This window comes from Leptinotarsa decemlineata, unplaced genomic scaffold, assembly GCF_025532065.1.
Source record: "Leptinotarsa decemlineata unplaced genomic scaffold, Ldec_3_MD MMD2_P_RNA_scaffold_14, whole genome shotgun sequence".
NCBI classification, from domain to species: Eukaryota; Metazoa; Arthropoda; class Insecta; order Coleoptera; family Chrysomelidae; genus Leptinotarsa; species Leptinotarsa decemlineata.
The window spans coordinates 11,374,978-11,447,066 of record NW_027412528.1 but is presented as its reverse complement, the minus strand read 5'-3'; the positions used below and the strand labels follow the sequence as shown (position 1 = coordinate 11,447,066).

The 72,089-nt window shown below is 36.0% G+C and overlaps 3 protein-coding genes and 3 long non-coding RNA genes across 8 annotated transcripts; 3 read left to right on the top strand and 3 right to left on the bottom strand.

The window, feature by feature from the left end:
- The first annotated feature begins 8,670 nt into the window (after positions 1–8,670).
- Positions 8,671–15,520, top strand: LOC141484105 (uncharacterized). Its single transcript, XR_012466475.1, has 2 exons — positions 8,671–9,971; positions 15,389–15,520. It is a non-coding gene; the product is annotated as an uncharacterized lncRNA (long non-coding RNA).
- On the top strand, positions 9,965–12,611 carry LOC141484099 (uncharacterized). Its single transcript, XM_074179160.1, has one exon. The coding sequence runs from the start codon at positions 10,081–10,083 to the stop codon at positions 11,362–11,364; it is 1,284 nt and encodes a 427-aa protein (XP_074035261.1). The 5' UTR covers positions 9,965–10,080; the 3' UTR covers positions 11,365–12,611.
- A 38-nt stretch (positions 15,521–15,558) lies between the features above and the next one.
- On the bottom strand, positions 15,559–21,457 carry LOC141484110 (uncharacterized). The gene is made up of 2 exons (XR_012466478.1): positions 20,183–21,457; positions 15,559–15,767 (listed from the first exon to the last, which is right to left on the bottom strand). It is a non-coding gene; the product is annotated as an uncharacterized lncRNA (long non-coding RNA).
- Positions 21,458–21,744: 287 nt separating this feature from the next.
- On the bottom strand, positions 21,745–24,155 carry LOC141484103 (uncharacterized). The gene is made up of 4 exons (XM_074179162.1): positions 23,859–24,155; positions 23,554–23,792; positions 23,060–23,219; positions 21,745–22,982 (listed from the first exon to the last, which is right to left on the bottom strand). The coding sequence occupies exons 1-4, from the start codon at positions 23,977–23,979 to the stop codon at positions 22,558–22,560; spliced, it is 945 nt and encodes a 314-aa protein (XP_074035263.1). The 5' UTR covers positions 23,980–24,155; the 3' UTR covers positions 21,745–22,557.
- A 21,204-nt stretch (positions 24,156–45,359) lies between these two features.
- LOC141484085 (uncharacterized) lies at positions 45,360–60,019 on the top strand. 2 transcript variants are annotated; one of them, XR_012466464.1, is made up of 3 exons: positions 45,360–58,871; positions 58,955–59,231; positions 59,634–60,019. It is a non-coding gene; the product is annotated as an uncharacterized lncRNA (long non-coding RNA). The 2 variants fall into 2 exon arrangements; XR_012466470.1 differs by having other exon boundaries at positions 58,735–58,871; positions 58,955–59,516.
- Positions 60,020–60,288: 269 nt separating this feature from the next.
- On the bottom strand, positions 60,289–64,164 carry LOC141484065 (uncharacterized). 2 transcript variants are annotated; one of them, XR_012466444.1, is made up of 3 exons: positions 61,775–64,164; positions 61,106–61,573; positions 60,289–61,015 (listed from the first exon to the last, which is right to left on the bottom strand). XR_012466444.1 is itself a non-coding variant. In XM_074179159.1 (3 exons), the coding sequence occupies exons 2-3, from the start codon at positions 61,394–61,396 to the stop codon at positions 60,626–60,628; spliced, it is 681 nt and encodes a 226-aa protein (XP_074035260.1). In that variant the 5' UTR covers positions 61,397–61,573; positions 61,775–62,124; the 3' UTR covers positions 60,289–60,625. The 2 variants fall into 2 exon arrangements, 1 of the variants encoding a protein (XP_074035260.1); XM_074179159.1 differs by having other exon boundaries at positions 61,775–62,124.
- Positions 64,165–72,089: the final 7,925 nt, after the last annotated feature.

Here is a 72,089-nt window from a genome sequence, read left to right as displayed (position 1 = left end):
ACTCTTTAATGCAAATCAATTTGGCTTTAGAAGAGGGCGGTCAACAACGCATGCCATAATAACATTTCTTAATGAACTATATAATAATCTAGATGAAGGAAAGAGAACCCTGGGTGTTTTCTTGGATCTAAGTAGGGCATTTGATTTGTTTAACCATAAAATCCTACTAGATAAATTAGAAAAGTATGGATTTAGGGGCATTCCATATAAATGGTTTGAAAGTTACCTGGTCAATAGAACACAATATGTTGAGATAGACAAGTTTAAGTCTATTCACCGTAATTATACCATGGGAGTGCCACAAGGTTCTATTCTGGGACCATTGCTTTATATAATATATGTCAATGATTTTGCAGGTGATGTTGTAATGTATGCAGATGATACAACCTTACTGGTAAATGGACCAAACATCTCCGCTACAGTTGACTCTGCTCATATAGAAATATTGAAAGCACAGGATTGGTTCTCCAAAAATAAATTAGTTTGCAATGATAAAAAATCCTCTTTTGTAAGATTTAGTTATGCACCAAAAGGGTATGATCACAGCTTACTTTTAAAAGCATCAAATGGTTCGATAAAACAAGTTACATCAGTTAAATTCTTGGGACTCTCAGAAGATTGTAAGTGGAATCATCACATTCATGAAATGTACAAAAAAATATCACCAATGTGCTATTGCCTGTATCAACTTAATAAAATTGTGGACAAATCTGTATTATATATGTTTTATCATGCACATGTTCACTCGCACGAGCTGTAAAGAACTATTCAAAATCCTAAAAATTTTAACCTGACCTTGCATTTATATTTACCAGATACTGATGTTTGTAAAATCAGACAGACAATTGTTTGCTCCATTGAAAAGAAACAAATACAATACAAGAAATTCAACTTTATTGGAAATACCAATTCACAGACTGGCCAGGACCGAATCAAGTCTTTTTTATATGGGTATCAGATTATTTAATAAATTGTCAACTCATGTTAGAGAAATGTCGCTGAGAGAATTCAAACAGTATGTGAAACAACTTTTAATTGACAAAGCCTATTACTCTGTTGATGAGTATTTGAAAGATCCTATGTAATGTATAATTGGTTAATGCCTTCATGGGTTGATTAGAATGCCAACACAATTACCAAATGTGGCTCAGTTCATAATTATATTTAATTTTGATGTACCTACGATTTCAATCATATAATCGACTGTTTCAATCAACGGGGTTTTCTATCTATATATTTAGATTTTATTTTATTTTATCTATCATATTTAATTTTTATTTTTATTATTGACTTGTTCTATGTCATCATGTTATGATCGTTATGAACGAATAAATATTATTATTATTATTATTATCAGACAGGGTGTTGTAATTTGTAGGAAATCGAACTGTTAACTCTACTGAACCAGGTTTCAATCATGAATATACAAACGATACATTTTATGTATTAACAATAATATTAACTAATTCAATCAACAACAATTTCCAAGGAATCATAAAAACAAGATCAATCAAAATGAAGTGAACATGGATTACTTCAACACTCCCACTCTATGTTCACTTCGGAGACGTTACCCACAGACCTTGTCGATTTCTTGACCATTTTTTTCGTGGTAAGGGTTTGGTTAAAATATCTGCCAACTGGTTTTCTGATTGGGTGTAAAAAACAGTGATATTTTTTTCTTGAACATGATGTCTTATGTAATGATACTTGACATCTATGTGTTTTGTTCGTTTGTGATGATCATTATTGCTCACCAAGTTTATAGCACTTCTATTATCAACAAAAAGTTCCGTTGGATTTGAAACGTCAACATCAATTTCTTGAAGGAACCTTCTCAACCATATTATTTCTTGTGCGGCATCCGAAGCTGCAATATATTCAGATTCTGTCGTGGATCTTGCAACACACTTGTCGTTGAGATGTCCATGTAACTGGACAACCTGATAATAAAGTAACATAGCCAGTTGTTGAATATCTAGTATCCATGTGTCCTGCAAAATCTGCATCTGAATAAGCTTTTAAACATTCGTTGCTCCCATTGTATAGAATTCCATAACTTTTAGTACCCTTTAGGTATCTGAAAATACGTTTCACTGCTTCCCAGTGCTGCTTTCCTGGATTTTCCAAATATCTGCTAACTCTGCTCACTGAGAATGATATATCTGGACGAGTGACAACCGCTAAAAACATGAGACTTTCTATAGCTTCTCTGTACGGAATATTTTACATATATTCTTTTTCTTCCTCATTTTGGGGTCATTGAGCTGCATTCAGAAAAACATTTGGATCGGCTGGTATTGTATTCGATTTACACTCTGACATTTGAAATTTTTCTGAACATCGCTGTACGTATCCGTGTTTGAAATGAGATGATGTCAAAAACGTTACAAATTTTGAGTTCCAGTAACGAGAAGACTGTTTCAGACCATTTAGACTCTTGTTCAGTTTACACACTAAGGAATTATCTTCCGATAATCTAAATCTCCATTCAGAAAAGCACTTTCGATGTCAAATTGTCGAATTTCCATGTCAAGTGTAGCTAATATGGCCAGAAGTATTCTTAACGAGTCATATCGAACGACTGGTGAAAACGTTTCAGAGAAATCAATGCCAGCTACTTGAGAGTACCCTTTTGCACACAGTCTCGCCTTATAACGTACAATAGTTCCATCGGGCTTGCATTTCACTTTGAAACCCCAATTACATCCTATTGGTTTTCTATTATTGGGTAATGAAACTAAATCCCAAGTGTTATTTTTCTTCAAGCACTCCATTTCTTCAATCATTGCTGTCTCCCAGCGATCTTTTTCATTGCTTGTTACCACTTCTCGATATGTTTGAGGTTCTATAATTGCTGCACAGGCAATTTAGAAATCTTCATAACGGTATGGTCGATTCATTTTACATCGATCACGAAGTTGTCTTTCAATCTGATTATCCCTTGAATGTATTTCTTGGATACTCATTTCGGTTTCTTGTTGGATCAAGTTCTGTTCTGGTTCAGACGCAGAATCCGACCGAGTAATTTCTGGTATTTCAGGAATTGAAGGCGTACAATGAAAATTATGCGAAAAATATTAATCAGCACCAATCATGGACGAATTTTTGGGAATATTTTCGTTGATAATCACGTTTCGCGCCACTGATATTTTCTTTGTTACTGGGTCAAATAGACGATAGTTTGAACTGGTACCTTCATAACCAACAAAAATCAATTTCTTCGAATTATTCTCTGATTTAGTTCTCAACTGTTTCGGTACATGAGAGACGCTGCTTGCCTGTCTATTTCTCAAATGGTGTTTGGTCTTCATCTGGTTTACATGGTTTTCTATTGAGAATATATACCGCTGTGTTTACTGCCTCGGCCTATAATGTTCTTGGTAAGGATGTCTCGTTTAACATAGCTCGAGCACTATTGACAATAGTTCTGAGATCTCTTTCGGCTGTTCTGGTGTATACAATGCACTGGTTTCATGAATAATGCCTTTTTTCTTGAAGTACTCATGAAATTGATGATTAACATATTCTGTCCCATTGTCGGTTCGAAATATTTTGATATCATTGCCAGTCTGCCGTTTAACTAGTGTCTCGGACTCCACAAACTTTGAAAATACATCCGATTTGTGTTTGATGAAATATACTTGACGATACGAGGTGCAATCATCCTTGAATAAAAGGAAATATTCGGCTCCACCAACTGAAGTTGAAGACATTTTTCCGCATTAATCAGAATGAATGTATTCATCTGGATTGTAACGGCGTTGATGCGGATTCTCTTTGAATGGATTTCTTTCCTGTTTACCATACTGACATGATTCGCAAAACAGATCTTCAGTTCTTTTCATTTTCAAATCTGGAATAAGTCCACGGTCGGCCATTTCTTTCAACGTTTTGAAATTAACATGACCCATACGTTCATGCCATAACTCAACTTGATTTGTTTCAGCTACGTTGACTTGTTCAAGTGTTAGTTTTTCAAAGATCATTTCATAACAAAGGTTTCTTCATTTTACACCAAAGGCAGCCAAAGTTTCTCCACAAAAACCTTAATACTTTTATTGTCAAACATCACTTTGAAGTTTTTATCTGTCACTGCTCCCACTGAAAATAAATTATTACCAAGTTTCGGAACATATAGAGTATTTTCTAGTTTTCGCAGTTCTCGACGACAATTTACGACTGCATAAACTTCAATGGCACCCACGCCTTCAGCAAATGCAACCGAGTTATCGCCAATTTGGATGGACTTTGGATGAGATAGATCAGGGGTGTCCAACTTGCAATGCCTCAAGGGCCAAAACTAAAACCTTTGATGTTGTCGCGGGCCATATAATAATTTTGTAACAAGTAATAACAAAATAAAGTGAGGTATAAAAATAATTAAAACAAAAAAGAGTATTATTTCTTTTATTGCTCAACAAATACATTTTTTGATAAACGGAAAATTTATTGATAACACTTTTTAATAATGAAGACAAACATTGCAAAAGCAACGAAAAAGATGTATCAATTAGTGTGAGGACTGTGGTCGATCGGCTTCATCCACCAATGAGGAAATGTCCACCTCCAGTTCAGTTGTAGACAGTCTCATAAGATGAAGTAAGGAAAAATCGGTTAGGTTGCTTCTGTTTTTGTTTTTAATGTATTTCATGGAGGAAAAGGCACTTTCACATGTATATGTGCTTCCGAACATTGACGTCATTTTCAGTCCAAAATCTCGCAGGTTTGGGAATTTCTCCTTTGGCAGTAATTTGAAAAATTCAGGTCCCTTTTCTTGTTTGGTGATTAGGTACATGTCTGCTTGAAGATCACATAACTCAAGCTGTAAGTTGGGTGGTTGATCATCAATGGTTGCTTCAAGAGGGTTATTATAAAGTAGTACACTGCTTTTAAGACTTTCAATTTCTTCAAATCTTGTATTGAATTCATCAATAACTTGTTCAATTTGTGAAATGCAGGATGAAAACTCAATATTTTCCTCACCGTTGAATTCTTCTGCTATTTGCAGACAGCTAGGGAAGTGTGTCAGGTTGTTCTTTTCCAAAGCACGTTTAAACACGTTCAGCTTATTCCGGAATCCGTTTATCATTCCGATCAAATCTGAAACCGTCTGGTTTCTTCCTTGGAGACTCAAGTTTAACTTGTTAAGATGATTAGTCAGATCTGTTATAAATGCTAACTGTCTTAAGAATTCTGGATCCTTAAACTTCTCTTCCAGTTCAGTTGTGTCAGATGAAACGTATTTGTTGAGGAATGCAGGGATTTCCTTTCTTATGGCAAAAAATCGTTCCATGCACTTTCCTGCACTCAGCCACCTTACATGGTTGTACATTAGCAAGTCTCCATACTCAGCCTCTGTTTCCACTAAAAACTGCTTAAGTTGCCTGTGTAAAAGAGATCGATTTCCACCTCTAATCATATTTATAATCTTAATCACGGTTTGGAAAACTTGATCTTCCTTGACTGATTTTCCACATAAAGCTCCCTGATGTATAATACAATGAATTGTTGGGCAAGTGACACCATTCTCTCGAAGCAGACCCACTAATCCAATTTTTTTACCTGTCATTGATGGGGCCCCATCTGTTGCTATGGCTGAACATTTATCAAAGCCTCCAATTCTGTCAACTGTTTTCTTCACAGCCTCATAGATGTCTTTTCCTTTTGTTGTTCCATAAAGAGGACAAATATCAAATAACTCCTCTTTACTGGTAAAATCATCAAAAGTAGTGCGCACAAATATTAACAGCTGACTAATATCGGTTTGATCAGTGCTTTCATCCAAACAAAGTGAGAAATATGAACTTTTCTTAACCAGGCTAAGCATAGATTTTTCTACTTGCTCACCCATAGCAACAATCCTTCTTTGTATGGTTTGATGTGAAAGTGGCACTGATTCAAATTTCTCCGCCATTTTAGAATCACCGAAAGCTTTGGCCATTTCAACAGCACATTTTTTTATCAAATTGCCATCAGTGAAAGGTTTTTTTGCCTTTGCCAGCTCAAGCGACACGGCATAAGATGCATGCAAAGAATGCGTTTGAGAGTGTAATATTTTACTGAACATACCAGTTTGCTGTTTAAGCTTTTTCTTCAAATCTGCAACTAGGGCACGCCGACTTTCATTTGTGTACGTAGCATACTTATTTTCATGCACTGTTGTGTAATGTCTTCTCACATTATATTCTTTAGGCACTGAAACTACATTCATGCACACTAAGCACTGCAACTTTCCATTATTGTTAGCAATCAAGTAATCACTCTCCCAACTTTCTTTGTAAATTCTGTTCTCACTATCAATTTTCCGTTTTATTGGTTTTACACTCATTATTGTATAAGAGGAATCTAAACAAAGAATTAATCAAGCACTGTTCACTAGCAACGTAATAGATTAGCCGACTAGAATACGTGTCAGTCGCACGATGGTGCCTGGCGACGGATGGTAAGCAGTGGGAGGTGGGAGGTGTAGCCTGCGTGAACTGTGATGCGCAGTAATCAGTGCAGTTCTCATAGTGGTGGAGGACGATTGTGTTCGTTACACGTCCGCAAAGCGGCACGCGGTACAGTACTTGTGATGTAAAAACACTGCTAAACCATGAAATATAAATTAAAAAATCTTTTTTCACAGTGGCAGCATTTAAAGAAAATATATGCTTTTCGAAAATCTTACGTGGGCCACAACAAATAGCCTCGCGGGCCGCATGCGGCCCGCGGGCCGCCAGTTGGACAACCCTGAGATAGATATTGAAGATCGGTAAACTATTCACGATGAAAAGTCATATGTTTGGAAGCTGCGCTGTCTGCAAGCCAAACATCTTCATAACCTTCAATGCATATATTCCTTTTTTCTGCACTGAACTCTTTGAATTTCTGCTCTTGTCTATTCTTCTCGATTCTGCTTATTTTTGACAACCGTTTTCGACATTCTGCCTTTATATGACCTTTCTTTCGACAATAGCAACAAAATGGTGTTGATTCCTTTCTGAATTGAGGCTTTTCTACAGAATTAATTCTTGCTTGAGAATTTGAACCGGCAGCAAATGCAGAAGACATTTCATCACTTTGGGTCGGACGTAATTCTTCTTTCAGTAATCTTGCGGCGAGATTGTCGAATGCCTGCTTGTTTTCTTCAAATGAATCCCAGGCTGCGATAAATGGTCCATATTTAGGAGGTAAGCTACCGAGAACTTTAGCGATTCTATCAATATCTTTAACTTCTTCTCCTACGTCATGAAGAGCTTGTGACATTGACTCAATTTTACTGATATGTTGGGCGATACTATCAGTACTGGTCATTTGGTAGTTGAAAAACTTCTGCTTGAGTGCTATTGTATTGATCGCTGATCGTTGTTCGTGGATTAACTTTAATCTTGACCACATTGCGGGAGCTGTTTCGCATGTCATAATTGTTTGCAGTTGCTCAAATTCCATTGAAACAGATATCAGAAGCATAGCTCGAGCATTTATATCTTCCCATTCTTTCTTTATTCTAGGATCCGAATTTTCGTCGGGGCGTTGAGTTTTTTCGGTGAATAGAGTTGACAGACCTTCAGCTTTGAATATGATTTCCATCTGATATTTCCACAACTGGAAGTTTCTGCCATCGAATTTTTGGATATTGAAATTTTTTATCTTCTCCATCGTCGTTGCTGAATTGAATCTTCTATATTTCGAAGCAGCGGGGAATTACTTCAATGACAGTGACACTGATGTACGATATTTTCAATATTCAAACAAAATTCTCATGCAATTAGATTTCGTGACCTGGGCCTATAACCTGTTGTAATTTGTAGGAAATCGAACTGTTAACTCTACTGAACTAGGTTTTAATCATGAATATACAAACGATACATTTCATGTATTAACAATAATATTAACTAATTCAATCAACACCGATTTCCAAGGAATCATAAAAACAAGATCAATCAAAATGAAGTGAACATGGATTACTTCAACACAGGGCACAAATAAGGACACTGTAACTTCAAGAAACGGAGAAACAAGTTTCAAACTAAAAATAATTTAATTTCTCAAGTGAATTTGTTAGCGGAACGTAAATACTTTGAAGTTGTCATTAATGGTATTTCAGTAAACCATCAAATAAATACAGCATCAGATATCACCATCATATCGGAGGAAACATGGTCAAAATTAGGAAAACCACAATGTAGTTCAACTGAAAACATTCTCAAATCTCCGAGTTCCAATGTGATATTGTGTTCAGAAATCAGTCATACTCAGGGAAGTGCTACGTTACTCCAATAAAAAACCTCAATTTACTAGGGATTGATTGACTGGATAACAAAGTTTGGTATCTGGAACATTCCACTCAATTCTATTTGTAATGTCATATCACTGTCAAATAATGTCATTTCTCAGGAAAATGTACAGGATGTCCAACAGCTTCAGAAACAGTTTTCTGACGTATTCATTGACACTCTTGGACTTTATACAAAAGAAAGGGTAGAATTACACATATCAGAAGAAAGCAAATCAATATTTCGTCCAAATCGACCAGTAGCATATGCATCGTTACATTTAGTTGAAGAAGAGTTAAATAGACTCCAGAAGTTAAATATCATCACTCCAGTTAATTACTCTGAATGGGCAGCACCCATTGTAGTCACGAAAAAATCTGATGGAAATATTTGTATTTATGAGGATTGTTCAACAGGATTGAACGCTTCTCTTCAATCTCATCAGTTTCCACTTCCATCTGCAGAAGACATTTTTTCGAGACTGGGGAATTCTGAAATATTCAGCATAATAGACTTATCAGATGCATTTCTTCAAGTCAAGGTTTAGAAAATTCAAGAAAATTCCTGACAGGCAATACTCATAAAGGTCTTTTCACGTACAATTGACTTCCGTTTGGAATGAAAGTTGCTCCCACAATATTTCAACAAATCATGGAAACTATGATATCAGGATTAGAAAATACAGCAGCATACATTGATGACATCATCGTTTCAGGAAAAAATGTAGATGAACACTACCAATACCTGATAAATGTTTTGCACAAAATTCAAGACTATGGATTCCACCTTGAAATCCAGAAATGCAATTTTTTTCTTCCTGAAATTAAATATTTAGGAAATATCATCAATGAACATGGTATTAAACCTGATCCAGCGAGGATTGAAGCAGTAATTCATATGCCTACACTACGTTCATATCTTGGAGCAGTAAATTATTATGGTAAATTCCTACGAAACATGCATGAAATACGAAAACCAATGGATCAGCTACTCGAGAAAAACGCAAAATGGGAATGGAATCCAGAATGTCAGAAATCATTCAACAAATTCGAGGATATACTCCAATCAGACATTTTACTGACCCATTTCAACCCCAAGTTACCCATTGTGGTTGCCGCAGATGCTTGTCAAGGTGGCATTGGAGCCTGCATTTTCCATAAATTTGAAGATGGTTCAATGAAAGCAATTTATCATGCTTCTAGATCACTGACCAAAACTGAGCAGAAGTATAGTCAAATAGAGAAGGAAGCTCTAGCTCTTGTATTTGCAGCAAAGAAGTTCCATCGCATGATATATGGACGCCCTGTAACGTTTCAAAGCGATCATAAACCATTACTTGCAATTTTTGGTTCAAAGAAAGGTATACCTGTTTATACAGTCAATCGTCTTCAGCGGTATGCCCTTATTTCAAAAACATACAATTTCAAAATCGAATACATAAGAACCGAAGATTTCGGACATGCTGATATTTTGTCAAGACTTATTAACTCCAACAGAGTTCCGGATGAAGAATATGTAATATCTTCTGTAAAAGTTGAAACTGAAAGAGATGAGCCTTTTTTTTGATAATATTTTCAAAAATTTTCGAGAGATGTGGGACTAATGAGATAGGACGATGGGATGCGTGAGAGTTTTCATGGTCGGCGGATGTGTTTATGTGCGCTCCAGTTGGAAAGGTTATTTTCACGTCAAACAGGCGAAAAAGAGCAAGTAGGTGTGCTTACTAACATTACCTCTGTTGAATATTTTTCCTTCCATCCTTTTTATATAGTATCTAGATTAGGAAGTTGAAGTAAAAACATATTGTATCAAGGGAATAATGAGTGAAGCTTCGGGGGGGGGGGAGCAAGATGCTCCATCGGTTAAAAAGAAAAAAATTGCAAGTAATAACAATCTAAATTGGATTGACGAAATAGAAATAGATTCCAATGAAAGTATGGATAGCGGTGATAGGGGAGTAAGAAGCATTCTTAGTAACACTTTAAAAGATAACGCAATTCACAGTATGGACATCAATATAAAAAACAATGAAGATAGTGACAAAAAAATAGAAACCCTTTTTTATAAAAATAACAACCTTGGACCTTTCATTGTTATTGTAGAAGCAACGGAAAATTCCGGTAATTACATTGGTAGGTTTAATCATCTTAAAATAGCCAAAGAAGTTTTTGATTTACAATTAAAAGACATAGTCAAAATTAAACCTAAAGGGATAAATAAGATTGGGGTTCAATTTAAAAATAAAGAAGCGGCAAATAACTTCGTAAATAATGAATATATTAAAGAAAAAGGTTACAAAATTTATATACCATTCAATCAGGTTACATGCAAAGGGATAGTTAGAAGGATAGATAAAATTTTTTCGGAAAAGGATTTAGAGGGAATGATAGGGAGCCCATACAGGATATCAAACATAAAAAGAATGAATAGAAGAGAAAAAGAGGGGGATAACATTCAATACAAACCTACCAATACGATATTAATAACTTTTGAAGGAGTTATATTGCCAAGACACATAGATTTATGCTACATGAATTATGAAGTAATTACTTACATTCCTCCAGTAACTTGGTGCTTTAATTGCTTAATCTATGGTCATGTTAAAAAACAGTGTAAAGGTAAGAAAAAATGTTTTTCTTGTTCAGAAATACACAATTCTGATGAAGAATATAATGAATGTAGTGAAATGAAATGTATTCATTGTAAAGAGAAAAATCATAAATCTAACGATAAAAACTGCATTGAATTTAAAAGACAAAAAAGTATCAGAGAAAAAATGACATATAGCAACCTTTCCTTTTTTGAAGCATCTTTATTATTCCCTAAACAACAATATGAAAATATAATAATCAACTCAAATTTTCCAGAGCTAGAAGTAGATAATACCCAAACAGATAGTAACAGTATTCAAATTAATGAAAGACAAAAAATAATACATAATGAGAACATTGCGGAAAATAAAAAAACCTATAATAAAATATTGAAACAGTCAGATTTTGGAAAAAAAGAACGAATATTAATACGGGATACGATATTAATAAGCATAGAGAAAATTTGTTTTACCCATTCGGGCAAACATCACAGATTACAAGAGGAAGTGTAATGAATTATAATATGAGTAAGTAATGAAGATAATAGGACAGTAAGCTCGGTGAATACAAATCGATGGCCCAACTTAGGTGCAAGCAATAATAATAGTCAGAAATGACGACAAAATAATAAAAGAATTTGTAGAGAAATTTCACAATATCCCGCAGGAGGCAAAAGCCAAAATACTTCAAAAAATTAATTCTATAGATAATAAAAGTATTAATAATAGTGAATCAGATTCACAATCAGAATATTAATTAATAATAAGCTAGGAAAAAATGACAGGGAAAACACTTAAAATATTACAATGGAACATTCGAAGCGTCAAAGCTAATAAACATAATCTAATAGAATTCATAAAAAAAGAGAATCCAGAAATTATACATCTAAATGAAACATGGTTAAAAAGAGAACAATTCTTTAAAATAAAAAATTACAATATAATTAGGGAAGATAGAGAAGATGGCTATGGAGGCATAGCAACCATTATTAAAAATAATATAAAATTTTCTAAAATCGAAATAGATAAAAAATTAATTTGTGACCAATTCCAAATAATAATAATAAAAATGGGAGAAATAAATATTATAAATATGTATAAAATTCCAAATTACAATATAGACACTTAACCTAATCTTTGAAAAATTAAATGGAGAAATTATATTAATGGGTGATTTAAATTCTCATCATCAATTATGGGGTAGTATACAAGAAAATATTAGCGATAAAAATATACAAGAAATTTTAGATAATAAACAATTAGTAACCATGAATGATGGTTCCAATACACGTTTCACAAATTCGAATGAAAATCCAAGCCCAGTGGATATTACTATAGTTTCTAGCAAATTAGCGCCAAATTGCAGATGGCAAACATTAAATGACTGTGCGAATAGTGATCACTTTCCAACAATTTGTCAATTAATTATGGGTAGGGGTGATATTATAAAAAATTATAATAATAAAAGAAAATATGGGAAAGCAAGGTGGAATGAATATACCCAAAATATTAATGATAAGCTGAATAATATAGTTTCTTGCTCCTATGAAAAATTAGAAAGCATTATAAATGATGCAGCAGAGACATATATACCTAGGTCAGGGTCGAAACATAACAAAAAACCACACAATCCATGGTGGGATCAAGATTGTGAAAATAAAATGAAGGAGAGAAAAATAAATATTAAAAACTTCATTGATGAACCAACATTGGATAATTATATAAAAGCGAAAAGAGCAATCGCAAGAACAAAACTTTTTTTTTTAAAAAAAAAAAGCGAGTTTCAAATTTTTTTGTGAATCATTGAATAGAGAAACCAATATATCCTATGTCTGGAAAACTATAGCTAAATTCAAAAATGTACTACAAAATAAATCTGAAAATCAAATACCAAATAAAGAAATTATAGAAAAAATATTCAATTTAATCTCTATTCAAGACATCGAAATAGAATTTGAATTACGCAGGGAAGAGGAGTCATTCAAACCATTTTCAATGAGAGAATTAAATAACTCCATGACTATTCAAAAAAATACGGCACCCGGTCTTGACGAAATAACCTATAACATGATAAGAGTCCTTCCCCCACAAGCCAAACAATTACTTCTAGATATATATAATAGAACATTAATGGGAGAACCACTACCAATATCATTGAAAAGATACAATGTTTTAGGAATCCTCAAAACAAATAAAAACCCAAACGATCCCCACAGTTATAGATTAATTTCTCTAGCATCTTGCCCATTAAAAATATTAGAACGGATGATTAAATTTAGATTAGAATGGTATATAGAAAAAATCAATTATTATCAGAATATCAAGTAGGCTTCAGAAAAGAAAAAGGAACAATTGACTGCTTAGCATTTATAATTACTTATATACAAATTGCTTTTGGATTGAAACAAAAAGTTCTGGCAACATTTATTGATATGACAATGTTAATATTTTCAAACTTTACAAATATTTAATTAAATATAATATACACCCAAACATGGCTAATTTAATATTTAAAATACTAAACAACAGAATTTATTTATTACACCACTGACAATGATGGGACAACACATGGACCACACATGTCAACTAGAGTATTACCACAAGGATCCCCATTGAGTCCAATACTCTGTAACATTTATTTGTCTTCTCTCTTTGATAGAATACCAGCACATAGCAAAATTATAACTTATGCAGATGATATAATAATCATAATTAAAGGGGATCAAATAGAAAACATAATTAGTAAAATGAATCAAAGGATCAATATAATAAATGATTGGATGAATGTAAACGGATTAGAAATTTCTACAAATAAAAGTAAAACAATGTGGTTTACTTCAGGGAGACAACAACAGAAATCAACAAATATAAAAATAGGGAATGAAAATTTAAATAATGTTTCAGAAATTGAATATTTGGGCATGAACCTTACATCAAATTTAACGTGGAATAAACATACCAATGAGATAGTAAGCAAAGCTAGCAAGGGGTTAAATGTTTTGAAATGTTTCTGTAAAACTTGGTGGGGGGCAGATCCCAAAATATTAAAAATGGCATTTAATGGACTTGTTAAATCCCATTTAGATTATGGGTCTATATTTATTACACATAACTCACAAAAAAACTTTAACAAATTTAATAATATCCGAAATCAAGGTATGAGGATTATAACAGGATGCATGAAGTCAACTCCAATTAATGCCTTAATGGCAGAAACTGGGGAGATGAATTCAGATTATAGAAGAAAATGGTTAGCATGTAAGTTTATAACTAATAAAATAGATCAGGATTCCCATTTAAGGTACTTGATTATTACCTTAACACATATGATAGAAAAAAAATTAAATTATTGGGAAAATAAAAAAAACCTTATCTGATTGACGCATATAGTGAAGTTAAAAATTTCGAAAAGTATATTCACAAAAACAAAATAATTCCATGTTTCGATTTTGACCTAGAAGTATATCTAAGTAAACCAAAGATATTGGACTTCAAGATTAAAAAACATGATCCAGCTAATAAAAATATTTTTTATCAATCTATAACCCACCTTATTAATGATCATAATTTCATTTACACGGACGCATAAAAAAAATCAAAAAGTAGGGTTTGGGATGTATATCCCAAATATTGAATATTCATTCGAAAGCAGATTATATGATAAATATATGTGATGCCGAGCTAATAGCAATACAGAAAGGAATTATGTTATGTATAGAAAAGAAGTTGAGTAATAACATTATTATAACTGACTCCAAAAGCGCTTTACAAAAAATAGCACAAAGTAACATTTCGTCAAAGATGGACTATATCTCCCGAACTATTAAAAAAATGTTAATACAAGCAGAACAAAAAAATATTAAAATTTCTCTTGCATGGGTTCCAGGTCACTCAAATATAACAGGGAATGAAAAAGTTGATATATTACCTAAATTTGGAACTACATTAAATATACCTTTGGAAACAAAAATAGATAAAAAGACAATTTTGCCTATTCTTAAACAAAAAATATTTACGGAATTCAGAAACCAGTGGAAAACAGATATAAAATCAAAAGGTATTACATATGGCAAAATTCATACAGAATACCCGGAAACAATATGGTATAATCAATTTCCCTATCAAAACAGAAGACATATTACAACCATAATAAGGATGAAAACAGGTCATTGTTTAACAAACAAGCATTTACACAGAATTAAAGTAAAAGATAATCCATACTGTGAATGCGGGCAAGAGGAAACGTTGGAACATATTTTTTTCGAATGTCCAATCAACATTATACCAAATGTCGATATGTATCGGACGTTTATTGAGAACGGAGTGGTTCCCCCCCTGAACTTCCTAACAATATTAAGAAATATAACACTAAAAATAGTTAAATTAATTGATAATTTTTTAGCATATAATAAAATACAACTATAGAGAAAAAAAAATAGAAACAAAAAGAAAAGAAAATATGTTGAAAAAAAAACAGTATACAAGAATAATAAAAACCAAAAATATATGTATATATATAAAATTTTCTATTATGTAGGATCCCATCTTTAACTTTTTCCATCCTGGGTGCTTTCTATCCGAGGCAGCATTTCGGTTTGTGTTAATGCTTCACTGCTGCCCTGAAGCGAGAAGAGTCTAAACCTACTATTAATAACGGTCTAGCACATAGTGTAGACTGCAGGGTATTTATAATTAAAACTCTCCACGTCCACTCAATATACAATACAATATATTTCCGAATAATGAATAATACGCATTATCGTATTTTACATTCCAACTTAAAAAGACGATAAGGTTTTTGCCTTGCGTTACTCATCTTCGCGTTCACCGATGAGTCGTAATAGAAATACTGGATGTCGGCAATACAGGATGTCCGCACGGCCATCCTGTGAATCTTTCGTCCTCGAAAGGATAGTCTGAAACAAAAGAAACAATTGAGATTTTTATTATGTTTTATTCTACCATAATGTGGTGCCTCGGGTGGCAATCATTGAAGTCCCTATGATGGCGATCAATTAGTGCCAAGATAGCGATCTCTAGTGCCAAAGATGGCGATCGGTTTGGTGCCTAATATGGCGATCTCTAGTGCCTAAGATGGCGATCTCTAATGCCCAAGATGGCGATCAGTTTAGTGCCCGAGATGGCGATCTCTAATGCCTAAGATGGCGATCTCTAATGCCTAAGATGGCGATCTCTCATGCCTAAGGTGGCGATCTCTAATGCCTAAGATGGCGATCTCTAATGCCTAAAATGGCGATCTCTAATGCCTAAGATGGCAATCTCTAGTGCCTAAGATGGCGATCTCTAGTGCCTAAGATGGCGATCTCTAGTGCCTAAGATGGCGATCTCTAGTGCCTAAGATGGCGATCTCCAGTGCCTAAGATGGCGATTTATAATGCCTAAGATGGCGATCTCTAATGCCTAAGATGGCGATCAGTTCAGTTATCGTTTTTAATATTCACCTTAGAAATTTTGAATTTTGAAAGGCTTTATATCCTCCAAGCAGACAACTCCTTCGTATGGTCGGCTGGAACGTTCAGTGTGAATATCCTCTCTCACTCGATACCTATCGTTTGCTAGAACCTCTACTATCTTGAAGGGGCCGCGAAATTTTGGAAGTAACTTCTTACTTTCATTGTTGGCCGGGAAACTTGTTACTTTTGTTAATACTAGATCCCCAACTGAGAAAAATTTTGGAGGACCACGTCTTTTGTTGAATGCCACATCTTGCTCGATTCTATTTTTCTCTAGGTTTTTGGCAGCTTTTCTCCTGATTTTTGTGACGTCTAATTCTTCTTCTGATGAATGATGAAGATCAGTACCTGTTCTCAACTGGTACCCAAATAGCAGTTCTGCGGGCGTATATTTTGTGATACGGTGTTTTGTAGAATTGATTCCCTGTTGAATCTCAATTATTTTGTTATCCCAATCATTTTTGCTGGTTTGTGCGCCAGATGTTGCCAGAGCATCCAGAATCGTTTTATTCATACGTTCAGCTTGTCCATTTGCTCTGGGCATCCCGACAGCTGTTGTGAATAACCGTATTCCATTGACGACGGACCATTTTCTGAATTCAGTTGAGGTGAAAGCCAACCCAGGATCTGTTATTATACGTTTTGGGTTTCCCAGAAGTGAGAATAATTCTTGAAGAGCATCAATTGCACATTTGGAAGATGTATTTGGAACTGGCTTGATACAGGTATATTTTGAAAACTCGTCCACAATGACGAGGATGTATTTATTACCATTCAAGGTTTCGACAAATGGTCCAAGATGATCCACATGCAGCGTATGGTGTGGTCTAGTGTACTTGGGAATAGAATGCAAATAACCAGGCTTTTTGCCACCATGTTCTTTGTAATATAAGCAATAAAGACACGAATTAATATATTTTTTTACGAACCGGTTCATTTTAGGAAACCAGTAGGCTCGTTTTATCCTATCGATTGTTTTGTCGTAACCAAAATGACCAATATCATCATGGTTTGCTTTAGTGATTTGCCACCTACACAATTTTGGAACAAACAGTCTTCTACCTTGTTGCGTAATTCGATAAACCTTATTTCCGCGAAGATCGTAATCATTAAAAAAATATTTTTGTGTTCGATACTATTGCCGCTTAATAAAATCTCTTTAATTTGATTGATTTGATCATCTAAGCTTTGAGCCTCTCTTAAATAATCGTTTTCACTTATTACGGATATTTGCATTTTTTCGGGATCAAGGTCACGAAAATTTCGACTTAATGCATCAACGTGCTGCATTTGATGACCTGCCCTATGCTCGAGTTGAAACGTGAAATTTTGTAAAAAAAGAATCCAGCGAGCAACGCGGGGAACAAGTGTCTGCTTATTCCACGCATTTTTCACTGCATTGCAGTCTGTGAAAATAGTAAACATATGTCCCAGCAAATAATAACGGAATCTGTCGAGGGTTTTTACAATTGCAAGCAATTCTAACTCAAATGAATGATAATTTTTTTCAGGTCCAGTAGTTTGTTTACTGAAGTAGGCAATAGGTTTTTCTAAATTGTCTTGTTTTTGAGTCAAAATTCCAGCAAAACCATCACGGCTAGCATCAGTATAAACAAGTAATTGCCAGTATTGGTTTGGAACATATTTTCACTTTTAAAGAGTCTATTATTTTTGTATGGTTTTCATTCCATTCCCAGCTAGAGTCTTTTTTCAAAAGTTTTGTTATTGGTGCAGACAGCCGAGCAAAATTTTTAATGAATTTCCGGAAGTAGCCAACTAAACCCAAAAATTGGCGCAATTGATGTTGATTCTTTGGGTATGGAAAATTTTCGACAGCCTCTATTTTTGAACTAGAGGGTGATATTTTATTCAAAGATATTTCATAACCTAGATATTTAATTTTTTTCAGCATAAATGATGATTTGTTTAGTTTTATTGTCAAACCGTATTCTTTTATTATTTCTAAAATCATTTGTAAAATATTTAGACCATCTGAAATAGTTTTTGAAGGTATGAGTAAGTCATCAAGGTAAGGTATAACATTATAATTACGTAAAGGTGAGAATATTTCATTCATAAATTGTTGAAAGATAGACGGGGCATTACATAATCCAAATGGAACTCTAGTATATTCATAAAGTCCTTCTGGTGTCACAAATGCAGTAAACGGAATAGAATTTGATTCCATTGGAATTTGGTGATAACCAGAAGCTAAATCGATACTCGTAAAGTATTCAAAACCTGATAAATTATCAATAATTTCCTCTATTATAGGCATTGGAAATTTATGTTTCACAGTTATTTTATTGAGTGCCCTATAATCAACCACTAGTCTTTTCTTATTATCACTTTTATTTACTAACAAAGCTGGACTGGAATAAGGTGATCTACTTTCTCGAATAATGTTCGCATCTAGCAAGTCCTGTATGATTGTTCTAAAGGTTGATTTATCTTTTTCGGCAACACGATATGGTCTATGAGTAACTGGCTTCGTCGTGGTTAATTCTATAGATAATGAAACTGAATGCGCTTTACCCACTTTTTTTACTGACTCGAACACACATGTTTCATAAGACATCAACAATTCATAAAAAGCATTTAAATGAGATGAGGACATTTGTCCATGGTTGATGTTTCGTAGCCACTCAGGAATATAACGTTTGTTCAAAAAGTTCAGAGAATCATCAAATCTGTAATACATAATATTGGGGTTTTCTGTAAAGTTTGTACCTATCAAAATGTCAAAATTGAATCTGGAATTGTCGATAACATAATATTCAATATCTAAATTTACTTCATCCACTTGTGTTTGGGCGTTAACATATGGATTAACTGTAACACCATCCCCTAAAAATCCTGATAAAATAACGGGGTTGTCGAGATCCTGCACCTCCAATTTGAGTTTTTGTGCAACAGATAATTTAATAATTGAGCAATCGCTACCACAATCTATGAACGCTTCGCATTCATTTCCGTTGAGGGTAATTTTTTTATTAAATTTTGACTGTGGCTTGGAATTTTCAATACGGTTTATATGTTCGGTTTTTTTGAAACTATTTCTCGAGCCTTTGTGATTTTCTGAATTTTTCTTTGAATTCTTATATTGTTTTTTGAGACAATTTAGTTCAATGTGACCTTTTAAATGACAAAAATTACAAATTTGGTATCTATGGTGACAATTAGAACGGTCATGGCCTGATTTTCCGCATGACATACATATTTTGACTTTATTTTTATGAGAAAAATGTTTACTAATAGAAGGTTTGAAATAACTTGGACCCGCTTGCATCATTGAGGTCCGAGATCTAGGATGCGGATCAGAAACTATGTTATTATTCCCTGGGGCATTTGGCAAAGTGTGAATTTTATTTTTCAAATATGCTCCCAGCATGTTAGGATCTACCATGTTGGAAGCTTCAATAGCTGCCGTTATATTACTATCATTGATAGCTCCACAAATCAAAGAAACTTTATCAGCGTCAGAAAATTTCACTTTTAATTTGTCGATTTTAGCTATATGTTCAAAGTAAAAATCATATAACGAACAACCCTCAGTTGGCCTATGATTTACTAAGTCCATTAATAGCTTGAATGCATTTCGGCTAGGCTGAAAAGTTGATATGAAAATATTTTTCCAATTTTCCCAAGTAAACTGTGACCAACCCAACTCGCTTTCTATATAGTTATCCAACCACAGCTTGGCATTACCTTTTAGTTTATTTAAAGCTTGAAAAATCATCAAATTATCTGGCCACTTGTACAAGTTACATTATATTGAATGATCTCTATCCAATCATTGATGTCCGTTGTTTTTGGATCAATCTCTGGTATCATTGAGAAAATATTAAAACTTGTACCTGTTTGTACTGAAGATGCCTCCATTCTTGGTTGGTAAATTGGTGGGGTATAACTTACATTTTCTCGGTGGATTTTCGATTTCCTATTGGTTTTACGTCTATAATACTCATCATCACTTGATGTCGAACTATCCTCTGAAGACGATGACGATGGTGACCGATGACGAGGTTTCTTTCGGTGTCGTCCCATATTTGAGAATCCAACTTCAGTGGCACTGGCACAAAACACAACTATACGTTCTCAACCACTTCTGATGTAGACTGGAGGGTATTTATAATTAAAACTCTCCACGTCCACTCAATATACAATACAATATACTTCCGAATAATGAATAATACGCATTATCGTATTTTACATTCCAACTTAAAAAGACGATAAGGTTTTTGCCTTGCGTTACTCATCTTCGCGTTCACCGATGAGTCGTAATAGAAATACTGGATGTCGGCAATACGGGATGTCCGCATTAACAGGTAAATAAGGAAGTAAATAAATAGAATAAGATAATCAGACACTGTTTTCAAAATGGCAGGAGCTATTAAAAATCATCACATAAAGAATTATCAAACAGGGAATTATTTTATATCAGAATTCCATTCATATCTTTATCAAAGTAGTCTTGAACACCATTAAACACCCGATCAATGAGAACTTGCTTCACAGACTTCCTGAACTGATGAGGTAAATGGATATATTTAAAACTTGTCGGTAGATGGTTACACATTTTAGCTGCATCATAGATCATTATGCATTATGAGTTTTTAATCAAATTTGATGGAGGAATAGGCAGTCTTAATTTGTCGTTTTGGGAGTGAAACCAACAACAACAACGTAAGATGAATTGTTCTTATGTACAAGGCACACAGTTTCGAGTATGAATAAAGAAGAAAGTGTTAGTAATTTTTGCTCCTTGAACAAGGGTTTACAAGGCACTCTAGGCCCAACTTTGCACAGATATCTCATGGCGCGCTTGTGGAGAATGAAGACTGTATTGAAGTGGTGTTGTTTGCAGGTGCCCCAGAATGATATGCTATACCTTAGATGCGATTCAACCACAGTGTGGTACACAACTTTTGCAGTTACAATACCCATTTCTTTCGACACCGTTTGTAAAGCATGACACCCCGAACCTATGTTTTTTCTCAGCAAATTAACATGGTTATTGAAATTGAGGTTGCTGTCCAGATTGATTCCAAGAAATTTTTGTTTGATATAATATCATTATTAAATTGCATCCCTTGTAATCTTTTTGGATTGAAAGCCAAATTGTTGAGGATTCAAGATTTTGTGGGCAGATATGAAATTCATCAACCTAATATGATTTTACCAAGGGTTAAAATAAGCGAGATCTGTTGAAAGTTTGAGGGATCTGAGGTGTCACCCCTCTTGTGAAGGGAGATCACATTTGCTTTTAAGAATTGGGGATAGGTTCCCTTAGCAAAGGAGTCATTAATAAGTTGGACTAGTAATGTATCCACCTTTTTTGAGTATTTGTTGATATTATTAATGTATTTCTGAATAACATATATCCATAGTAGAATACTTTTTAATAACACGATCGCCTTTTATGTTTTATTATATTACACTCTCAAAAACATATTTACAAAAGTCATAGAACACCTAACATTAGTTCCGTGATCAATGTCATAGAAAAGAAATACAGTGTTGACAACTTATATTTCTAACACTCCTCCTTAATTTGAAATTTTACAAAATGAAAATTACTTAAGTTATATTGGACTTAATTCTAAGCTTTACAAAAATATCTGTACCTAAAGCTTTGGCTAATATGTCTGCTAAATTTTGGTCAGTTGATACATATTCGATTGTTATAATTATAACACATCGATATTAAATACTTTTACTTGAAAGACTTGATTTCTAAAAAGATTATAATCTTTTTAGAAATCAAGTCTTTCAAGTAAAAGTATTTAATATCGATGTGTTTAGCCCTTTTTGAGTTTTCAATACTCTTAGACATAGGTCCTGTGCACAAATAGCCGCTGCTACAAACTCCGCGTCGGCTGTCGACATTGCGACACAGTTTTGTTTCTTCGAGTACCATGATATGGGATTGTTTCCATAGAATATGATACTACCACTGACGCTCTTTCTATTATTTTTGTCGGTAGCCCAATCAGCATCTGAAAAGGCTTTTAAATTTAAATCATATTCATTAGTTCTATAATAAGTTAGCCCCATGTCTTTAGTTCCTGCTAAATAGCGTAAGACCCTTTTTCCTGCTTTCCAGGTTTCTGCTGTTGGTTTATCTAAGAATCGACTTGAAAAAGAAACTGCGAATGTGATGTCGGGTCTTGTCGTAGTAGATAGATACATTAATCCACCAATTAGTTTTCTATATGGGACAAGAATTATTTCACTTTCTGGGTTGTTTTGGAATCCTTTTTCCATTGGTGTTTTCTTTGAAATACAATTTTCCATATTGAATTCGGTTAAAAGTTTTTCTATAAATTTTTCTTGTTATTTTGTTTTCCAGTCTTGTAATTTCCATTCCCAAGAACAGTTTTATTTCTCCTAAATTCTTTACTTGAAAGTTGTCTTCTAATAGCTTTGCTACTTCTTCAATGTCTTCACTGTTTCCTAATACCAAAATGTCGTCAACATATATCAATATCCAAACATTTTCTTTATGATACAAGCAACAATCATGCTTGGATCGTTTGAAGTTGTTTTCTGCTGCGAATTTATTGAAAGTGTCGTTCCACACTTTAGGGGCTTCACGTAAACCGTATTTTTTAATTGATTCGTCAGTCACATTATTATGCCTTTTTCTAACTGCAGCTTAAAAAGAAAAAAAAAAGCAATTATTTTCATATCAAATATTCATTCTTTTTGTTAAAACAACAAATCATACTCACAGACAACAGCTTCATAAATCTTCATGGAGCAAAAAGGGATTTTCTTCTTTTTGCCTTGTCCACTGTAGAATATAGCTAAATTTTTGGCAAATATCTTTTGCATTGCCATATATACACTTTTGTGTGAGTTGCTTCCTCCAGCAAGATATAGAAAAATCATCTGCAAATAAAACCATAATATTTTACCATATGAAGAGGTCAGCGGAAGAATGTACTTTGTCTAGTCTTACCACATTACAAATAAGAGACAAAGTACACTTTTCCCTTGCCAAATTAGCACTTCAACAATACAAACATTTTTAGTACAAATAAAATTAGTTTTTGATGTAATGATTATCGGCAACTTTAAAAATTTGTTCTCATAACAAAATAATGTTCAAATTGAAATAACTCAAAAAATTATCTAAAATGGACAGAGTACATTTTTCCCCTGACCTCTCTTCATATGTTATAATTTTTTGTTGATTACAGACAACCATAATCAATTAACTTACTAATTCGTTCATATGTAATGGTTCTTGAACCATGACATCTACTTCCTCTAATTGTTGCTTTGTCTGGTATGCAAGCTTTTTCACAATAGAATTTAAATTTTCTGATATTGTATGAACATGAGATGGATTATTTTTGTTATCATGACTGTTCATAACATTTTCAATTCTAGATAGAACGGCTCTAGATTCTGCCATAAAAAATCTTATTTCAGTTAATTCTTTCAATATTGGAGTTGAATCTAAAAAAACAGTTGGTTTATACAGTGTGCTGTTAGTTAGTTACCAGTTAACCTAGGTAATTATACCTGCAGAAACTGTCTTTGACCCCGAAGCAACCTGACCAATTCCTTTGTTACTGAAATTTAGTGTTCTGCTGGAAGTTGGCGTTGAAGAGACTGAAGCTGAAAATAAAAAATAGGATGTCATACACAACTTTCTGTTTCTTGATTATGAAACAATATACAATTAAGAGCTATTGCTTGTGTTTTTATTTGAGTGTATATTTGTATATTTTTTGTTGCAACTCTTATAAAGTTTTACTCTTACTCTTACTATGAAATGAACATTGTGAATTTCCTAGTATGATGCTTTTTGGTGTAGTCGAGTTTTTTTTTTTAATATACTTTATCGTCTGAAGAATAAATTCTTATTGACAAAGCCTTGTGCGAAATATAAATAACATATACATGAAATCACAAAAGTAAAATCACTAAAAGTAGGTTATAACATGAACTGAAGAGAGACATGTAAATAATAACAAACGTTCAGGAAATAAGAACATGGTCAACAAAATGTAAATAAATCAATTTAAACTGAATTGAATGAAATGAAATCAATAAAATACCGTAGATATTACAGTTAGTCTTCTGAATTAAAATTATCATCATAGAATTCTGCTAAGCTATAATAAGGTCTCCCAGAGAGCAAGTCTTTCAACTCTTTCTTAAGAGCTCTAAGGTCATTTATGGTTCTTAAAGCTTGAGGAAGGTGATTGAACATTTTAAGACCGTTGTAAATAATGGAATCTTTAACTAGCGACGAAGAAGGCAGCGGTAATTTAAAGCTGAATCTTTGCCTGGTTTGATACATTGGCGAGTCCAAGTTGTTAAACAATACCCTATTTTTGAAGACAAGGCAGATTGTCTCGTATATAAATAGGGAGACCACAGTTAGGATTTTGTTAGAGGCAAAAAGAGGTCGACAAGAGTCCCTAGGCTTGGCTTCGCATATGCATCGTATTGCACGTTTTTGTATTAGTAATACTGATTGAAGGCATGTGGTAGAACACACACCCCAAAAGCAAATACCATAAAGGAGGTGTGGTTCAAAAAGGGAATGATAAACCATTCTAGCTTCTGCAGATCCGAGCTCAAATGCAGTTACTCGTATGGCATAACATCCAGAGGAGAGCTTCGATTTCAAAGTATCTACATGATTGTTGAATTTTAAACTATTGTCAATGAACAAGCCAAGGAATTTATAAGCTGGTACGTTATCTATTTGAATATTATTTAGATGTACGGCTGGAATCTGGCAACGATAGGACACTACTTTTGTTTTTGATAAATTCAAGCTCAAGAGATTTGAGTCAAACCAGTCCTTCACTATCGTGATGTCATTCTCAATAACTTCATACAACGTATGGTTGTTAGGAGCATGCCATAAAATTGTAGTATCATCAGCAAATAAAGTGAATTTTCCTTGGATGTTTATAGACGATAGGTCATTAATGTAAATTAAAAATAAAAGTGGGCCCAGTACCGAACCTTGTGGGACGCCGTAAGTAATTTTACCTTCATTTGAGTATGAAGTGGTTTTGACCATCTGGGTGCGATCTGCTAAGTATGACTCAAACCATTTAAGACTTATTCCAGTTATACCGTATCTACTGAGTTTCCGCAAAAGAATTTTATGATTCACACAATCAAATGATTTGGCTATATCACAGAAGACGGCAGCTACTATTTCTTTGTCATTTATGTTGGAATAAACATTGTAAAGAAATGATAATATGGCATCGGAAGTGTTTTTTTGCTTTTGGAAACCAAACTGGCAATCACTTATTATTTTGTTTCCATTCAGAAAGCACAGGAGTCTTGTTTTAACTAGTTTTTCTATCAATTTAGCCATTGCAGAGATTAGAGAAATTGGACGAAGACTTGATGGACTATTGATGTTTTCTCCCTTTGGCAGTGCTAACACAATCGACTTCTTCAAAAAAACTGGAAAGATTCCTTCTCTAAATGAATTATTTATTAGACTGACTAATATATCGAGTATTCTTATCGGAATATTTTCTAGGATTTTTATAGAGATTTCGTCTGAGCCTGTGGCGTTTTTGTTTTTAATGGAAAATAATGTTTCATGCAGTTCGGTAATATTTGTATCATATAATATAAAGGTATTCGTAACTTCGATATTCACATAGTCTAAGGGGTCACGGGCTGCTTTTATATTTTTCGTCAAGTCCTCCGCAATAGAGCAATAGAAGTCATTAAGTTCAGTAGGAGAAAACGGAATGTCTACAAATTTTTTGTGTCTCTTGCCAGTAAGTTCATTAATGATACACCAAGTTTCTTTTGATTTATTCGAAGCTTTATCCATTCTACTTTTATAATATTTGCTTTTTGCTAGTTTAACTACTTTTCTGTAAATGGTGCGATAGCGGAGGAAGTAATTAAGAAAAAATGGAGCAGATGTAAATTTTCTCAAATAATGTAATACCCTCATGTTTTTTGCCGAAACCCTAATACCTCTTGTCAACCAATTTTTGTTTTTGTGTCTAAAATTTATTTTTTGAACCGGAAAGCTTTTATGAAATATATAAAGTAATTTATTATAAAATTCAAGGAAAGGGTCTTCAGAAAATTCTATATGATTCCATTCAGAGCTTAGACACAAGTTAGAGAACTTGTTATAATTAGCAGAACTATACAATCGTCCTAATTTAAATTTCGATTTTCTCACATTAAGATTGAGATACACCTTAGAATAAACTACTTCGTGATCTGACAATCCAGAAGAAAGAACATCACAAGAAACTAGCTCGGAGTCTAAATTAGCACAGAAATAATCTATGGTGGACTCGGTAAATTGAGACACACGTGTAGGAGATTTCACATGCATTACCAAGTTATAAGTTTGCAATAAATTAATTAAAAACTGTGTTGCTTTTGAATTTTGTTCTGTGTAATTAATATTTAAGTCTCCAGTTAAAATAATTTTTGCTTTTGAAGGTAATTCAGAGAGAATAGATTCCAGTCCGTTAAGTAATTGAAAAGGATCACTAGAAGGTGATCTGTAAAAACACAGTATGTAAATATTCATTTTAGAAGAGTAAGTTATCGAAAATTCATTCACTTTCTCTTCAAGAAAATTATTAAATTTATCTACTGCAACTAATTTGATTTGATCCTGTATTGACTCTTTTACTAAAATAATAGTTCCTCCATGTGAAGAAGACGTTCTACAGAATTTGGCTTTAACAGTATAATTTGAAATATAAACTATTTCATCTATTTTTAGCCAATGTTCGACATTGACATTCGATAAATTATCTAATAAAATAAAAAGTTCGGAGCATTTATTTCTCAGAGATTGAACATTCAAGAATAGGAAAGATAAATCTTGTATGTTGGAGGTTTTAGGATAGTGATAGAAATTAGACATTGACTTAGCTAGATTGTCATGAATTGGAAGTTTTGCATCTCTAAAAAAGAAACCGAATCTGCTACAGAAGGCAAACTAGCCAATGTAATAGAGCCGGAATCCGTCTTAGAATTGTCACCTAAATCAGATGTGTCTGATTCTTGGTTACATTGGACAAAATGTAACGATGGAGTAATTTTCACTGTTTTCAAAGCAAGATATTTTCTATGTAAAGTTATGTAGCTTACGATTTCACTGAGGATGGTTGCCTTACTTCCATTAGTCTTAAAATCTATCCAATATTGAACTGAAATATTTTTATTGGTCTGCGTAAAATTATATATTCGATTGTTCATTATTTCTCCGAGCTTATGGTCAATGTCATTATATAGTTCTAGAACTACTAAAATGTTAATGAACTTGCTCAATGGTAGTATTTGTCTTAGAGCCCGATTTAGTTGGCGGTTATTACTAACATTTTTACTGTTGCACATAATAATGAGAAAATCATTTGAACCAAGGTGCATGGTATCTTGAAATATGTTTGAAGTGTATGCAGCTAACTCTTCATTGGGATTATATTTTTCTGTCACACTGTAACTATTGAGGTCAATCATTGTTTTAAGGCATGCAGAAAAATGTTTTGAGTACTCATCCCCTAAAATCAGTATTTTACTTTTTTCAACCGAAGAAATTGAATGACTCTTTTTCGCTTCGTTGTCCAAGCTTATGCTACGAGAATTTGATAGATCACTTGATGCATTCACTGGGGGACTAGAGAGACAATTCATCTTTTCTGGATTTGATGGCAAGGAATTGATCTTATCCGCAGGTCCCATTTCATTGTGTGGATAGCTCAAATCAGCTTGGCCTAGGCCCAGGCCTAGATCATCTGTTGAACTGGTGAGCAAATTAACGTTTTCTGGAATGGTTGACAAAATTTTAAAATTATCTACACAACCCATTACATTGTTTGAACAGTTTATATCAGATTGGCTTTGCCCTTGAGAAACTAGTTTGACATCCTCTGTTTTTGTTTGAGTTGTTTTAGTTGCTACTTGTTTTTCTGTTGATGTGGATTTATGAGACACAGTTTTGTATGTTTGTGTGCTACAAGATTCTTTTGCCACCTTTTCTTCATTCAATTTTTTGCTGAGCTTATTTATTTCGAATTGGAGGTCAGCTACTAACTTTTTGTGAAAGTCAAGCGAGTTGTTTAGATCTGTTTCCATTTTTAAAGCCTCTTAAATAAATTTTTCATTTTCAGCTTTTAGTTTTTGGATGAATTTGTTTTTCAATTCAGCATCATCCTCTAGCTCCTGAATAGTTTTTTCTAACGTGCTAGTTTCTAATTCGGAATCTGTAATATTCATCCCATCACTGCAACAGATTACTTTATTTTTTGTTAGCAGTTTAATATTTTTTCTTCCTCTAGCAAGACAACTCTTATGGAAAATATTGGAGCACTTTGTACAAATATAATGAATAAAATCTTTCTTGCAACACTTAAAACTAATGGAATTCTCCGAGCACATGTTGCTGCTTCGACTCACTCACTCACATTCTATTCACTCTATTCACTCACTCATATTCTATTCGTGGTTCTACTGAAAATTAAAAAAAAAATTAGAATGACAATCAAAATAATTCAGAATTTGTTTCACTTACTATTCATAGATGGAACTGAAAATTTTTTTCGTACTAAGTTCTGGCCTCTAGGCAATGCCATATGATCATCGGAAGCCTCAGACTCAGATGTTAGCTGTTTAACCTTTCTTCTTCTCTTTCTTTGACATTCTCCATCATAATCAGTTTCTATATTGGATGTGTATGTTCCTTTCTCGCACATTTCTTTTGCCATTTGCAAATCTTTGACTGATTCAGCTTTGCAAAGAGCATCAAACCAACTGAACTGCCCTTCAGGTAGTTCTGCATTACTGTCTATCAGTTTTTTTATCTTTAGGCTATTTTTACCTACCAGGTATTTGTATTTTGTTTTTTGGTCATTTCCCCATGAAGTAGGTACATAATCAATAGCATTTTCTTCCGTCCACTTCGTTCTCAGCCTTCGCAGAGAGCGGACGTGTTTGCTGGAGCTAAGAAATTATAGTTGTAGTATTAGTGGATATTAGTTAGTTATTAAAGTGATGCAAAAGTGAAAAAAGGCACATACGAAAGGAATCTGAAATTGTATTTCAAAAACAAAGTGATATAGACACACAAAAAGTGAATAGTATTGATTTATAAAACCCAGGCGGTTTAAAATTCTAAACGGAGGTGAAACACAAAAAAATTTCGAACAGAACAGGCCAAAAAGTTCGGAATCTTATCTTCGAATGATAATTTTAACGGACCTATGAAGATAAATTACGGACCGATTTCGAGAAAAATTTTGAAAATTCTGGACCACAAACATAAGTTACGGGCCTTTTTCGAATAAATGAATAGAATGGAATTCAGAAAACGGAAAAATAATGTTTTTTTTTTTCTGATTGATTCGGCCGTTACTTGATGAAGATCCATAGTAATTTCACAAACTACACTTAAACGATTTGATCTCCACTAACTTTATTGAAAATAATCATAACATGTTTCGCTAAAACATTAGCTTTTTCATCATCATTTGAAAAAGCTAATGTTTTAGCGAAACATGTTATGATTATTTTCAATAAAGTTAGTGGAGATCAAATCGTTTAAGTGTAGTTTGTGAAAAGGAAAAATAATGGTGGTACAGGAGATTCATCCAGTGACGAAGCTGAGGTTTTCACTCCGAAAACTAGGATTTCCAGGACACCGGAAAAGGAAGCTAAAAAACAACGAATGTTGAACAAGGCGATACAAGAGACGAAGTTCGTTATGGAGAAAACGGTCAAAGACATCCTGAACAAATCGGGTGAGAAAATTGACCAAATTAGAGATGGGCTGAACAGATCATTGAATGCAGGTGGTGAAAAAGAGAGTGGGTCTGGAGACAAGGAGTTGCAGGATGGAGCGGGATACAGGCGTTTAGTAGAATTGAGGGGCACTCAGTACAGGTCGATGGACATGTCAGACAGGATTGGGGCGCTGGTGGAGACTATTCATCGGGCTACCACCAGATTTTCAGGTGGAAAAGTTCAGTTCAACAAGGAGGAACAGACTGCAGTGAGTGACAGTCTGCAACAAATTGTTGCTATGAGTGGACGCATGAGTAAGAAAATAATAGAACTAGAATCAAGAGAGGAGGTAGTATTGAAAAGAATGAGTGAGCTCAAAGCTAGAGTGAGAATGTATGAAACTGAGAGAGAGCGAATGACAGCCCTAACGATAAGGCTAGAAGGTATGACCGAATGGATGAATGCAATGGGAAAAGAATGGAGATCGATGAAAAAAACGTCAGATGAGGTTAATGGGCAACTTAAAAGAGATAGACCAGTGGAAATTCGAGGTCAACGAAGTCAGGTTGAACCTGCACTGGTGGGTCCTGCGCCTTCTGTTATTTCGGGCTACAGATGACAATAAAAAAGAAAAAAGGAATAGAAATAGGAAGAGACGCACATACGCGACTGAACTTGGGAGGGAGAGAGAAAGTAGAACTAGACCAGGGTGGAAGACTCCTTCCCCCATGCAGGAGGAGATCATCGTAGTGAAGATGGACCAGCAGGATAGAACGCCAGCTGCGAGGATTGTTAGCGAGCGCCTTCAGAGTGGTGGCTGCATGAGTTATGTGGACGCTATTCATCGTAACCGATCTGGGGTGGTGGTAGTTAAAGGTAAAAACGAAGAGGCACGTCAGAAGATACGGGACGTGCTCCAGGGTGATAGCAGAGGTCACAAGCCTAATCCCCACGTCATACTCACTGGAGTGGAAAGAGGATATGGGGATCAGGAAATGATCCGGCTACTGCATGAGCAGAACCCAGCACTGGGTGAGGGTCTCACGCAGGAAGAAATGAGAAGGATGATTGTGCGTAAAAGGAAAGAGAACATTGTTCTAGAGGTGAGTGCGACGCTCTTCCGGAGATTAATGAGTGTGGGGGTGGTGAGTCTGGACCTAACCGGTATACATGTAGAGGAGCACAGTAATGTGGCTGTGTGCTACAGGTGTTGTCACTATGGGCACACAGCGAAAGCGTGTAGGCAGGATCCGGCCTGCAACAAGTGTGGAGGGCAGCATGAAGGAAAAGACTGCAGGGGTGGAAGGGGGCTCAATTGCGTCAACTGCAGGAGAGCTAGAGTGAGTGGGAGCGAAAGGAGGCACTCGGCATTGGATCGCAAGTGCCCAGTATACATGAGAGGGTTGGAACAAACATGATGGAGGAGAAGGGACAAGGGTTCTAACCTGGGTACGATCCTCCGTTAGTAGTTTGGCCCTAAAGGATGCGACAAGTGCGAATGGAGTTGGTATAGTGGTGGGAAATGAAAGGAATAGTATGAAAATTATGAATGTGTACGACGAACCGGGTGGAAGAAGGAATGTAAGAATGAACGAAATTCGTGTGATCTTTGACGAATGGGAAGGAAGGAAGATACTGGTAGGAGACCTGAATGCGAAAAATGTTGCCTGGGGAGGCAGCATTACGGATGAAAGGGGTGAGGATATACTGGATTGGGTAACTGAAAAAGGTTACCTGATAGAGAATGACAGTGAGAGTTCGGCAACTTTCTCCAGCAATAGAGGAGAGAGCTGGGTCGATCTGACCATCAGTGACAGCGCGCAGGTGGATGGGTGGAAAGTACGTATGGAGGAAACTCTGAGTGACCACAGGATGATTGAGTTTTGCTTAGCGGGGCTACCAACGGTGAGGAAAGTTAAGGTGATGAATATTAGAGGAGCCAACTGGGCTGGTATGGAACGTGTGATGTCCAACTATAGTCCAGGGAGGCTCAGTATGACAGAAGAGATAGAGAGAGAGGCGGCTACGCTGCAAGAAAAAATGAGAGAGGTATGCATGAGATATATACCTAGGAGGGAAAGGATGATCTTCCCAGAAAAAGAGTGGTGGAATGAGGAGCTGGAAAGCTCACGCAGGAAGGTAAGGAGGATAAGAAGAGACATGCAAGGAACCAGGGACGAGGGTGCAAGAAATGAAAGGAGGGATGAATACATCCCTCCCTCAGCCATACCATCCTAGGGATGGTATGGCTGAACTGACAAGTTATTCCACAAGTTATTCCACCCTGCATGGTGATCTCATTTTCATTTATATTGACGCTCGCCATATAGTCTCTCGCTTGGATCCTTACGTCGACTAAGATGACAACATCCTTCCAGGCTCGTCCCTTTTCGTGATAGATTATTCCTTCGCAGGTCCCAGTACTATCTACCGACCTAGTAGCGTTAAACAAGTCCGTACTTGCTGATACCTAATTTCGTTTCGTTGTAATATCTTAAATGAAATAAACAGGCTCATAGTAAAATAACTAAAAATGAGTGAAAACAAAATTCACTTTATAGGCCATCTACTGTCAATCCGGGTCAAAGATAGACACTAGTTCGACAAACCCCGGGCTCTTCAAGTAACGGCACTCTTCTAATTTGCTCAAATGCATTCTCATTATATTACTTTCTTTCCTGCCCACCTCTAGTCATTCATCCACTCGCATCGTACATTCATCTCACTCCTTAATTTACTCTCCATCATTCAGTTCTCATTTACTCATTCACTCAGGTACATTCTCTCACAGGTTCAGACGCAACAACAATAAGACAATTATTTCAAAACTAAAATGGCAATTATAAAAAGATTAAAATGGCATCCTCTCTCTCTCTATATCGATATGGGGGTTAGTAAATAATCGACTCACGATACTATATTGGGTCCTGGCCTTCCTCTCTGGTACAGTATCCGTGTGAAATACACACCCGTTGTGAGTGCCACCAAACGCAACACCACAATCAACTCACTGCCCGAAATTTACCAAAATTCCACTATCGCAAAATCCCCTTTTGCGACCCTCTTCCGCAACTGACTTTTGCAACCCTCTTCCGCAACTGACTTTTGCAACTCCCTTTCGCGACTCTCTATCGCCAAAAAAAGCCCTTTTCGCTACCCTCTTCCGAAACTAACTTTCGAGACCGTTTTCGCGACCGTTCCGCGACTCTCCAAACTGACTGCTCGCCACCGTGCCCATTAATCGACTCCCTCTCGTATTCTCAAGTCCGAAAAATTGTTTATAATACTCCTCCCTTGTACCGTCCCTTGATTGGTCTCCTCTTTGTTTAATATTCCCGAATTTTTCCATAACCCTTCCTACTCGAGACAAATCTTCTTTTCCTTGAAGTCATTGGTCAGTTTTTATTTCAAATAAATTTTTGGACCCACCTATTCAGATATGGCCGAACTTCCTGTCCACGGAGCTGAAATGCATACTCTTAGCTTGCATTTTTTTGCGTTTCCAGTATTATTACTTATCAACAGGATACGTTTGTTTAGACTACTTCGAAGGAAACATGATCCTCGTGATGACGTCAAAGACCACCAACCGTAAATTAAATTCAACGCTTACTCTGTTGGACAAATATCGATATCGAAAAAACCGGGTGACCGACCTCGATCTTCATGAATAAAATTATATTTTTCGTTAATTATCGCAATGGCAATTATTACACTACTCCCCCCTTCGAAAAAGTTCTGGGCATACAGTGCCATAACTTTCCAATCAACTAAAGGAACAATATGATAACCAAAATAAAAATCCGTAATGCTAACAAAAATTTCCGTCACTTTTCGGCGAACAAAAGTTTCGCGTCTGATCCGCACACTGATCGCGAACACTCGCGTTTGTGCATAATTCACTTCTGCAGTCAGTGAGGCTCCCTTGCCTGCCGTAACCTGATGCGGGAAGTAACCTTTTTCACTAGCCTAGGAAGTCCCAGGACTTGCTACCTTCGCTGCTTGGTACGGTTTGGCCCGTACTTGACTCAATTATATCGTGATTATCTGTTCCACGATCACCAGAGGTCGTCTTATACTCGCGAGAGATCCTTCTGCTACACAGTTCATGAGGATATGATTTGAAAGTTTATGTGTGGGCTCGCACTGAAGTTGGGTTCGGACCGCGGCGCTATGTCCTACTTGGTTTTATGGCACATCGTTTCGCGAAACCTGTTCCTGTCCTGGGGTTGTTTGGTTGGATTGGTCGGTCCAATGTGGTGGGTTAGGTACTCGAGGATATATTCTTGGTGCTACAGCTGATTCCTGTAAGTGAGCTTCTTCGTCCCTTTTTGCTCCGGTTCTTTCCTGCGTTACTACTTTTTTGTATCTGTGGGATACCCACATGGTTAGGGTGTTCCACAAACTGGCGAGTATCATTACTCCGCATCCTACTGTTTGGTAAAGGTGACTTCCATTCAGAACAACTCCCAGCGCATACTTTATTATTCTAAAAATAGCGTAAACTCCCATGAGACCACTCATGAAGAGCCCTATGTCGGTGACCTATCCCCAAACCTGACGCATCGTGTTGTGGGCTAGTTTTTCCATTTCCTCTCTGTCAAAGAAGTTTACCGTGGAGAATCCTTGTCCGGTAGTTTCCAGGCCTGCTACTCGTCTTATTAAAATATTCTCTACAGCTTTTCGTTCATTTCCGAAAACAATTATCCGTTGGGCGTTCTTAATTTCTTCCTGGGTATAAATTCCTAGCGCTCCGATAGGTTATATCGGGTAGAATTGAGTTTTGTTTCTACTTCTGGGGAGAGTTCTTCTGGAGCGTGTTTTTCAATGGGGTGAGGGGTCAATCCAATCCATCGGTCATCTATAAAATACAACGGTGGCATCAACCAATTGCAATCTACCTCTTCGGCATGTTCCTGTATGAGCCTGGTTACGGGTGTCATGTACTTGGTTCGATTATTCACCATTATTGGTAGTTCATTGTAACCTTTATCGGTCCTATAAATTTCTACGGTCCTAGGTACATATCTCATGATGTATAAAATTCCTCCTAATACCCGTCCTACATAGCCTCCACTCTCCTTAACTAGCTGGCTCAGGGTGCTAGGCGCAAAAGGCTCCATTAACAGCTTGGTGCGTAAAATTTCTCGTTGTGTAAAACATCTCCTATGAGCAGTATCTGTATATAATTGATCCATATTTCGGTTATAAGCTTGTTCCACGTATAGGAATTTGCTATTCACATAAGCCATAAGGTCGGCATTGTGTGGGAGTATATCAACTTTTGGTTTAAGATCAAAATATTGTGAGGTTTCTTCTGCAACAACTACTTCGGGGGTGTTCCGTTTGCCATAGTTCTGAATTGCAGACTTTGATTCTTTTTACAAGAGTTACTGCGAAGACTTTTGCGTTGTTCTATACTACTATCAATTGTTCCGTGGTGATTTGGTTAGTTATTTTATTGGCTTGGCCAGTGTATAACAGACTAAGTTTATCCTCCCAGGTGCGGAGTGGATTAGTTTCCCACGTAGCTTCGCCTACACTGGGGTCGAAGCAATATCCTTTCAAATAGAGGCATGCTACGTTACCCATTAAAGCTATTTCATTCTCATCTAATTTGATTTTGGCCTCGTAGTCCATTGGTCGGTTCTTCACCGTGGCTAAGATAATAACGCTTTTCCATGATTGTCCGTTTTCGTGATACGTGGTTCATTCACAGGATCCGTCGACGTTTACTAGTCCTTCCAAGGTAAGGGATGCTGTAGTGGTGCCATTGTTTGCAAGGTCTCCTATCTTCTGGTGATGAATGATTAAGGATCGATTCCACAGTGCATGATCACTCGCGTGACTTCGATTAGGCAAGTCCACACGTGTTGGAACGATATTTCGACTCTTTGTAGAACTGACACTTTTGCCGACTCGCTTTGATATGCAGTCTGAGTTTCGGGGCACTCCGCGACATCGCGAATTGATATGGCGGATATCTCGGTCGCCTTGTCGTCACAATCATAGGCAATGAGAGGTTTCACCTGGGTGAAGTTAGACATCATGAGCAAGGTTACTCCCGTGCTGATGATGAGGTGCCTGATGGGATACAACCTGATGTCTGGCGTCTTCTTTATTCGGCTTCGCCCTATGTGAAAAATCAAACTTTACTAAATGTCTATGACAGTCTATTCAAATGGCCTTATCATCTAACACAGAAGAATAACACAAGAATTAAACAACACAAAACTAATGAAAACATCCAAGCTATTGTTCATCTCATACATATCCTAAAACAATATCATGAATCCTGATTATCTTCAATGCGATATTTCCTAACTAAAAGCCAAGGCAATTCAATTCTGATAAAATGTCCTTTATGCGTGCTCCTACCGACCCATCTCCACGGTGGATCTTTGTCACGATCCTTTCGCCATCTTTCCCTTATTGAAACCTTTCCCCCCTACTCTCGCGCCCCCTTTTTCGATATACCCTACTTCTAATCTCATGCACTATTGGCATAATCTTCCACGTTATACACCTACTATCATCGGCAAATTTCGGGAACTATCCTTTCCGAATAACTCCAAGTTCACGTAATCCGTGAGCAGTAAAGAAGTGAATATATTTCTCTTTCCACCCGTATATGTTGAAAAACCCCTGTCGACCCTTTCTACCGAGGCCCAGTGGTTGAGGTTTCCCAAGTCGCCAAAACGTAAATCTAGAATTTTTTTTTCTGGTCTTAACCAGGGAACGATTATCGTACCCAGTGAGATTATAGTCCCCACCTGAGTGAAACTTGCTAATTAATACGATGACTCAGGTACATTCCATGTCCTGGTGCATCTAATCGTGGCTTTTCGGAAAAACCGAAGTTAAAGTCCACAAGGCATAAGTTAAATTTTTCCTTTTTGTTTTTCGACCCATATGAACAAGTTTTTCTCCTTTTGGTTGGGTAAACAGGGATGGCTGCCTACCACCCTAAAACGTGTGTCACGGCACACTTCATGAGTCGTTTAGTACCTGTTACGTACCTGTTACGGCCCGTAGCTGTTAGAATATAACTCCATTTCGATCACTCATTAAACTATTTATCATTCTGATCATATTTGCCCTAATCTTATACCTGCTATTAAGAAACAGTTGCCCTAGGTATTTCTTATCTGAAATCCCCTTTTACCCAAAACAAAAATTAAAAGATTTTTTTTCCCCCATCTGGGTTATTATTATTATTCTTGACTTACGGGACTTCACATATCTGTATATTGATTGAGGACTATACCCTTCAACTCCTCCCCTAGTGAACAGAACAACAACTTGCTTCCCCCATGAAAGAGGATGGAATATAAAGGAATTGGGGTCAGATAAGGCTGCTCGTTCAGAATCCAGAGTCTCTCGCCATCGCAACGTAGGAAGATGTAAATCGATGCGGTGGGAGGAGTGGTATCTATTTTGGTGGACTTTTACCCCACGGTCGACACCTTCACCGGCGGAAGTATTCTACAGCCCCCTCTGCAGAGCTTTAATCCTACAGAGCTCTAACAACTTCTACCACCGCACAGTGTTGCGAAACCGGAATTTTTTGGAAATCATATTGCCTAAACTGCAATTTTAATTGTATCGATGAGAAACTTCTACAGATTGGTCAGAAAGAAATCCCAAACAGAATGAGTGAAAAAAAAATTACACCGAAAAAAATTGTTGGGTCAAATTTTCAACAAAAATCAAAAATAAAAAAAAATTGTTCGAAAAATTTATTTTAATTCTTCTTTTATTTCTGATAAATACCTTAAGATTAGTTTTTAAAATAAATTATAGGGTGGTCCGAATTATAAACGTCAAATTTTCATGATTTTTCGATATTTGTTGAATAACTCTGAAATTTTATATAAAACCAAAATCTATTTCATTTCTTATTTGAAAGGTGGCAATAAAAGGTTTAATTTGATACCGGTTTGAAGTCAATAGCTTCAGTTTTAAGAGAGTTATGCTCATTTTTGTGGAGTGCTAGAATAGATGTAGAATAAAAAAAAAACTTTGAAGATACTATTTTATAACACAGGCCTATTTTATTGCATTCTACAGAAAAATTACAAATTATCAGTCATCTACCAATAAGTTCATTGCTTCCTCTGATAATTCCAGGTGTTTCTTCTCCTTCAGTATTCTCCTACTTGTGATTGCGGGATCAGAATTGGCGAGCAGATAATGTAATATGTCTTCACAATTGTCTTTTCTTGATGTTTTCCTCGCATGGTAAAGCCTTGTGTTTCTGAAGTCCTTGTTTCCTGCTTCCAATGCTTCTTCTGATAGTTAGCCAATGGGAACCAAAAATGAACGAATTATTTCAGCTCCATGAATAAGAACCTTGTGGACAGTTGGTGGCATATAATGCCACGAATATTTCTTTACATAGAGACCAGCAGTTTCTTTTCCGTACTTCGAGAACTTATCGCAGTCTATCTTATATCCAGAAGTTATAGCTTGAAGAATACTAGAAAACCTTCTTATAAGTTCGGTATCTACTCCTGTGGCCAGAGCGGTTTTCTCAGGATCACTAAAGAATTTCCTTGCTGTGTTACCATCATTAGTTGTTCCACTTCCTTGTTTCACAACATCAACAGTTATTTGGAGCTGATCTTTCAGATTTTGTTGAACTTCCTTTTTTCTTTGATCTCTAATAATCTTCTCATCTTCACTGAGGTTAGTTCTCTTTATTTCCCCTGCTTTGCGTATAGTGATTTGATAAGCAATGTTCAGTAGGGTTTCCATAAATCTTATTCTACTATGTAATGTTGATAATCCAAATCTATAAGCTTCCTGATTGGGTGTCCTTTTAACAATTCTGTCCAACTGATTCATTTCACTGGGCTTTGCATGGCAAATGTAACACGTTGCTGCAGACTTGTTATCAGATAAAGCATTACAGACTTTTCCATCAACCATTGTTTCCTCCAGTTTATGTTCTACTTAAAATTGTAATCCACTTATGTTGATAATCGTTTCGTGTATACTATTTATTTGTTCTTTCATGAGATCGTCCTGTTGCTTTATATACTCTCCAGTCTCCTTAGCATATTCAACCTTGATTGGTCTGCAATATCTGGTTGATGATGGTGTTGGATTCTCCCATACTTGTTCTTTATTGCATGAAAGAACTAAAGAAACCATAGATATACTGAACAAGCTACTATCAGTTGCTGTATTGTCAGTAAAGTTTTGTTTATACTGGCTATGTCCTGAAGATCCATCCATACCCCATTTGCTAATCAATAACATTTCTTTCTCTGCATATGCTTGAAGGTGGTCAATTGATTGGGATTCCAGTATTCTATTCGCGGTGTGATCCAAAAGAGATTGTAGTTTGACTGAAGCAGACTTTTCAGTTACCTCGACATTCTCTGGATAACATTTCTTTTTCTCGTCTGAAAGTTTTCTGTAACTAGGAAAGTAATTGTATTTTTCTTGATATTCTTTTAACTTTTGCCACTGATAAACGCTGAGTTTCATGTCCATGAATAAAGCCAAAGCTGCCTTTATATCCCCTTCTTCCTCTTTTCTCAATTCTTCAGCTGTGTATTTAATTAAATCTGCAGAAACCTCTTCTGTTTCCATTAGTTCCATACTTCTTTTCTTCTTTGTTTTCTCACAGCATAATGTAAATTCCTTAGGTTTGGGTTTTCGTTTTGAAGTAGTTGGATGATTTCCAACTTCAATATAGCCCTCTTGAATCCAGTCCGTAGCTCCAAGCCGTTCATACATCCTGTTAAACTCTTGAAGACGTGCATTGTACTTATTGACGAACTTTTTCAATTTATCTTTTATGTTTGGAAATATTAAACTACTTTTCACTCCATGCTCATGATCAAGCAATTCCAAAACATCCTCCACGTTTCTAGTTTTACTCTGTTGCATCAACTCATGCAGTTCCTGATAGGAAATTTTAATGTATTCCATAATTCTTGACTGTCAAAATTATAATGGAAACCACAGTGAACTTCATTGCACTTTTATATGCATAGTGGAGAAAGATAACGACGTAAAGGCCGCATTCCACCGTAAAAACAAAGGGAGAGAGAGAGAGCGAAAGAGACAGAATAAAATAGTAAAACAACAGAGAGAGAGAAAGGTACCACCACAAGCTAAAAGAAAACACTATATAAAGACGGACACACACGCGGACTAATTAGTGACAAAAAAGAAAACACTGAAGATGGCGATTAGCCGAAACCGGTCTGAAAATAATGAAAATTTGACGTGGGATGACGGAAAGTCACCCGAAAACCAATATGATTAAATTATTCAATAAGTGATTCCGAGAATTTCCGTTCTATTTCTATGGAATAAATACTGAGAGTGTTATACTAAAATCGCTATAACTCCCAGGTGGGCAGGTATGGGCAGCTGATTTTTTCATAGTTCGTTGAAAACAAATTATATAACATTTCTGTAGTGGTTTGGAACTGGGACTCTCTGGGACTTTTTAGATATTGCTTACCTAACCCAAATTTTAAGGAAAAATGGACCTTTAGTCGGGTTTTCGCTCTAGAAAGGTGCATATGAAAATGTCTCAAACAACATTCCTTTTTTTACAGAAGATACTTGTCCGAAGGCAGATTTTTTTTCCGAATCAAAATATCTGTCACTAAAATCAAATGAGATCATTTTGAATACAGCCCTGAAATTCCCTCTTTTCGTGAAAATTTTGTATATTTGACTTCTAAAATCAATTAGAAATCAACGGGCCAACATAAAAATAAGCTTTATGTGTTTTTTGTTTACTTGGAATGTCTGTGACAAAATTGCATCATTAAAAACACTGAAAAAAATAATCGGAAAAAAGTTACTTTTCCACTAGCCGTAACACAGTGTGGCGGTTTTGCCTATTCTTCGGGTGCATTGCCAGAATGACCCGTGCCTCGATAGAATATGTGTGGTACAGTAGTCTACGTCCCTGTTTTTTAGCAAATACCATATTTTCACTGAGGGGATCAGTTTTTTTGTCCACAGCGCTACCTACGTTGTTTCTTGCCACTCTGCTTGCCATTCCGTCAGTGTTGCGTCTCTCTCTTTCTTCCTTGCCTTCTCCGTGGTGCCATCCCTCCTTTCGTAGAGCCTCCTCCGCTCCTTAATCAAAAGGCAGATCGGTATTTGGCCAGCTATAACTTGCAACCCTCTGGTCGAAGCCGTCCTGTGATGCGCAGCAGAAGCTTTGTGCCGGCCTATCCGGGTCACATTATGCCGTATGGGAGCTCCATACAGGATGATGGATTGTACGACGCTGGCAAGTACCTCCCTTTTCCGGCTACGGGGGCCTCCTACGTTAGGGAGTAGTCTCATTAACATGGCTCCCCTGGCCTCTGCCTTTTCCACCACAGTCCTCACGTGGTCCCCGAAGGTACCCTGTTGGTCGATCCATATTCCTAAATACCGGATACTCCTTTTCGGTATAACGCTTGTATCGCCTACTGAAAATCTTATTCCGTCTCTTTTTCTGGGACCCTTCAGGATTACAGCTTCGGTTTTCTCCGGGGCAAGAACTAGATCGTGCGGTGTCATCCACCTGCTAACCCTGCAAAGTGAACTATTCGCTCTTTCTATCAGCTGCTCTATGGAGTCAGCTCCTGCCAGTATGGCCAGGTCGTCCGCGAAGCCTATTTGCTCACAGTCATCTGGAAGCCTCATTCTCAGTACTCCATCATAAAGTATATTCCAGAGTGTTGGACCAAGTACGGATCCCTGTGGGACGCCGCAGCTCATTTCTAATTCTACGCCCCTGCTGACCTGGATTCTTCTTCCTTCGAAGTATCTACCGATTATTCGCATCAGATATGTCGGAATATGTCGTCTGTTCAGTTCTGCCATAATGTGACCCCATCCCGCACTATTGAACGCGTTCCTAACGTCCAGCGTTAGCATGAGACGCCATTTGTTTGGTAGTCTCCTGCTCTCCCTCACCTTCTCGACGGCTTGTAAGGTCGATCGCCCTTTTCTGAAGCCAAATTGCCTGTCGCTCAGGCTCATATCGTCTTCTAAACAGTTTTCTAGTCTTTTTCTGATCAGCCCCTCATAAAGCTTGCTTATAACGTCCAGCAAGCAAATCGGCCGATAGGAGAGCGTCCTGACGGCTATTTTGTACCCTTCTCTCCAAACATCGTGATCCAGATCGCTGCATGATTGCATCCACTTTTTCCTTTTCGAACTGTCCACCAGCTTCCTCAAGCTTTTCCTGGTTTCTTCATAGCACTCCGCGGTATGTATTCTCTCGTCTTCGTTTGTGTTGTTTCGCCTTGCAAATCTTAACAGTCTTCTACGGTGGGCGATGCATTATTCCCGTTTCGCTTGGATCTCATCATTCCACCAGTACGGATTCTTAGTTTTTTCACCAGTGCTTGTATGTCTTCTGGAGCTAATTCCAAAGTCCATTTCAGTAGTGTTTTAAAACATTCCCAGTCATACTCCACCTTGGTCCAAGTATGTTTATCCACTACTCCTATTCCGTCAACGGAGAACTGAATAAATTGATGGTCGCTGAGGCTTTCCTCCGTGAGGACCCTCCACTCTCCAACCCCCAGGGCCACGTCCTGGATGCAGCAAGTGACATCTATGTATGATCGGCTTTCCCACCGTGTGAAGGTAGGTTCCAGGCCCGTGTTCATCACTACCATATCCAGCGCCGCGAGCCATTCTGCCCAGTAGTCTTCCCTGGGGTCAGAGACCGGAGAGCCCCACAGAACGGATCTGGCATTTATGTCTCCCAGGATGATGCATCGTTTTCTTGTTCGCCTTCCGACTTCCATGATTTCACTCACCTTTTCCTTGTAGATTCCAATGGGGATGTTTGGAGAGATGTAACAGCAGATTACTGTCAGTCCCTTCATCTTTCGTAGGCCTTGACTTTTTGGATTTCTATTTTCCTGTTCAGTAAAAGCACTGCCACTCCAAGTCCTTTGTTGTGTTTTTGTTGGGCTCGCTTACAATTAGCAGGTCACACTGGCTCACACTGGGTGCGACGCGCTTCCGGTCACCTTTTCTGTGCTGCCTTTTCTGCCTTTCCTGATCGATGAATTTTCTAAAAAGTGGATACTTTGTTTGGTCGGAGCGATGTTCCGCGTTTCTGCCCTTTTCGTGACATTCCTTGCAGCGAGGGCTATTTGGGCATTCCTTTGCTTTGTGGCCTGTTTCTACACATTTGAGACACTCGTCGCTTTTGGTTGGGTCATTACATTCTTTAGACCTGTGCCCGAAGGCTAAGCAGTTAAAACACCGAATTACTGGAATCCTCTCCCATATTCGGCATGGTACCCATCCTATCTCAATCTCCCCTTTACTCATCAGCCTCGATGCTGCATCTTCAGGAAGTTCAATCACGGTTGTGTAATATCCCGTCCTTCCTGGTTTCATGCCTTTTACGCTGATTGCTCCGTTAAGCCCCAACTCCCCTCTTCAATGGCCGTTTTTACCGCGTCCTCGTCGGTCGCTACGTCAATCTCGGATATATATATATATATATATATATATATATATATATATATATATATATATATATATATATATATATATATATATATATATATATAGATATATATATATATATATATATATATATATATATATATATATAGATATATATACAATATAATGGTCTCGGATTTTTTGTGTGGACTTGTACGTCTGTGACCTTGTTGGATATCTCCTCCTTTAGTTTACTGGCGTCTTCCATTCCTCCGCTCACTCTGAGTAGAAGATCCGCCTTTTCCGTGGTTTTCAGAGCCTTTATCTTTATTACCAACTTCTTGATATCGACTGCCTCTTTCACTGACTTGAGTAAGTCCGCGTATGTTTTCTGACTTTCTGCCCGGACCCTAATGGTTTCTTCTGACTCTCTCAAATTAGCCTTTCTAGTAGCCACCTTCTTCGATTCCTTTTGGTTCGCCTGCACTCTGGGCTGCTTTCCTTCTCTTGGAACCATACATTTGACCATTACGTCTGATTTCCGGAATACATATTCCTTCAGTTTTCTAACGTAGCTCCTGTCTAGTCCTTCCGGTACAGAAAACGTTGTCTTTTTTCTTCCCTGGTCAATGAGTACTCGTTTTAACTCCTGCAGAACTCTGTAGAGCTCTCCTAGGTCGTTGACCCTTGTTGATTATTAGAAACACCCATCGCTCTACTAATTCTTCCACCCCTCTACTGGTTTTGTATTTAGTACTGTTCAGTAGGAACTCCACGGTACCGTCTACCGGTCTTGCTTGTAGGAGTTGTCTCAGCTCAGGAAATCTGTCGATCATTTTTCGCATTAGTCCCTTATCCCCATTATCCTGAGGGTCAGTAACCACGGCAATATCCCAGCCATCTCCATTTCTGATTGGGTTTCCCATCTCCTCCGTCATGCTGGTATATAATTCTTCCGGCCACTCCTTGTCAAGCCAATGCGTCAGATCGTCGAAGGTGGCGCCACACTGTAAAGATTTTTCGATCTCTGCTCTCATTCGTTCTCTCTCCACTCTCTCCTTTTCCTCTTCTTCCCGAGTTATTTCCTCGCCAGTACTTTGCGTCCCTGAATTCACCATTATACTATTTATGGTCTATGTGAGGCTTCTGTGGTACTTCTCCTACTCTCTTTCTTCTCCTTCTTTTCTTCTTGAGTGTTTTGTAGCACCCCCATACGTTTCTCTATCTCCATCTTTGTTGCTTCTTCTTCTTTAAGAACACTCTGAAGTAGTCCATTCATTTTTCTAATACCTCTCTTTATCTCCACTTTCGTGTTTGGCCATAGCGCTTCGTATTTCAGCATTTCTTCCATTTTATCGCTTACTTTTTTCAAGCTCTTTTCCAGCTTCGCGTACCAAACTTAACCTAACACGACCTAACATAACCTAACCTAACCCGACCTAACCTAACTCAACCTAACCAGACCTATCCTAACCCGACCCGACTTAACCTAACCTGACATGACCGAACCCAACCTAAGATGACTTCTTCTACATTTGAATAGAATGGAAAACTCTTTCAGTAGTTCCAGAACAAAAACAGAATCAACAAAACAATGCTAATATTTGGTTCATAAAAAAAAGCCGCCTTTGACACAGTTCGATACAGAGAAGGAAAATACGTCAGAAATGAAAATATTTGTAAAAACTGATGAATATATGCAGAACAATGTTATTTCGAAACTGACGTCCCAATATGGAAAAAAATAGCGATAAATTGGTGAATAAATGGTCAAAAAAGAGAAAATTCATCTGAAGTCATCTGTTGAATTTACCTAACCTGATCTGTTCTACAATTGTAGTTCCAGAACAAAAACAGAGCCAACAAAACGCAAGTGAGCCATGCTAATATTTGTATCATAATGACATAGTTCTAGACTTGGCAACATTGCAAAAACTAGATTTATGGTTCATTCACGATCAAGACTGGATAGAGGTGTTTTCTGGCGTTCAATCTCATTCGAGCGTGTTTTCAACAGTTTCGTAGTGACGTCAATAATAATACGATTCGCCAGAATGGAATGATTCAATTTGTGTCAGATGTCAAAGTGAATAATAAAAACAAACTTTTCAATTCTCTCTAACATCAAATAGAATCGGATTTGTGCAAGTAATAATGTCCCAGCTTCATTTTGTAAATCCTTAGAACGTATTTGATAAAAAAGTTTTCAGCATTTTATGAACTATAATGATCAAAATAAAGCAGGAACTGACAACTAACGTAACGTGAAATTCTTTTTCAAAACCAACCTCACGCTAGTTTTGAATCATAGTTGATTTGACGTCATCGTTTGAACGCCAGAAGGAATTTATTTGAATCACAGGCGAATACGCCTTAGCTTAGAATAATTATAAGCCGTGCAAACTGGAAATAGTTGTAGACTCGCTTTCTTAAGTAAGTTTTTGCAAAGTTTCCCATACTATAATTGTCGTATCGCTTCCAAAAATTCAGAACCTGTCTAAAGTTTAAAACAAACTTGTATTCATTTCTAAATCGGTTGCAAACAATGATGATCGCTTTAAATGAGACTGTGAATGAAATGTACATAAAGCCCAGCACAGATCTGAAGCCCCACAAAAAAACTGAAGCGTCCCTTACCTTGACCAAATTCATATTGAGCAATACAAATGCCACGAACTTTCAAAACTGAATTGCAATTGTTTTACTCAATCATTTAGATTTGCAATTTACGAACATGGCCAACTCCTCAGTTTCGAAATCTCTTTACCCTTCCTGCATATCGTTTATCGGGTTGGCAGAGAAGAAAAATACGTTAGAAATGAAAATATTCGAAAAAACTGATGAATATATAAAGGTGTCGTTTCCGATTTCATGATACCCGTATATGGCATTGACTCATATTTATAATCATCTTGACTTATTATCAAATTATATTAGAAAACAAGTTGTTACAATTTATAATATAAATTTATAATTTATGACATTAAAAATAAAATAAATACAACAATAAAAATTTATTTTTATTGTTGTATTATTTTTTTTATTATATCATTTATTTTATTATATTTTTACAACATAAACAAATGAGGTTCTCCAAAGATTTATTCAAATCCGTTGTTTTCATTTCAGTATTCAGAATTTTTGCGAGTAATTTGAACCACAAACATATTTCATGCTACTGTTGAAAAGAAAAAGCGGAAGCTACTATTTCTTTGAGATTAACTCTCACTATTGGATCACTAAAAAATGTATCTATATTTGTTGCCATCAACTTAAAAATATGGCAACAACATATGTGTAACTGAACTTTATCAGAAGGGAATACCTCATATTTGTCTGTTGCGATCTTGAAACAAATTTTCAAATATGTCAGCAATTCAATGCCATTAAATGCAATGCAAACAGCATTGATTAGCGCATGGCTGAAAACGACCACAACTTTTGAGAATTACTGGCCATTTTGTCACGTTCTGTTAGGCAAAAGCTTTGAATTTTAATAGCCAAGAACAAATGGATGTTGTGTCATGACTACATGCATACATCTCTAGAACTGGACACACTCTATTAACATTGGGAATTTGGACAACTCCTGCATAATAGAAACACCGCTTTTCTTTAGTTTCTGGTTTTCTCACAATGGTACCAGTAACATCTAAATGTAAAATTGGTAAATTAGAAGATTTTATCAATTCCAGTTGTTCTTGGCTATAGATTATAACATGGAATGGAAGACCAACGTGATGAATATAATTTTTATTTTCTTTAGCAAAGAGCATAACATCAATGAAATCATCTGAATCTTTATCTTTTTCAGATAATTTTCAGACCTAACTTTCCGATGTACATAATCAGATTTAATTTTGCCTAGATTCCCAACTTTGATAAGTTCTTCATTAGATTTAAGAACATCTTCTTGCCTTTGAAATATTGGTTTGATGTGTTCCAATTTATTCCTCACAATTTTTCGTTCGATACCTCTCACTTGAGATGTTAATTTCCCTGTATGGTTGAAATCTTTTGAAGTACTGAATACCGAGACCAAATGACTACTGTCTTCAGTGGATATTTTATTTAAACATGTTTTCAAAAACTTACAGTTATTGTGTGCACAACAAGCATATATTTTGATGGAATCTGAAGATTTGAGGTATCTCCAGTCTTTGAAATTCAAGATGCAGGTGTTATTAACAAATTCTTTCCTTAATAACGAATGCGTACCTACCTGCCACTAATTTTCTACCTCTGCATGTTTTGTGGAACTCTACATCTTTTAATGAGAATGTAGCTTCTTGGTTTACATTTGTATTTGTGTTTTCAAAGTAGGCAATGATTGAAAAATTAAGATAAAGTTAAAATATAACTGAAAAACTTAGCTCGAGCATGTGCCAAAGTTGATTATTTTGAAATGCAGTTATTACAAACTGGCTTCGTGCACTGTAGACAAATAGGCTTATGACATTTTAGACATGAGTATTTTGTCATTCTATGCATTTTAGAAGGACATAAGTGACAAATTTAACGTTTTTCCAAGACCAGAACAGTATTGTTGTCTTTCTATTCTTCATCTGGTACTCCGAATATTCTTCTAATAGTAGTGCGAATTTCACGTGGAATAAAAGAAATTGTCAAACGTCTTTTCATGTGATCTTGCACTACTTGCATGGCTAACTGTAAACCAAAAACACTTTTTTTTTTATTATTTGATTATTTTTATAGCAGTTATGCAGGATGTATGAATTTATCATTTGCCCTTCTTGACGATGCTTCAACAGTTTCATTAATCGACGAGAATTTTGCCGATGAATTGAATTTGACAGGTCCTAAACATCCTCTTCAATTACAATGAACAAACAATCAAGTGGAAGAACAGAATAATTCAAGAATTGTCAGTTTCAAAATATCTTCCCATTCAAATCAAAAATCAAATTTCTATATGCGTCACGTTCGAACAATCAATCTTTACCAAGCCAAACGGTGAATGTTATATATAGACAACAGATTCAAGTCTTTAGTTGACGCTCAACCAAAAATTTTGATTGGGCAATTACTGGTAAATACAAAAGTTATATCAGGACCTTGGCATAGGCCTGCAGCCAGTAAAATGCCTCTTGGATGGGTCATACATGGTAATTTCAGGAATAATGATCAAATTGTACCTAAAAATTTCGTTTGTTATACAGATTGCAAGGTGAAGGACGACCTCGACATTCTACATGATCTTGTCAAGGAACACTGGAAAATCGAGACTTATACAGAAGTAGGAAAGTCCAAAAGAAGATTTACGTGCTCAACAAATTTTAGATACAACAATGAAAAGAGTTGGAAATGAGCATGATACAGGTCTTCTTTGGAAAGCAGATGATCCGGTTCTACCAATTTGTAGAGACAATGCATTGAAGAGACTTCACGCTACTGAAAGAAGAATGGATGGAGACGAATCGTTTGCAAAGAACTATATCGAGAAAATGCAGCACATGGAAAGTAAAGGTTATATTTCTAAAATAGATTCTAAAAAAATCAAAAGTAATTTGGACAGAATTTGGTTCCTTCCTCATTTTGGAATAACTAACCCAAACAAACCTAACAAATTAGGAATTGTTTTTGATGCTTCTCCGAGGTCCAATGTGGTAAGTTTAAATGATTTTCTGTTAACTGGACCTGACCTTTATAATTCATTGCAAAAAATACTCCTTAACTTTCGTATAACAAAGTTTTCTTTCACTTCTGACATCAAGGAAATGTTTCTTGGGGTCAAAGTGAGAAAGGAAGATAGAATCTCTCAACGGATTTTATACAGAGGAATGGAGAGAACAGAACAACTAGATATTTATGAAATAAACGTTGTTTTCTTCGGCTCAACTTTTGGTCCCTGCTTAGCACAAAAAGCAAAAAATAGAAACGCTCGAGACTTCAGCGAGTACTACTCGAAAGCAGCAAGGGATATAATCGACGCTCAGTATATGGACGACTATCTTGGAGGAGCAGATACGGCAGAAGAAGCAGCACAGATTATAAATGATGTAATATATGTACATAGTACATAGGAAATTTTTAAATTCGTAATTGGACAGCTAATGATTCAAATATATTAAAAGATGAAGATAATAGGTTATTAGCCGATTGCCAAAAAAATTTTGATAAAAACGAATCATCAAAGGAAAGAATATTAAGTGTCTGGTGGGATCCTAAAGATGACCCATTCACTTTCAAAACCAATTTCAATAAAATAGATAAAAGTCTATTAGATACTGGACGAAAACGATCTAAAAGAGAAGTTTTGAAAGTGGTGATGTCAATTTTCGATCCCATAGGATTCCTAGCAAATTTTATGGTACAAGGTAAAATACTTCTCCAAGATATCTGGAGAAGTAAAATCGACCGGGATGATGACATTTCCGATAACTTGTACATGAAATGGACAGAATGGATTGACGATCTAAAAAATATTCATCATTTCAAACTTCCACGACAATTTTGCACAATTTTGCAATCACATTTTTTGTGATTCTTCTGAGAACGCCTACGCTGCTGTAGGTTACATTCGTTGGGAACAAAACAAATATGTGAAGGTTTGCTTCGTGACAGCCAAAACTCGAGTATCACCTTTGAAACCTTCATCAATACCCCTCCTGGAATTACAGGCTGCATTGATAGGAGCTAGATTAGGTTCTTATTTGACCAAATCTCTGCAACTCAATATTTCTAGCACGTTCTATTGGACTGATTCACAAACCGTACTCCATTGGATACGATCAGACGCTAGACGATTTAAAATGTTCGTTGCGCAACGTCTTGGAGAATTACAAGAATTAAGCAACGTTTTTGAGTGGAAGTATGTTTCGTTAAAGCAGAACGTTGCAGATGAAGCAACTGAGAGTTATGGTAAAATTAATTTCTCAGCTGAAAGCAGATGGATAAATGTTTCCAGAAAAGACTGTTCAATCAATCAATGTTTCGATCAAGCAGAATTAGAAATGAGAAAAGATTTTGTTTGCGTACAGACTGTGCTTAGTGAAATCCAAACTCCACAAGTTAAACATTTTTCAAAATGGCAAAAATTACTACGTTCAACCGCATAAATGTTCAGAAAAAACAGAAAAGATGGGGAACTTGATGTACTGGAATTGGACAGAGCAAAAATTCAGTTATGGAAAAAGGTACAGTTTGAATCATACCCTGAAAAAATAATAATTCTCAAAAGGAAGGGGAAATTGACGCCGTCAAATAAATTATACACATTTGATGAAACAGTAGGACTGATAAAATGTTATGGGAAAATCGATAATGCATTTGTTAATGAAAACACCAAAAGGCCTGTCATATTAAATGCCAAACATGAAATCACAAAATTAATCATCAAATACCACCATGAACTCGTGAACCATCATGGTCAAGAAACAGTTGTCAATAATCTACTTCAAGAATATTGCATTCCCAAAATTCGCCAAGCAGTTCGAAGCTGTTGGGCAAATTTCAAAATTTGCCGAAACAAAAGAAGTACTCCAAAAATTCCTCTAATGGGACAATTGCCAGTTTGTCGACTCGAACCCACTGTGAGACCGTTTATCAAAACCGGAGTGGACTATTTTGGACAATTGAAATAACTGTTAAAAGATCACACGAGAAACGATATAGTGTAATACTTACTTGCATGGTTACATGAGTTAGAAATAGCCCAAGACATGACCACTAATGGATTCATTCATGTATTCAGACAATTTGGTTGCAGAAGAAGTTTCCCAGAAGAAATTTCTAGCGATAATGGAATCAACTTCAAAGGAGCGGAAGCGGAACTGGCAGAAAATCTTCAGAGTATGGACCAAGAGGAAATTCAAAAATATTGCACACTGAAAAATGCTAAATGGGCATTCAACCCACCGTTAGCACCGCATATGGGTGGCGCATGGGAACGTTTGATACAATCCATCAAAAAACATTTGAAAGAAATTTTAAGGAAAAGATATCCCCCAAGAATATGTCTTGAGGACAGCCTTCGCAGAAATACAAAACATTTTGAACTCCCGACCACTGACGCACGTATCAACTGATCCAAATGATTCTGATGCACTGACTCCAAACCATTTTTTAATTGGGCCATTATATGCGGCATTACCTTGTTCAAAGATTGAAAAAACTAATTCAGATTTCCTGAAGAAATGGAAGACAGCTCAGAAGATTGCCGATATATTCTGGCAATGTTGGTCACGTGAGTATGTGCCATCACTAATTAAAAGAAGCAAATGGAACAATGAAGAGAATCCTCTCAAAATAAATGATATTGTTCTCATTTATGACCCTAACGCACCTTGGAGCTGTTGACTCAAAAGAAAAATAATACATCTTTATCCAGCAAAGAATGGAAAAATACGTGTTGCCGACGTTATGTCAGCCAAGAAAATAATTTTCCGAAGACCAGTCTCCAGATTATGTATGTTGCCAGTACACGACCAGAACGAAAAGATGAGTAATTGTTGATGGGGCAATTACTGAAGGGGAGAATGTTGGAGTTTTATTTCGTTCATTTAGTTTAAATTTGTTACATTCTGTATAATGATATTTGATGTTTATTAATATTTGATAATATGTATAAGTTATGTGTGACGTTGTTGAAAAAAAATAGAGATTAGAGTTTGACAGACAAAAAATTGGATTTTAATTTGGTTCTTTGAGACTGGATATTTCCAATAATTCCTAATTTACAGGTAAAGTCAAAACAATTGTTTTGAGCTGGTTGCCTATGCAATCAGTGGCACATAAAATATAAAAATGATAAGAACATTCTGTCTCTAAATGAATGATACTTTGTGAAAATAAATCTGGAGACATATATAAACTCCCAAACTGTTTGGCTCCTGTATTACTGTGTGCCTTGAAATAACTGTATTAATTGATTTCATTCAAAGTGATACTAGCCGCCGTTGCAAAATTTGTACATACTTTACATGAATGTTTTCTTAAACATTTTCTCAAAAGATATTCACAAACAGCCCAAGCTGTTGCCTTCGGGAGTGGTTAGAGTTCTATAATCATTTGTTTCTACTGCCAAAGGTTTATAGGGATTTTTTGGAACTCCCACAAAAATCTTCATTCTATTTATGACAGCATCCGTAATATTAGATAGAATCTAACTAGTATCTTTTACACAGTTAGTTCCTTCTGTTTGTGTGAAATACTGTACAGTAAATGTGCTTTTAAAAACATTCGTAATTTGAATAGGAGTTGGGTTTCTGGCATTTCCACAAGTATTTCTCAGTTGGCCAAAATAATTTCCCACACAGTCCTGATGTATATTCCTCGTCAATATTAGGAGTATCCTTCACTATGTAGGTTTCCCCGAAGTTGCAGAAGTACCGAAATTGTTATTTGCCACCCCTCAATGAATCTCATTTGTCCAGTCGTGTTTTTTCTTTTTTGACACTACAGTTAATTTGCTGAAAAATATTTTCATTTCTTTCAGAAAATCAATTTGTTATGATGTTCCGAAAACAGGTTTATTCAAATCTTTGACATCGTCAAATCTATTTGAATTTGAAATATCAAACAATTCATTCATTTTTTCAATGAATGTAGCCGTCCCTATTGCTGCTGACGGTATCTAATTGAAACTGGCATAAGTATTCATCGCTGTACCTACCGAATGACTGAAAACTTGACTGGCTAATTTAACCTTCATCCTTTCAAAGGTACTTGAAAACAAATGAGAATCATTAAGTTTGGGTGCTAGTCTATATCATCATTATCAAAAAAATGGATTCTGTTGATTGTGCTGATGTCGTAAAAAAATACGGAGACATTTTTCAAGGAGTTGGTTGCCTTGAGGAACCTTTACACATTCAACTGAAATTAAATGCAGTACCTAAAATCTACTCAGCAAAAAAAATCCGTTTCTTCTAATACTTGTTTAAGGGCTGTTTGGAGAGGAGATGGAGCCGCATGGAATCATCTCTAAAGTAAACTATTCCACAGAATGGGTCAATTCGATAGTACTAGTCACAAAAAAGATGGCTCTTTGAGAATTTGCTTCGATCCGGTTAGGTTAGGTTAGGTTATCAGTGTCTGTTCAACCTTTATAGAGAACAGAGTACCTTCCTTAAATATTATCAGTGAAACAGTGGCATGCCATGTCGTTAAGAAGAGAAAATACAATAATTTTGGACTTCAAAAACGTTAGAAAAAAATCACCTAACATTAACATACATCGATCTGTTTAGAATATGTTTCTCCGTTAATCAGCTGTTGCCCCCATACGAACGACAACTCTCAGAAGTTGAGAGATCGATGGATCAAAAGTAAATTCAATTTTACCAATGATCAAGGTGTGTGCATACAATTTGATCATATACGTAACAAAGTATACATAAATGTAATATCAGAACTACTAGTTTCAAGGGCAATCAAGAAATATGAAGATGTAAAATTGATATATAATGATGAGGAACAAGATCATGAAATCTATATTTCTGCAGAGGAAAACGATACATGGGTAAGAATTTTCCCCCAGAACTCAAAAATAGTAAATTGATGGAACATTTTGCTCAATATGGAAAAGTGAAAACAATTAGGAATGAAATGTGGTCAGGAAACGAGTTTTATAATGTTGAAAGCGGTGTTAGATAGATATTAATTTCAATGAAAAAGAAGATACCTTCTTATGTTACTATTGAAGGAATAATTTCCTTAGTCACATATAAAAACTTGCATGATATGTGCCAAATCGGGTCATGGAAGAAGGAAATGTCCATCGAAACCTATTAATAGAATTTTGGAAATTGGAAGACCTAATGCTCCAAAAAGTGTAGAGAATCGAAGAATCACATATCAATATATCTAATAGAGACGTGCATGAAGTGCAGGCAAACTTGGACACAGTTTCGGAGTTGGAAGTTGCAACGGTACAAAATAGTGGTCAGTCAGATAAGACATTTAGTGAGAGCAGAAACGTGAGTAGTCAGTTCTTCGTTGAAGCCCTGCCTGAAGTTATTGTCCACAACCCTCCAGGATAATTTCTCAACATAACTGCGGACGCGAGAGCGGCGCCTACACAAGAAGAAGACATGATTCAACCAACCCCCAGTGAAGACAAACGCGAGAAGAAAATGGAAAAAAAACGAAAGAAAAAATCAAAAAGCAGTGGAAGTTCAGAAGAAGAAAGAAAAGTCTCAAAACTACAGATAAATTTGAAAACAAGCAGTAGCCAGAATCTACAAACAAATTGATGAAAATTTTTGATAATTTGATAATGAGAAGTGTTTTCAAACAACTAATTCCACGATAATCTTGGCTCGAAGGACCATTAATGTTTGTGCGATTGATAATTGCGTAAATAAATAATAATTATTCAGATGCGATGCGAACTGTATATAAAACTCACCCGTTTTTATCTGCGTTCTCTCCTTTCGTCTTTATCTCTCGCTCTGGTGAGGTAGGTGATAAAAGTTAAGGAAAAGAAAGGAAATCAAGATGGGATCTTCTTTCCACTATTTGTTGACCGATAATAATCAGATGAACAACCGGGCACGATTCAACGCGGTGGAACCAAGTAATTATTACTCTTCGTTGATTTCTTTTTAAAACACTCTCAAAACACTGATTTTAATATAATTTCGGGGAAAAAGCCTTCCACTCTCCTTTTCAACGTGCGATTGCGATATATATTCTTTCACTTTTTTCAAACAAACTTTTTATACCAGTTGCCTTGTTTTATTTGATTCAAAGTATAAAGCCTGGTCTACACAACATTAAAGCCTGCGCTTCCAATCAGTCATTGTAATTGGTAATTGAAATATCCAGAACCTGAATATTGTATATGGGTGAATAGATATAGAATTAAAAGTGTCAATTTATTCTTATGTAGATCTTGTTATAAGTTTTTTTTGTATATTTGAAGAAGAATAATATTATTCTAAATTTACAAAGAGATTAGAGAATATTTTCATTTATTTTATCAAACGTGTCATATCCACTCCATTTATCAACACCACATGGTGTCAAAATAGACACTATGTGGTGTCAAAATTAATTTAAAGAATTTTTGTTCGTACTCAAGCTACGTTATGAATGTAACATGGATTTACATGATACGAACAATAAATTTATTTGTTTCATTGATTATATTGTAACGCGGATAGTGATGATTAATGTATCACAATTATTTATGAAAAATTTACTCTCAACAGTGATGTAGATGACATATTGAAAAACTGAAAAAACAAATATATATATAGTATTTTATTTCATTCACTTTTGAATTACAATTTATCAAAAGCTAATTTTTATAAATGACATCTTGATTCTGAAGTGAGTGCGCCATTCAGGTCGGTTGTAATGAATGAAACAGGGTAGTTGCACTTGTAAATGGAATTTGTTTCGATAATCTCTTGGCAATTTATGCCATGCATATAAGAATTCGGTTGGTTCTGCTCTTTCAATCAAATAGTGTAAGGGAAAATTTTTCAGTTCTTCTTCACTGAAGTGATGTAAATTTCGTAACATGCTTCTTGATTCATTTTTTTCTTGGTTTAAAAACTTGATTCTCGGCTGGTACAAGAGAAATAACATCATACACAGTTGTATACTGATTTATATATAATAAAAAATGTGTTGTGGTATGGGATAGTGGGGAGAAGATGAAGAAGTAGAATGATTATTCTTTTTCCAAAAACAAGTCTTAACTTGTAATAAAAAACATTTTTTGTTTCATCATCATCATCATTCATTATGAAATTTGTATACTGAAAGAATACATTTGATAGGGCATATACACATTTATCTTTATTATTACTATGATAAAAACACACGGAGTCTTCTTTTTCCAGTGCAAGATGTTCATCCAATTCATAAACCGTACAATTACAATATTTCTTGATAAAGTTGAATTTTTCTCTACCTTTTACATTCACAACGTCTGCACTTTGCGTTAGATATCGTATAATATTTTCAAATTGATTTAGAGTCGTGGTTTTTCATTAACCAAGTTAACCAATGGTTAACCATCAACCAATGGTGGTTTGAATACGTAATGACTGATACGGCGATTGTCATCGTGACAGGATAATTCTTTCACTACGTATTTATTATTTTCAACTTTAGAACGTTGAAAATCGATAACTAATCTCATATTCAAAAATTTTTCAATTGTCGTTCAACTAATTTTCTCTTCTCTAAATTTTCAATTTCAGCCTTGAGTTGTGTCAACTGGCGTAGAAATTGAACTAGTCTACATCTATACTGAACTAACATTATCAACTGACTGACTGACTCATTGTCGCACTATTTTATTCAACGGATCATAATATCATTCTTTTTCATGAAATATTGGACAATATGCAAACACATTATTTCCTGTAGATTTTGATGTTTCAAATTCTATTCGTAAAACTACAGATCCACTCTGAATGATTTATTTTTGATGAGAACAGTCTATATGAATAATGGGAGCTTTGTCTTTGAATTCTTTCGGGTTAAATATGAGCTGATTTGTTTGGATGTGATAATAGCTTTCTTGGAAATTAGCAAACATTTCATATAGTGATGCAAATCAATTTTCATCGAAATCCAAATTTGAATATTGGTAGGGAAATCTCTCAATATTCAAAAATAGTCGTTCATTTGTCAAAATACAATGATTGAATTTACTCATATCTTTCAGAATCTGACCTTTTCGAGCATCTTGAAAAGCAATAATTATGTGTCGAGGACTTTCTAATTGAGTTGAAGTTTTCACAGACCAAGTGTGACGAGTTGAATAATTTAGAGTGGGATATTCTATCAATTTCCAACTTCGAAATCCAATTGGTAATTCTGTACTATTACGAACATTTTATTCAAGCGCAATTGTTCGTTAATATTTGGTGTTATATGGGGTACGTTCCAATACAGTTCCATATTTCCAAGGACCTTTCGGTTTGATTTGAACTCTAACTTTATGATTCACTGTCAAATCATCTAAGGATCTGACACCTTTTCTATCATGATATCTGTTTTGATTTTCTTTCGTTTCTCTTAAATAAACATATCTTTTATTATAGTTTTTTGTTTTGAAGTGAATATAAGCTCTTGAGGAAGTATTCCTCTTAAATTTCTGTTCATCAATAGATTAGCTGGTGTCGCTTCTTTGTCTATAGGTGTATTCGTTAATTCTAAAAGAGCTAAATATGGATCTTTGTCATCATAATACAATTTTTTCAACATGTTTTTACAGTTTGTATGGCTCGCTCAACTTGATCATTTGACTGTGGGTATCTAGGTGAAACTCTAACATGCTAAAATTCCCACTTTTCGGAGAACGATTCAAATTCATGAGAAGAGAATTCTGGTCCTGAATCATAAACGACAATTTTTGGGATTCCAAATCAAGCAAAAATTGTTTTCAATTTTGAAATAACATTATTACTAGAAATATTCTTATTTAAATATGCAATTTCTACATATTTTGAATAGTAGTCAATCACGAATACATATGATTCATTCAATGAGTGAAATATGTAATAACCTACTTTGTGAAATGGCAATTCTACTATTTCATGAGATACGAGTGGTTCTGATCTTTGAGAGTTTGCATTTGTTTGACAAATGTGGCATGATAACATCATATCTTGTATATATTTGTTCATTCCTGGCCAGTAGAATAATACATTTACTTTGGCTATAGTTTTGTTGATGCCCATATGGCTATAATGTCATTTTTCCAATATTTCTTGCCTACATGCATTTGAAACTATGAATTTGTGTCCTTTATACACCAAACCATTCACTTCAGATATATCATGTTTGAATCTATGATATAATTTTTGTGTTTCAGTTAAATGTGTTATGTTGTTAGGCTAGCCGTCTTTCAAATATGATTTCAGAGTCGCCAACTCATTGTCTTCATTTGTTTTCTTAGAAGTTCTTTTCGTTTATTCTCAGTTACATTTAAATTCAATGAAATCAAATATACTTAGGCCCATTTGCACCAACACCACTTAGTAGTTGAGGTCTACTTAAATATTTAAGGTTAACTTAATGATTTGCACCAATACTTAATTGTCACTTATATTCGCTAAGTTATCCTTACATATGAGTAGAGGACAGTCTGACACTTAACCAATTTAAGGGAGAGATTTTTTTACATTACTCATTAATTACTTGTAAAACTTGAGCAATGGAGGTTTTTAACGATGCAGATGCGTTTCTAGATGATCTAGAAATTGTGGAAATTATTATACACCGATTTACTCGAAGAACTAATGATAGAGCGAATTATTTTGATTCATTAGAAGAACATGATTTTGTTCGAAGATTCCGTTTAACAAAAAACACCGTTTTAATGGTATTAGAGTTGATTGAAGAGGAAATTGAATTCACAAATAATAGGTATTTGTTAATATAAGCGAACCTATGTTATAAAAGCGCCAAATCTGATCAATATATAACTACTTATAAGTAAACTCTTTTAGGAACTTCTCTGTTTCACCAATTAATCAACTTTTAGTCGCATTGCGTTTTTATGCCACAGGGACCCATTTATTACAAATAATTGATTTTGGAGGAATGCATTATTCTACTGTGTCTCGAATAGTAAAACGTGTATCCCGGCATTAGCTCGACAGTCTATTAAATTTCCACAAACCCAAGCACAAATAAGTCTAACAAAAAACAAATTCTATGACATAGCATCATTCTCAAATGTAGTGGGTGTCATAGATTGTACCCATGTAAAGATTGAATCTCCAGGTAGGTAACTTTTTTCTTCAGAGGAAAATAAATAATTAATTAACTTACACGTTTCTTTCGGCTACCATGAGGTACGTATTTTAGGAGGTCCAGATGCAGAAATTTTTAGAAATAGACAAGGATACTTCTCCATTAATGTACAAGCCGTGTCAAATGCAGATTATATGCTTAATAACTTATTAGTTAAATGGCCTGGCTCTTCTTATGATACAACAATTTTTAATAATTCAAATCTTAAAAGAAAATTTGACAATAATACAATTCCAAATAATTGCTATCTTCTTGGTATGTAAAACAGACCGATGAATTCATCAATTACAATGAAATACATTATAGTATTCGTTTATATTGATATAAGTACATTACATTTAACTAGCTTCTATGTATGCTTGTTTCTTGCAGGTGATAGTGGTTATGAATTACAAACATATTTATTGACCCCTCTCCTTGACCCTATTCTACCAAAGGAACAGCTTTATAATGAGTCACACATTCGAACAAGCATATAGCATATGGCTATAGGTTGAAACTTGATACAACTTTAGAGGTTATCATATCAACAGGAGTTCTTCACAATATCGCAAAAAGGATGGGTGAAGGAGAACCCCCATTACCAGATGAGGACCATTGAGGACCATGAATTTCAGCAGCTTATTAGACACGGGAATATTCCAGATGTGCCCCGCCTTAATGGGCGAAGAAATTTAAGAGGAATTCATGTCAGACAAACTTTAATTGACAATTACTTCGCCAATTTATAATTAAAATTTACGGTAAACTTTTCAAAATATTTTGTTTCTTCCTTAAACCCATTCCTTCAACTAAGGTAATCCTACAAAAATATATATATATATATATATATATATATATATATATATATATATATATATATGTGATTTTTGGTTAAACTATCAAAAGGGACCGATGTAATTCCTGCAGTTTGAAAATTAAAATAACTTCTTTGATGAATTTTGCTAAGAAAGTATATAATGTTGCACAAAATTTGTAAATTTTTCTGCATTATCGTTATGCAATACTGAAAGTATTTTCCCAGACATATTTTTTCAATTTTAATAAGATTCCAGAACTACATATGTTCCATTAGAATCATTCTAACATAAATCACAATACAATTTAAAAAAAAATTAAATAGCTACAGTAATGCTATTTTCATTGTAGATAAATATCAAGTACTCCCATAAAATAAAATCGAAACCCTCTTACATAATACAAGACTTGCAATTATGACCAACATTAATTACATTAATTAAAATGTTATAGAATATAACCTTGTTTCAGTTTAGGCACATCTTATTTTTCTTAAGAAAAATTCAAATATAAAATACGTTCAAAATAAAATAACAATTCTGAACCAAATCAGAGAAATCAGAAGCTTATAAATTGAATATAGGACATGTACTGGGAGATTTAGTGATTTTGTTTAAATGTGCTTTTTTTATGTCTATCTCTAATTCTAAGGACTGGCGATTCAGCTCGTACTCCATTTTCACTCTGTCTAGTTCTATCTTATTAATTTCAATTTTCAGATCAGCTAGCTCTTCATACTTTTTTGATAGGTTGGAGTAACTAATATTTGATACCACTGGCCTTCTTCTGGAACTCCATCTGTGTTGTTGTGTTTTTTTTACTGGTGTCACTACTTCACAAGCAGGTTTAGATGGTTTTTTTGATTTTGGTACCAGTTTTGGGTTTAAAGGGCTTTTAAGATGTCTTTTTGTATAATCACCCCAGTTTAGGGCATTCACATCATTTTCTTCACTTGCCTAAAATAAAAAGTAAATGAGGTAAGTATAACGCAAAGTTAATGTCATAAAGAAGATTTTTGAGTAAATTTGTTTTCATTTTTTACTTACCTCATTTTCACTCTCCCTGTCAAACTCTATTATAATTTCTTCCTGTTCAGGGTCTTCCACTACATTAAAATCATTACTATCTGGATCTAATGAATTGTCTAATGCAAACACACTTGTTTTATTCATGATTGATAATGCCAATTCTTTGTTTGGATCGTTGACTGTAATCCCAGACCCTCCTCCAGTACATGGAATTGACGTTTTCTCTTCAGCTACTTCCTTCCTAATATTCCTTTTGATATTATCATATAATTTTTTCAAAGATTCCACTGGTGTATTCTTGATTTGCATTTTCACTATTATACAAATCTGTAATTTTATTCCATGCAGTTACCTTCTCTTTCCAAGTAACTCCATCAGTTTTTTTGAACTCTACTACATGCTTATATTTACTCACACAATTTAGAAGTAATGATCTATCATTTTTAGTATAGTTCTGGGAACGTTTTCTTTTGCCACTTGAGGATTCTGTAAAAAATAATAATTAAATGAATCAGTCTGTTATAATGGACCTGATAAAATATGAAAAATATTCAATTATTGATCAAGACTGTTTTTATTAATGTCTAATGACAGGGCTTTCTTTTCTAAAAAAAACACTGCATGCTTGTGGAGGCACATAATTATGATGTCCGTCAAGACTAATGAAAAAGCATTTCAAATACTTACCCATGTTCTAAACACGGTTCATCTGACTACAAACAATCTCAGAAAATCTATGAGATCAAATAAAGAAACGCTGAACGCTGGAGAGAGGATCGCCGCGACCATAACGTTATAACAGTAACCTTACATTCTGTCAAAAAACATGACAAAATATATTAATTGAAGTTAGCTAAAAGTGAATCCCAGTGGCTCTCAACCGTTAATGTTAACCTTAGTTCAGGTCAACTTGAAACCGCATCGTGCAACAAACTTTATCTTTAAGTTCCACTTGGTGTTAAGTGGAGCTTTGTTAAGGAAAAAGTTGAGTTGGGTCGGTGCAAATGGCCCTAAGGCTGTTTAAATGAAACTTAAAATAATTACGCTGTCCAGTAACCATAGAGACACGTTTCACTATATCACTTTCACTAACATTTTGAATATCATCTATTAAAGGATAAGAAAAAACGTTGGAAATTCTGCGTCTCCTCAAAAATTTAACTGAAAAACCTCCTTTAGAATTTCCACTGTTTTTTTCTATAATTTGACCGATATAGTGAACAAAGGTACCATTATGTTTTATAAAGAACTTGACAATAACAAAGTCCTTTAATTTAAAACCACTGAATTCCTCTTCATTTTCATCGATAGGTACTTCTTCTTCATAGGGAGACTGATCACTTTCTTCAAACAATACCTCCTGATCCTCTTCCGATGATGATGAAGAAGTATCAGCTTTTCTCTTGCTTTCTTTCTTATTAGTAGCGGCTTTGCTAGTATTTGGTTCATTGAATACTTGCCTCTTGGTATTCTTCATCATTTTTGCTTTAAGGTTTTCTTCTATCTCCAGCTTCTCTGGAGTGTCGGTTAATATTCGGGTGCGGCCTGGTTTTCGACCAGCAGTGGTCTTCTTTCTTGGAGGCGCTACTGGATAGGGGCGGACTAACTCCGGTGAAACAAATGTCAGGTTTCCGTTTCCATCACCTGCTTTTGAAGAACCAGCAACAGCTAAATCTTCAGTTATCGCGGTAGAATTAGACATGCCATCGATATTGGGTTCATTTGGAACTGGACGATCTGATACGGATGAAGAAAGAAAGTCAATGTCTGTAAAAATATCTGCATTACACGGATAAATTCCTGTTTTGGAAAAACCGCTCTCTATATTAGATTTGCTGAATGCTGGGGAATATGCTTTCCCAACTAGTTCAGCAATTTCATAAATGGTGATAGTCTTTCCTGGGTTATTCATCATCCACTTATCAGCTTCATTATTATAGAAACGTTTGAAAGCGTAGAATACGGATACGTCCAATGGCTGGAGTTTGTTGCTGCAGTGCGGTGGTAATGTTAGTATATGGATACCATTTTCTTTCGAAAAATTGATAACATCTATCGAAATATGGCTTTCGTGATTAATATTAATAATATAGGCTTTTCTTTGGACGAACTAACATTGGCAGCAAAATGTTTCATATAATCCATGAAAATTGACGTTGTCATCCAGCCTGATGGCGACGCTGTCCCAGCAGACCCATGTGGTGCATTTTTCAGCATATAGTCCCTAAAATTGACCCTTGGAAAAATAAAGAAGGGCGGTACTGAATTCCCAATAGCATTTATAGCACAGCAAACAGTGACTAAGGACCCCCTCTCCGCAGATAATACCTTACCGTCCTGTTTTTTCCCCTTTTCTGCAATTATTTTCCCGGGGTTCTGGACTGTAGTAAACCCAGTTTCATCAATATTGAAAACTTGAGATGGATCAAAATTGTACCTTGCATACAACGCTTCTAACTTCTCAAAAAATCCAGACACATTCTTCCTATTAAAACTTGTGGCTCTTGACAGGCTGGTAGCCTCAGGTTTTCGTAATGAAAGATTTGGGTGTCTGTGGAAAAAAACTAAAAGCCAAAATTTTCCTGCTGTTTTGTTAGTTTCCCAAGTTTCTGGAACAGTTTTTTTGTTGGCAATGGCAAACTGGTAAGCCAGTTCTTTCGTCTGCTTCAGATCGAGACCATAGTGCATATGGCTTGCTTTGATCAAATAGGTGGCTAAATGATCTTCTTCGGCCTTTGTGAAAATCTGTTTACTTGTATGTACAGAACCGAATGTGGAACTATCGGGTAAGTTTCTTTCTTTGACGTATCTGGCTAGTGTTGACTTTGGGACATCATAATCTTTTGCAGCGGTTCTTATTGATTTTCCATTGTCAACAACATCTGAATAAGCCCTCTGGATAACATCAAAATTCAGGGTTTTTCGTGGTTTCCGCTTTAATTCTGCGCCTTATTTTTTTTTATAAATGCTCGGCATTTTTATCTGAAAAGTAAGAAAACAGGTATTTCGATATACCTCCCCAAAGTGAGCAAATCAGCATCTATAAACTGAATTTGTATACGCTAAAAATGCAGTAGTTATGTTTTGGACAGTGCGTATAGGTATGTTTGGGAAATTTGGCTCGTCCCAAACATACCTACCACCTTGTGGCCCAAACGTACCTACTGAGCAATGAATATTTCAAAGCTGATTTTAAAAATCATAGGTTATGTGTATAAAATTCAAATGTAGATATAATCGTTTGCTATGGTATACAAATATTAAGACTCACTTACCTAACTTGGTCAGCAGATATGGTCCTTAACAATAAAAACAACTTCTGGTAGTTAGAAATTTACTTTTTGACCCACTAAATTGAATAATTTCACCTGTTGAACAGTAAAACCACATGTGAACTTCTAACTTCGTTTTAGGAATGGCTGCAATGGTGGTAACCATGTGTCACGACATTAAAGCGGTAAATTCAAAAGTTTCCTATTTAATGAGGGTGTCCCACACATACCTACGTCCCAAACGTACCTACCCACCCCTAGTATACTACGCACTTCCCACTGAAAATTAGAACACACTTGCCCCGTTATGGTTTTTTAACGAGGCAACTGTTTAGTAAATGTCATTTTTATGTAAACCTGACTTTATGAAAAAAATAATGTATAAAATATAATTATTATTACCTTCACTACTCACTACACCTCTTACAAAAGCTTATAAGTCTCTAGGATGATGACTGTCGATTTTTGATGTGTACTCAGTGCCACAATATGCCGATGAATGTTGAACAGGTGGTCAGTTAGCTGATATAGAAAACTACAACAGTTTGGTAATTTAGATAGAAGACACATTATCATTCAACTCGATTCGGGTAGATGTCACGTCTAACTTTTGAAAATAGTACGTTCTGTGACCCGTCTACACTCTTACCCCTGTTACACACTTACCCCACTTCACCTTACATGATTCTCTTTCAGAGAAATATATGTTGAGTGTTTTATTGCTAATACTTTATATTTGTTATGAAATATAAGACTCGATCTTATAAAATGGAATATGTGGTAAACAATTTGTTGAATGTGCCCTCAGATCGCAAGATCTGATTCTCTTTCAGAAATACACATGTGTAGTGTTGTAATGCTATTTTATATTTGGTATGAAATATAACACTCGATCTTATAAAATGGAATATGTAGGTCATACTGAAATACAATGTGTTGAATGAGTTTTCAAACCGCAAGGTACATTATTCTCTTTCAGAATAACAGATGTTGGGTGTTGTATTGCTAATATTTTATATTTCTTATGAAATATAACACTCGATCTTATAAAATGGAATATGTGGGGCATACATGATTCTCTGAAAGAGAAAAGATTTCTCATTCAGAGAATGTCGTATTGCTAATATTTTATAAGTGTTATGAGATATAACACTCAATCTTATGAAATGGCATTTGTGGGTGATTATGTTTTCCAAACGGAGGAAAGAAACACTTTTTGAAAAAAAAATATTTATAACTTTTGAAATATACTAATTGCAAGAATCTTCACTATGCAAGATCTTGAGTAAAACTAACCTAAAGAATATATGGTTCTTCTGTTTTTATAGGGCCAGAAGTACTTATCTAAACATTATTATTATAACATTATCTAAATGACCTTTAGAAACAAAAGTGTAAATGTGACTCTGTTGTTGTGGAACGTTCTTTGATTCTCCTCCTCAATATTTGTTGTTCATGTGTTAGGTAAGAAATGAATTCTCCTATTGGGGTAGAGTTGACCAACCTTCTCACATAGATCCCAAGTACTTCTACATGTAGTGCATACATGATTCCAACAATTCATGGAATATGTATCACAACGCAAACAACGTTGCAGCGGAGCTGGAACGGCAGCACAGGTACCACAAATATTTCTACAAATACTCATATTATTGAATATTATAGATTCGGAAAACTTCAAACACTGTGACTGTTGTTGACGATATTCTGATTTTGTTCGCTTTGGTGGATGAGATGGAGGCGATAGCTGAAACCACGACACACAAACATTGCACATACCAGTGCATGGATTAATTGTTTCCTTAGGTCTACTTATTTGGCAAAAGTAGCACACAATAGCCCCCGCAATCATTATTGGGTAGACGCAAACTTTTGGTTTTTCATTCCACTCTTTTCGAAACGGCATTTTAGTAATTCGATTAGAAATATTAAGATTTGTCTTATAGAAACTCTGACTGCTCTCTCCTATACCGACATCCGTGGTTATCTTGTTTCTGTCGAGTTCTGAATAACTTAATCCCGGTCTCTTTGGTCTAGCTGGATTAACGTCTATTAGATTTTTTTTTAGGTTTCGGCGACAGAGACGAGTCTCTGTCGACTTTTTGCAGCTTGCAGCCATATTTGTAGAAGTCTCCGTTCTTCTACTTTTCTTTTTCTGTCGTTCAGACATAGGTTCTTTTCAGTTTCTCTTTTTTTAATTTTTTCCGGCAAGCATGGCCTGCAGGACTGGAAATTTCGTTAGAATTTCCTGCAGCTACCCTAGGGCTGTTGGGAGACCTTCGGGAGAGCTGTGGGAATTCTCCGTTGCGGAGCGGCTCTCACGTATGAGATTCCGTCTCTAACTACGTTTTGCTTGGCTGTCCACGGGTCTGTCGTTTGGCACATCTTTGGCCGTTTTATTGTTTTCGGGGTGTTCTGGGCACCCGGAAAAATTGGCTGGATGCTCGCCCTTGCAATTGAAGCACCGCATGGGCGAGTTTTTTTGTCTTTTACATGTAATTCTCGAAGTCTTTATTTAATTCTTTATACTGTTGTTATTGTATTACTAGACCTCGCTCTAAAATACCCTCTCAACAGTCAGGGAGCAATTATACTGGAGATGATGGATGAGTACTCCGAAACGTCGTCTAGTATGTTACAAACCGGAATAACCCTGTTCAGAACCGAGCGGTAAGTTCGAAACAGGCGAGATTGCTTTTTATGTTTAACCAGGTGTTCAGTATAAACCCAAATGAAATACGAATATTGTACATTTTAAATATTTTATTAAATAAAAACTAAAAACTACAGCAATATACACAAGTCATCAAACAGTAGGTGTTCTTTGAATATCGAGCATTATAGTTTCAGCAACGATCATTCATTCAAATAACTAATTCTTATCGTAACATTTCCGTTGACAATCCTTAATATTATTAATAGGTACGTCTCTTTACTCAATTTTTGAGATCTCAGGGCAAAAATAATACCAATATATAACCATAATTTCATACGTTGTTACGGAGAAAATACCTTAATCAGTTTACCAATCATATCAACATCCAACATAACCTTGTAGTAATTAAAACATTATAATCATAATCTTTCAATATTAATATTATTATTATCGTTTTCTTAAATAACGATAGTTATCGTCTATTTATAGTTTCTCGCTAGACGACAACAACAAAAATCTACTCCCACACATCATCCTTCAGTTTTGATACCATGTAATCTTCATGAGAAGAATCATATAACACAGGAAAGCCTCTAACCATTTCAATTAATTTTTCCATCTTCCAGTGATGAAACAAATTTTCAGACAGGCATAAATATAGGTATCCACGATCCACGAAACTGTGTTGAAAGCACAACTTGATCCACACGAACACAGGTTGGTACTGTATTGGCCGTGGGATAGGTTTAATATGCGTCACCACATCTCAAACAACGTTCTACAAAACAATCCACGCGTATGCTGTGCGTGGCGTGTACATGGGCTGGGTCCAATTTGCGCTGGCTCTTATCCTTCTGGTGCGATTTCCAGTATTTTCCTCGGGTTGGAGTTCGTTAAACTTTTTATAATTTCGCCTTTTTCGGCAATATCTAGGGCTTGTTACAGACTAGTAGGGCTGGCAAATAATACTTTTTTTCGTAAGAGGTCTGTTAAACCTATCGTGAATTGCGTGACCATTTCCGATTCTTGTTTCGCCTTCATGACGTCTACTGCTTGAATACCTGTTAATACAGTCAATTTTGCCGCCACTACCTTCAAACGGGCCAAAAAATTTCTGCAAGTCTCACCTCGATAATGTCTGCATTCGGTAAATTTTTCAGGGTTTAACCTAAATATCAGTACTTGCGAAATGTTTTGGAACCTACAAAAGGATTAGGTTTTTATACATTCAGCAATAATGCAGAAATAGTGGAACCCTCCGATGGTGAGCCTAATTCTGTTTTCATTTTCGATGATGTGATATTGTAATAAATGACAGTCGGGTCTGAATTGGCGATCCCTTTATACTACTAATGATATATAATAATCATCTCAGTTTACTCGCACCAGAAAAATTCATCCGAAATTTTTCGGGTGAGGTCCCAATCTGTCTACATAACTTGACAGTCCTCCTTCCACCAAAAAAGTATGACTATGCATATCACAGTGATACATCAATCTGGTGACTTCTATTAAATAAGTCCGTACGTGCTGCTGCCTAATTTCGTTTCGTTGCAATATCTTAACTGAAATGGAGTCGCTCAAATACGCGGATTCTGGTTCTGGACATTTTTTTACGTCTCTGAGAGATACAGTAGAAATGTTCACTCTCTCATCACTGCAATCGTACGCGATTATACCGGTTACCGATACAGAATAATGCGTGACCAGCAAAATAGCAATCATTAGGAAAATCGAGATCGTGCTGCCTTATTGCCCAGAGCTGACGAAGGATGACTGGACGCTCCTACCTAGGTTGGACATCGATCATTTGTAATGATGTAAAACAATCAGTACATTCATAAATAAACAGGCTCATAGTAAAATAACTAAAAGTGAGTGAAAACAAAATTCACTTCATAGGTCATCTACTGTCAATCCGGGCCAAAGATAGATAGTTCGACAAACCCCGGGCTCTTCAAGTAACGGCACTCTTCTAATTTGCTCAAATGCATTCTCATCATAATACTTTCTTTCCTGCCCACCTCTAGTCATTCATCCATTCGCATCGTACATTCATCTCACTCCTTAATTTACTCCCCATCATTCAGTTCTCATTTACTCATTCACTCAGGTACATTCTCTTACAGGTTCAGACGCAACAACAATAAGACAATTATTTCAAAACTAAAATGGCAATTATTACAAGATTAAAATGCATCCTCGCTCTCTCTCTATATCGATATGGAGGTTAGTAAAAAATCGACTCACGATACTATATTGGGTCCTGGTCTTCCTCTCTGGTACAGTATCCGTGTGAAATACACACCCGTTGTGAGTGCCACCAAACGCAACACCACAATTAACTCACTGCCCGAAATTTACCGAAAGTCCACTATCGCAAAATCCCCTTTTTGCGAACCTCTTCCGCAACTGACTTTCGCAACTCCCTTTCGCGACTCTCTATCGCCAAAAAAGCCCTTTTCGCGACCCTCTTCCGAAACTAACTTTCGAGACCGTTTTCGCGACCATTCAGCGACTCCCCAAACTGACTGCTCGGCACCGTGCCTATTAATCGACTCCCTCTCGTATTCTCAAGTCCAAAAAATTGTTCCTAATACTCCTCCCTTGTACCGTCCCTTGATTGGTCTCATCTTTGTTTAATATTCCCATAACCCTTCCTACTCGAGACAAATCTTCTTTTCCTTGAAGTCATTGGTCAGTTTTTATACCACATACATTTTTGGACCCACCTATTCAGATATGGCCGAACTTCCTGTCCACGGAGCTGAAATGCATACTCTTAGCTTGCATTTTTTTTCGCATTCCCAGTATTATTACTTATCAACAGGATACGTTTGTTTAGACTACTTCGAAGGAAACATGATCCTCGTGATGCCGTCAAAGACCACCAACCGCAAATTAAATTCAACGCTTACTCTGTTGGACAAATATCGATATCGAAAAAACCGGGTGACCGATCTCGATCTTTATGAATAAAATTATTATCGCAATGGCAATTATTACACTACTCCCCCCTTCGAAAAAGTTCTGGGCATACAGTGCCATAACTTTTCAATCAACTAAAACTACAATATGATAACCAAAATAAAAATCCGTAATGCATCCTAATGCCAACAAAAATTTCCGTCACTTCTCGGCGAACAAAAGTTTCGCGTCTGATCCGCGCACTGCACTCGCGAACACTCGCGTTTGTGCATAATTCACTTCTGCAGTCAGTGAGGCTCCTTTGCCTGCCGTAACCTGATGCGGGATGGTGTGATGCGGAATAACCTTTTTCACTAGCCTAGGAAGTCCCAGGACTTGCTACCTTCGCTGCTTGGTACTGTTTGGCCCGTACTTGACTCAATTATATCGTGATTATAGGTTCCATGATCACCAAAGGTCGTCTCGCCTTATACTCGCGAGAGATCCTTCTGCTACACAGTTCATGAGGACATGATTTGAAAGTTTATGTGTGGGCTCGCACTGAAGGTGGGTTCGGACCGCGGCGCTATGTCCTACTTGGTTATATGGCACATCGTTTCGCGAAACCGGTTTCTGTCCTGGGATCGTTTGGTTAGATTTGTCGGTCCAATGTGGTGGGTTAGGTACTCGAGGATATATTCTTGGTGGTACAGCTGATTCCTGTAAGTGAGCTTCTTCGTCCCTTTTTGCTCCGGTTCTTTCCTGCGCTACTACTTTTTGGTATCTGTAGGATACCCACATGGTTAGGGTGTTCCACAAGCTGGCGAGTTTCATTACTCCGCATCCTACTGTTTGGTAAAGGTGAATTCCATTCAGTACAACTCCCAGCGCATACTTTATTATTCTAAAAATAGTGTAAAATCCCATAAGACCACTTATGAAGAGCCCTATGTCGGCGACCCATCCCCAAACCTGACGCATCGTATTGTGGGCTAGTTTTTCCATTTTCTCCCTGTCAAAGCAGTTTACCGTGGAGAATCCTTGTCCGGTAGTTTCCAGGCCTGCTACTCGTCTTATTAAAATATTATCTACAACTTTTCGTTCATTTCCGAAAACAATTATCTGTTGGGCGTTTTTAATTTCTTCCTGAGTATAAATTCCTAGCGCTCCGATAGGTTGTATCGGGTAGAATTGAGTTTTGTTTCTACTTCTGGGGAGAGTTCTTCTGGAGCGTGCTTTTCAATGGGGTGAGGGGTCAATCCAATCCATCGGTCATCTATAAAATACAACGGTGACATCAACCGATTGCAATCTACCTGTTTGGCATGTTCCTGTATGATCCTGGTTACAGGTGCCATGTACTTGGTTCGATTATTCACTATTATTGGTAGTTCATTGTAACCTTTATCGGTCCTATAAATTTTTACGGTCCTAGGTACATATCTCATGATGTATAAAATTTCTCCTAATACCCGTCCTACATAGCCTCCACTCTCCTTAACTAGCTGGCTCAGGGTACTAGGCGCTAAAGGCGCCATTAACAGTCTGGTGCGTAAAATTTCTCGTTGTGTTAAACATCTCCTATGAGCAGTATCTGTATATAATTGATCCATATTTCGGTTATAAATTTGTCCCACCTATAGGAATTTGCTATTCACATAAGCCATAAGGTCGTCATTGTGTGGGAGTAAATCAACTTTTGGTTTAAGATCAAAATATTGTGAGGTTTCTTCTGCAACAACTTCTGCGGGGGTGTTCCGTTTGCCATAGTTCTAAATTGCAGAGTTACTGCGAAGACTTTTGCGCTGTTCTATACTACTATCAATCGTTCCGTGGTGATTTGGTTAGTTATCTTATTGGCTTGGCCAGTGTATAACAGGCTAAGTTTATCCTCAAAGGTGCGGAGTGGATTAGTTTTCCACGTATCTTCGCCTACACTGGGGTCGAAGCAATATCCTTTCAAATAGAGGCATGCTACGTTACCCATTAAAGCTATTTCATTCTCATCTAATTGGATTTTGGCCTCGTAGTCCATTAGTCGGAACTTCACCGTGGCTAAGATAATAACGCTTTTCCATGATTGTCCGTTTTCGTGATACGTGGTTCCTTCACAGGATCCGTCGACGTTTACTAGTCCTTCCAAGGTAAGGGATGCTGTAGTGGTGCC

Bases quoted from the DNA above. Each gene is read 5' to 3' on its own strand.
- LOC141484103 (XM_074179162.1), bottom strand. From the start codon at position 23,979: ATGACATCCTATTTTTTATTTTCAGCTTCAGTCTCTTCAACGCCAACT. The intron at 23,793-23,858 runs GTATAATTACCT...CTGTTTTTTTAG, and splicing joins GTCAAAGACAGTTTCTGCAG to ATTCAACTCCAATATTGAAA. The intron at 22,983-23,059 runs GTGAGTATGATT...TTTCTTTTTAAG, and splicing joins GATTTATGAAGCTGTTGTCT to CTGCAGTTAGAAAAAGGCAT.
- LOC141484065 (XM_074179159.1), bottom strand. From the start codon at position 61,396: ATGCAAATCAAGAATACACCAGTGGAATCTTTGAAAAAATTATATGAT. The intron at 61,016-61,105 runs GTAAGTAAAAAA...TTTTTATTTTAG, and splicing joins ACAGGGAGAGTGAAAATGAG to GCAAGTGAAGAAAATGATGT.
- LOC141484099 (XM_074179160.1), top strand. From the start codon at position 10,081: ATGAGTGAAGCTTCGGGGGGGGGGGAGCAAGATGCTCCATCGGTTAAA.